Source organism: Pithys albifrons, unplaced genomic scaffold, assembly GCF_047495875.1.
Source record: "Pithys albifrons albifrons isolate INPA30051 unplaced genomic scaffold, PitAlb_v1 scaffold_47, whole genome shotgun sequence".
NCBI classification, from domain to species: Eukaryota; Metazoa; Chordata; class Aves; order Passeriformes; family Thamnophilidae; genus Pithys; species Pithys albifrons.
Window position 1 is genome coordinate 156,261 of NW_027286062.1, and position 69,964 is coordinate 226,224.

The following is a 69,964-nucleotide window of genomic DNA, read 5'->3' on the forward strand; positions in this document are numbered from 1 at the left end:
ATTGTGTGGCACAGTGAGGACACTCGTGGTAAAATCAGTTACAAACCCGTTTTCCTTTACCCCACATCTTCCTGGCCACTCTTGCCTTCTAAAGCTCTGCTTTGCCATGGCTTTTCTTATCAGGAAAAGCACCAGGCTGTGCAGTATTTGCTGTGCTCTTCCCATCTGGAGTCCTGGGATAGCAAAAAATCCCACAGGAGGTCTTTGCCTTATTGCAAGGGAGTGTGCCAGCTGCTTGGGCAGCTCAAATACTTCATCCTGAGAGAAGAGCCCCGAGATTGCAGGGAATGAGCAAATGCCAAGAGTGGCACCGGCCAGCACAGGCACAGCTGGGTCGAGACCTCCTGGTCAGACTAAAGGGCAAGAAGCAAATGCCCAGGCAGTGGGAGCAGGGACAGGTATCCTGGGAAGAGCAGAGGGATGCAGTCTGGTTGTGTAGGGATGGGGTGAGGAAGGCCAAGGCAAAGGCAGAGCTGAGCTTGGCAAGGGGTGCAAAGAATAACAGGGAGGGCTTCTCTGGCTCTGCCAGCCAGAAAAGGAAGGTCAAAGAGATTGAACCCTCTGCCCCAGCTCAGCAAGGCTGACAACTGGTACCAACAGCCAAGGAGAAGCTTGAGGTACTGCACAACCTTTTGCTTCAGTCTTGAATGGCAGCACCACCTCAGGAGTGGATGGACAGCACGGGGGCTGTGGGAGGCACGTCCCTCCCACTGTAAGAGAGGATCAGGGTGGTCACCACCTGAGGAAGAGCAGAGTGTGCCTGCAGAGTGCCTCTGCTTTGGAGGGGTGCAGAGGAGGCAAGGGAAAAGGGAAGGGAAAAGGCAGGGGGAAAGGTAGAGAAACATCAGAAAGTGAAGGGCACAGGGAAAGTAAACCTCTGTCGCAGCTCTCTCCACCTCCAATCCCTGCTGGGCTCTCTCCAACCCTTTCTTCTGTAACATCTCAGAGTCCCATTTCTTCTCACATGGAACAGCTCTGCCCTCAAGAGGGGAAATCCCACAACACTTTGGAATAGACTCATTGTGTCAAAAATAAAACAAGTGTAATTTTCATCTGAAAAAAAATTTTATTAAAAGTATTTATAAAATGTCTAATTGTTTCCAGAAAAAACTTTGTATGACAAAGTAATATATAAGAAATGCTTCAAAAGACAAACACAACAACCATTTCCCACAGCTCAACATAACCAGTGTGTGGGGAGGGCACAAGGCAGGAGCCCCACGATGCTGCAGCTGCTCCTCTATAGGAAATCCATGCTGAGAGAACCAGTTCCCCATGGGCAGCTTTTGGACCTGAGCTGATTGGAACAGCAAACTCCAGAGCTGTGTCAGTCTCTGCGGGCCTGCCAGGAGACATTCTCGCAGGTGAATGGTCTCTGCTGGAGCCACACAGACCGACGAGGCTGCAGCCCTGGCTGCTTTGCCCAAGCTGCTCATGTACTGATGGGAATCTCTATTGCCACCTCTTGGTGGGGAACATCACTGGAATCTTTCATGGATGTTGGAGGGACATTAAGATCAATCCCAAGGCCTACCTGTGTGCAAGGTTCTGCTGTGTCTCTCTCTGAAACCCTTTCCTGAAGGATGGCTAATTCTTTCACCAGGGACTCTTTCTCCATTTCACTCTTGGTAAGGGCAGCACACAGGACTTGTGTCTTCTCTCTGCATTCGAGTTCTCTGCTTCGTGACTGCTCCAAAGCAGCAGCCACACGTTCCACTTCTTCCTGCATGGCTCCCCTCTCAGCTTGCCCTTGTTGTGCTCTTTCCTCCTCCTTTTGCAAGTTAGTCAAATACATTTCATTCTGCTTTTCCAGCATTGCCATCTTGTCTTGGTAAATCTTTATTTCTCTCTCCCTCTCTGACAGGATGGCAGTGATCCCAGTGAGTTTCTCCTGCAAAACTTTGCCCTGTGTTGCCACTTTCTGGAGCATCTCCATTGTCTTCCCCTGATTTTCAACTTCCTCAGTTTTAACTTTGGAAGGTGCAGTTTGGAGTTCTTGTTCAAGGGAGTGATTCCTGTCTGTTGCTGAATTTGCTCGTGTTTGAGTGTCCCAGTTCAGTAGGTGGGACCAGTTTCTCCCTGTGTGGGTGTGACCAAAGCTGTGCATTCTAAACCCTCTCTGCCATTGCCCAGCAACTGTTCCCAATGGCCCATTGGCAGCAGCTGCCCAGGGCACAGCTGAGCCCTCAGGCTGGGAGCTGGCTGGGAAAGAAGCCTGGCAGAGGAGCTGGGAGAACTGCCCTGCAGGGAGTCCTTGGCACCTCCACACCCACCTGAGGGCTCAACTCTGCCCATGGGCCAGCAACGATTCCAAAATCCCCCCTGACTGCCAGAGTCAGATCCCCCAGTGTGGAACTCCCTGCCCTGGGGGAGGCACTGGGGGCTCCCACCTGGAGCTGAGGGAATAGAATCGTGGGGTTTGAAGACCTCAGGGAACCATTCGTCGGACTGAGAGGAGGAGCAGAACTTCAACAGGAGGAGCCCTCCACTCTCCACCAGACTGTGACCATCATCTGCACCAACAGGGTTTTTTACCAGCTTTTGCTATGGACTCAGGGGAACCACGTGGGACTCGGCACAGGGGCCAACAAACCTGTTTGTGTTTGTGTCCCAGGGCACTGGGTTATACTACTGGGGTTTGTCCATTAAAAGCAATTTCTCTTTGTGTCATTATATTTATTGTAATACTTTTTATTAGATTGTAGCTCTGACTTATAATCTCTCCTGAGCTGGGTTCATTTCTCCTGCCGGTTTACCTTTAAACCAGCACGCAGAGGCTGTAACCGATTCCTCAAGAAGTTTGATGTGATACTCCAGTTGTTCTTTCTCTGCTTGCAGCCTGTCCCGTTCATGCTGCAAAGCAGGGACAAAAAGAGTCAATCGTTCCATCTCTTGTGTCTGCTCTTCGTGGCAGATCTGAACTCCTGCCGCAGTGGCAGGCACGGGCTGCCCCTCTCTCCCTGCCTCTCGGGATGCTGCAGACCTTTCCTGGGCCCCCCTTTACTCTGCGTCTTTCCCAGCTCCCTCAGCCAGTCCCAGCTGCCTTTCTGCCCTTCCCTGAGCTCTTGGAGCTCTACTCGAGGTGTCCTTTGGGGAGGAGCTGCCAGAAGTGCAGGCAGGATTCCCAGTCAGACCAAGCCTGATTTAGGCAGTGCCATGAGGACGAGGGGCTGCCCCCACCCTGGGGTGCCCTTCAACAAGCTCATCTTTTCAAGACCAGCTCTTTATTAAGATTTCAGTGACATTTCTGACCATTGAGGCACAGCTGTAGGAACACATCTGGCATGAACTGGTATCCCCAGTGTTACAAAAACTATGTTAATTTTAAAGGCTGCCCAAATTGAGAGAGACTGGCTAAGATCATTCTCCATCAGCAACCAGCTGCACAGACATACGGAGGATTAGGGCTTGGGAGGTGCTGGAGGGGCTTGGGAAGAGATTTTGGAGGCTGGGATGGGTGAGGAGGGGTTTGGGGTCTGCAATGGTGTCTGGAGAGGGGATTTGGGAGGCTGGAGGGGAAAGGAAGGGGCTTGGGAGACTTGGAAGTTGGTTTGGGGAGAGCTGGGAGGGTGAGGAGGAGGTTTGGGGGCACTGGGAGGACTTGGGAAGGGGTTTTGGGGGGTGAAGGGTGAGGAGGGGCTTGGGGGGGATTTTGTGACTATAACCTGTTTAGTTCATTGTGGGACTTGGCTCCTGTCTCAGGGTGTAGTCTGGAAGGTTTGGGAAATTCCTTTTCCCAGTGTTATAAAATCATTAAGGTTGGAAAAGCAGATGGAGCTTCAACTGCTGCCCGCCCGGCTCCCCGGGATGGACGTCCCGGTCCTCCCTCCCATTGGCTGAGCGGGAGGCGGGCTCTGCTCTGATTGGCCGCTCCCTCAGGGAGGGTGGTGGGGAGTCTGTCCCGCCTTTCCTATGATTGACAGCCCGAGCCGAGCTTCCATTGGCGGAGTGCTCGTCATGGGCGGGCACAACCCACCTATGATTGACAGCGTGACACGATCTCTCATTGGCTGAGCAGAAGGCGGGCTCCGCTGTGATTGGCCGGTCTCTGAGGGCCGGGGTGGGTCCGGGGGAGCCGCAGGAGTCTTTTCCAGCTCCCTCAGCCTGTCCCGGCTGCCTTTCTGCCCTTCCCCGACCTCCTGGAGCTGTTCCCGAGAGGTGCTCTGGGGAGGAGCTGCCAGAAGTGCAGCCAGACCAAGCCTGATTTAGGCAGTGCCATGACAGTGTGCTCTCCTTTGGGGAGGAAGGGAAATTGAAAGGACCCCAACATTTGCTTTCCTGGGTTTGGGGCAAAAGGGAGAGGTTTTTGACCCTCCTGTGTAGAGTTGCTGTGGTGCCATCCCCTGGAGCCCCACTGTCCTCCCTTGGCACAGCAATAACCAGGTCAGCCTGTCAGTCTGGCTTTCCAAGCAGGACTAGTTTTCCCCTCTCAGGCACACGTTGTGATCTGCATCAGCACTTTTGCTTTCTCTCTTCCCTCCCCTTTGTCTGTTCTCAGATGGCCAAAGCTAAACACATCTCTTCTATAAACAATAGTTAGAACAAACTTGGTCTTCTCACCCCTTTTCCCAGATTTGGATATTTAGAAATCTGAAGATGAATTTGAACACCAACAATTGCCCAGGCCATGCCACGTCAATAGAGAAAAGTGTGGAAATGACTTTCACTGAAGTTTCAAGGGCCAACGACTTTAGCAAGGAGGGAAAAAGCACCTTCAGCCCAAACTGGGCTTGACATGACTATGACACCTTTTCCTCCTTGTTCTGAACAGTGGTGATTGGAAAGTGAAACTGAAAAATGGTTCTTCTTAGAAATAGGAAGACAAGGTCCAAAACCAGCAAGGAAATGGCCTTTCCTGGCATCTGCCAGACTCACCAGCACATCCTGTCTTTGCTCCTCTGTGCTCTTCAGTTTCCTTTGCAGAGACTCCACCTCCTTATGCACAGTCCCAGCCACTTTCTTCTTGGCAGAGGCCTCTTTCCTCAGGGCGGCTTTTAAGGAGTCCCTCCTGTGTTCTGCTGTCCCCAGCGCTGCAGCAGGAAAGGCCAACGGGGAAGGAGTAGAGAAAATCAAACTGATGTGCATCCTGCAGACACAACAGCAGTGTCTGCTCTGCCTGTCCGTGTCACCCAGGGCCTAAGGCCACAAGGGCTGCCAGAGCTGACAGAAATGTGGGAAACTTCCAGGTAGAGAGAAAGGGAGAATAAGAGTGTCAAGGTGCAGAGGAACATGAAAGTGTGTTTGCTCTTCTGCTTGTTGAAAGACCAGGACTGAGGGCGTGGCAGCCCCTCAGCCACAGTGTTAGAAGCAGGGAGAACAGACATGGGGCAAACAGGGAGAGAGACAGGAGGGGAGAGCCAGATGCAGGGTCCCAAAGGAGAAGGAAAAGGAAGCCAAAGTGAAGACTGACTATGACACTGTTGATTGACCAAGACTATGGAGAAGTCTCCTGCTGCTTGTTTTTTCCCTCTCCCATCCCCAGGCACTGCACTTTTCCACTCTGTGGCATCAGAGATCCCCATGGCTTACACAGGATGGAGCAGTGGGTGGGAAAGGGAGAAGCTAAACCTTGCCAGCTTTCAGCCAAATGTTTGTGCAGCTCCTGACTGCGGGTACACCAGTGGTGTGTTTGAGCTTGACTCCCTCAGCTCCAGCTGCAGGTCCAGCACATGACACTCTGTGGCCAAGGGCTCTGCTCTCTTCACGGAGCTGTGGAGCCTCAAACACAGCTCAGACCTTTCAGCGTCCAGGGTGTGCAGAGAGTCCCTCAAGCTCCTCTCACCTGCTGGAGACTCCTCCAGGGCCTGCAGCAGCTGCTGCTCTCGAGTTGCCTGGGCAGCCTCCTTCTCCAGCACTGCTTCCTGGATGCAAAGGATTCAGGACTCTGTAAAACAGAAAGAGGCAAGAGAAGTTTCCTCAGGAAAACACAATTCTTACCCAGAAAAAAACCCCAACATTTTCCTTCTGTTTCAATTAAAACTAAATTCTCTGAATAGCTCTTCTGAAGTTCTGAGTGTCAGAACACAGGTTTTGTCACCTCTGCCATGAAACCAAACTTACTTTTCTGTTTGCTTACAATACTGGTCCTGAAGGAACAGCTGACCCAACATGTGCTTTATCTGGGCTTTCAGGTCCTGAGCTTCCAGGTTTAAATGGCAATACTGCAGATCTTGATTAAGTTCCTTTGAGAAATTTGGAAAAAAAACCCCAAAATTGAACAACAGCACTTCAAACCAATAGGGAGAAACTAAAATTTAAACTAAAAATACTAGTAATTCAGCCAATATTGAAAATTAAAGACAGAGCAGAGCTGTATTCTAATCCTGCAGGGATCTGGAACAGTGTTTGGATTGTTGGAGTGCTGCTGGATGTCTTGTATTTCTCCTACGGTTCCTCAAGCTTTGGCTGCACCTCCTGGCACTTCTCTTCCTGCTGCATCAGAAATTCTTCGAGTCCTGCCTGGGAAAAAATGTTCTTGTCTGGGGCCCTGCAGGAAGTGACAGTTAAAGAGCAATGTCCAAGGGGCGTTTGGTGTTGCAGGGTCCAATGCCCAATGTCCAAGGGCGGTTGTCCTTTGTTTGGTCCAATGCTTAATGTCCAAGTGCAGTGGCCTAAGTTGGGCCCAATGCCCAATGTCCAAGAGCTGTTCACCTTTGTATGCCCCAAAGCCCAATATCCAAGTGGTTCTGGCCTTTGAAGGATCCAATGCCCAGTGGGGAAGGACCGTTGTCCTTTGTATGGTCCAATGCCAAATGTCCAAGACCAGTGGCCTGGGTATGGTCCAATGCCAACATTCAAGGGCAGTGGTCTAAGTGGGGTCCAATGCCCAGTGTCCAAGAGCTTTTGGCACCTGTACAGTCCAATGCCCAATGTTCACGTGCTGTTGTCTTTTGTAGGATCCAATGCCCGATGTCCAATGACCGTTGGGATTTGTATAGTCCAATGGCCAATGTCCAAGGGCTTTTAGCCTTTGTTCAGTGTAATACTCAATGTCCAAGGGCTTTTGGCCTTTGTAGGGTCCAATGCCCAGTGTCCAAGGGCTGCTGACCTTTGCAGGGTCCAATACCCAATGTCCAAGAGCCATTGTCCTTGATAGGGTCCAATGCCCAATGTCCATGGGCTGTTGGCCTTTGCATGTTCCAATGCCCAATGTCCAAGGGTTGTTGGCATTTGTGGGGTTCAGTGCCCAAAGTCAAAAGAACTGTTGCCCATTTCAGGGTCCAGTGCCCAATGTCCATGGCCTTTGGCCTTTGTATGGTCCAATGCCCAATGTCTACGGGCTGTTGGCCTTTCTAGGCTCCAGTGCCCAATGTCCAAAGGCAGTACCTTTTCCTGGTCCATTGTGCACTTTCCAAGGGCCATTGCCTTTGTAGGGCCCAATGCCCAATGTCTAATGACTGTTGGGATTTGAGTAGTCCAAGGGCCAATATCCAAGGACTTTTGGCCTCTGTATGGTCGAATGTCCAATGTCCAAGGGTTGTTGACATTTGCAGGGTTCAATACCCAATGTCTAAGGGCAGAGCTCTAAGAAGGGTCCAGTCTCCAAGAGCTGTTGGCCTTTGTGCAGTGTAATGTCCAATGTCCAAAAGATTTTCACGTTTTATACAATCTAATGCTCAATGTCCAAGTGCCATTGGCCTTTGTAGGGTTCAGTGGCCAATGTCTAAGGGCAGTGGCCAAAGGGGGGTCCAATGCCCAATGTCCTAGGGCTGTTTTCCTTTGTAATCTCCAATGCATTTTTTAGCATTCAATGCCCAATGTCCAAGATCAGTAATCTAAGTGGGATTGAATGCCCAATGTCCAAGAGCTGTTGGCCTTTCTATGGCCAAATGCCCAGTGTCCACAACCTGTTTGCTTTTCTAGGGTCCAACGCCCAATGTCCAAGGGTTTTTCGCCTTTCTATGGTCTAATGCCCAATGTCCAAGGGATCTGGACCTCTGTAGGGTTCAATGCCCAGTGTCCAAGGGCAGTTGCCTTTGCCAGGTCCAATGCCAAATGTCCAGGGTCTGTTGCCCTTCGTAGGGTCCAATGCCCAATGTCCAAGAGGACAAGGAAAAGGAAGAGGAAGCCAAAGTGAAGACTGACTATGACACTGTTGATTGACCAACACTATGGAGAAGTGTCCTGCTGGTTGTTTTTTCCCTCTCCCATCCCCAGGCACTGCACTTTTCCACTCTGTGGCATCAGAGATCCCCATGGCTTACACAGGATGGAGCAGTGGGTGGGAAAGGGAGAAGCTAAACCTTGCCAGCTTTCAGGAAAGTGTTTGTGCAGCTCCTGACTGCGGGTACACCAGTGGTGTGTCTGAGCCTGACTCTCCTTCAGATCCAACTACAGGTCCAGGACTCAACACTTTGTGGCCAAGGGCTCTGCTCTCTTCACGGAGCTGTGGAGCCTCAAACACAGCTCAGACCTTTCAGCGTCCAGGGTGTGCAGAGAGTCCCTCAAGCTCTGCTCGCCTGCTCGAGACTCCTCCAGAGCCTGCAGCAGCTGCTGTTCTCGAGTTGCCTGGGCAGCCTCCTTCTCCAGCACTGCTTCCTGCAGGGCCTGGATCTGGAACACGGATGAAAAGAGTGTGAGGGACAGGGCTACTCCTGAGGCAGCAGAGAGGGCTGTACAGCCAGGAACGAAGGAGAAATTCCTTCCAGCACAAAACACACCAGAAACAGGAGGTACAAAGGCAAGGATTGCTTGGAGGCAAGGAGAAAATAAACTCCACAAAGGGAAAGGGGTGACAATGGGCCTTGGTGGACTGGAAAGACAAATGCAGACTAAGTTTCTGAGACTTGCTCTCAGGCTCATCTTTTTCTGCTTGCACTCCAAAAATCCCTTTCCTTCAGCCACTTCCTTTGCCTTCTCTCCCCAGCTCTGCCTGCATTGCCAGCCTTCCTTGCTGGGGCTGTGCTCTGGAGCTCACCAGGCTCTGTGCTTTCAGTGCCTGCACTCGTCCTTGCCTCCTCAATTCCAGTGCCTACATTTTATGGCCTTCTAAGTGCCCTTCACTCTGTTCCCTGGCTACTCAAACTGACCTGCATCATCTCTTGCTGCTTTATCACCAGTGCCTCCTGGACCTGCTGGCTGCCCTGCCTTATCCCCTTCCAAATGTGGAATAGGTTCTTCATGACAAGGCCCTTATCCCTCTGCTTTTCCAGCAGGACTTGCTCAGAAACAAAGAGGATGGTTTCACACTCACCATACAACATGTCTGTGTCCAGATTCAAAGACTGATGGGCTCCCGCCTTCTCAGAGCAAGGTGTCCTTTAGGGCCAGAAACCAGTGGGAGCCTACAAGCTACAGGTGGTACTGTGTGTCCCTGGAGAAGAGGATCCCAGTGCATCGGTCACCTGGTGTTTGAGCTCCTGCACTTCTCCTGTGCGGTCTGAAAGGACCTGCTCAATTTGGTGAAGAGGAGAACGGAGCTCTGACACCTCGTTCTGCTGGGCAAGGTCCTTTTCTTCCAGGGCTCTGATCCTCCGGTCCTTCTCTTCCAGACACACAGTCAGCCTGAAAGAGAGAAGATGCAACTCATTCCCACATGGTATCACATTCTAGGCCTTCAGCCACCTGGGCAAAACTGCTCTGGCTGATGAGATTTGACTGAAGAACTCAGCTGCTAGTTCCCACTGCAGTCACACCCCAGCACGTGCCCTGCACCTTTATCCTTAGAAAAAGGTCAAGTACTTCCTTAATGCCCTCTCTTGTTTTCAGATGGGAATGTGAAGAGAAACATAACAAAGTCTTGAAATGAAGCCATTACGGAAGACGGCAATTTTTCCTCAGATAACAAGACTCCAAGGGACAGGTTTTGTCAACAAGGCAGAGACATTTGCTTTGCCTGCTTGTATGTTCAGGCAGGAACAGCAGCAAGTGACAGCCAGGGGATCTCTGGGCAGTTCCCCAAGGTTTGCCAGAACCCAGGTTCCTTTCAGCTGGACAAACAAAGACTGAGAGCAGAAGTGCCAACAGGGGCTTGGCACACATACTGCCATCCTTCCACATGATGCAGGAACCTCCAGGGAACGCCGAAGGGCACGGCCTTTTCATTGCCTTCTGCTCTGAAGAACCACCCTGTGCCATTCAAGACTGGCAGCACTTTATGGGCCGCAGGAGCCTACCCAGCCTTTCTATTCCTTCTTGCCTGCTTTGGCCACTCAGTGCCACCTGTGACGGTGCAGGGTGGCAGGGACCCTGCCTGAGCCTCTGCAGGCACCTCTTGGCACTGTCTGAGGAAGGAGCCAAGAGAGGGCTACAAGAGACATTGGTATTCCTTGGGTGCCTCAGAGGGGAATCTGCCTTCCCTGCCCAATCATGGCCTTCAGATGGTTGTGCCAAGCACAGGGATCAGGATGCCAGGCTGATACACATCCCAGAGGTTTCAAACACCTGGACACAGGGTGGAGCTGATGGATGTATCCAGCTCATTACATCTCAGCTTGCCCAGACACACTGCCCTGAGAACAGAATACCCTCTCAGAGGGGAAGAGCTACTTGAAAGTCGTTTGTCTTTTGAAAAATACATCCCTGAAGAAGTAAAAGAAAATGAAACACATCTGCACTGTTAGTTCAGAACTCTGCCATTTAGTAATTGCTGGCAGAGCCACTTGCAGATGCAAAGATGGCAAAGAGGGAAGGCATGACACAGAAAGCACAGTCCCTGTGCTGCAGCCTTCCCGTGTCCTTCTCGAGGCTTGCACAGTCCCTGCAGAGAGATGGCTCAGTGAGAAGAACCACGAGGCCTGGAGAGTCACAGATCCCATTTTCAGCACTCCAGCATGGAGCTGAGGGCAGCAAGCTAAGGGAGATCTTGCTCTTTCCCTCTCAAGGAAACCCCTGGAGAGGGAAAGGAAGGCAGTCTTTTGTCTCCCTTCAGTGGGAAGCAGTGGCTGGGAAAGGGCACCCAAAGAACAGCATTCAGAGAAGCACCTTGGTCACAGGGAGGTGTCTGGTGTTCCAACATCGCTGTCCATCTCCCAGACAGCCTTGGCAGTCACAGCAGAGCATGACAAGCCCTGACAGGACAATGCTGAAGTGCCACACTGAGGCCTACACATGGAAGGGCAGGTGTGTTCTTTGGCCACAACACCTCTGAAATCCCACAAGCACATTCCCTCTGGAACGTTGAAGGAAGAGCAAAATCTCACCTTCTGATCTCTTCCTCTAAGGATTGCAAGTACTTTGGAGGGCTGCTGGATGTCTTGTCTTTCTCCTCCAATTTCTCCAGGTTTTGCTGCCCCTCCTGGCACTGCTCTTCCTGCTGCAGCAGGAAATTGTTTGAGTCCTGCCTGGCAGAAAGCTCTTGTGTCGGGGCCTGCAGGAACAGACAGGGAAAGAGCACAAACAAGCAATAAGGAGCAGGGAAGGAGGCTCCAGAGAGCTGGCAGAAGCAGCAAGCAGGGACACAGCTGCACTGAAGGCAAAAGTTGTGCTGGAGGGGTGGGCATCAAGGAGGGACAAGCAGTAGAACACAGAGCTGGTGACACCAGAAAGGCAGTGCTGGACCACAAGGGAAAATATTTGGCTGGTGAAGTGCTGCCTCATTCCAAGCCCTCGAGCTTCCTGGAAGAGCTCAGGGATGAGTCCCCTCAGACTGCAGGGCTGGCCCTGAGGCAGTGGCTCCCAAAGGCTTTGCAGCCTGCCCCAGCTCAGCAATTGCAGCTCAGCTCTTTCTCCCCTCCTTGGGAATTTTTTCAACCCAATAGTTTGACAATGGCATAAAACAAATCTGCTGCAAGGTGTCTCACTTTTCTCCTCTTTCTGAGGGACATGTGTTTAGCCACGGCCCATGTTCCTCCCACCAAGGACAATTCTGTTCTCACCTTTCCACAAATGGGAATCTTGTGCTTGTGACACCTGGAGAAAGAAAATCTAGTGCTCCGTGGGGAAAATACTCTCTTAAAAACACTCTTGATTCTCCTCTCTTCAGGCTGCACCTGCACATTGAAGGAGACAAAGCATCATGCAAAGCTGCACCCAACAGTACAGCCACAGCAGCTTTTGAGGAGAGTTTTCCTACTCCTCACCTGCTCCTGTAACTCAGGTAATTGCTGACTGCAGTGAGCATGGGACTCCTCCTGTGAAGAAAAAACAAGAATTTCCTTTCAGTCTGCAGCCTGGTCATGGCCATAATTTTATATGTTCCTTCTAAGGTTTCTAATGGGGGGCTGCTGCCACTGGAATTTGCCCTGTTTCCTCTCTATGGCCAGACAGCACTCCCACCAAAGAAGGTTCTGCTTTCATCTGTATCCAAGTGGACACCATGTGCTGGTCAGACTGGGAGAGAGGCAATGCACAGGCATCTGGGAGCAAGAGACCCCTAAAACACCTCCTCAGCCTCCTCCTTTCAGGTTCCACCTGCACATTGGATGGCAGAAAGGCTCACAGAAACCTGACAGAAACCCTGGGCCAGAAGGACCTGTGGACATCAAGGCCAGGAGGTCTCTGCTGACAGACCCTTAATTGCACCAGGGAACAAAAGAGCACTGAATGTGGTCTATGGAAGAGAGTCTGGTGTGTGTCTGGGGACACTGGGCCCAGGAGGGGGGCACTGCAGTGAAGGTGCATTTGTGAAGGTGCATTTGTGAAGTCCTTGGAATGCCAGAAGAGAGAGAAAATAAAAGGTGTGCACACAGCGAGGAGAAGGAGAGGGAAGGAAACAAAGCGAGGACTCCAAAGTGCTGTCTGGGAAATGGTGTTGTGGTCCAGAGCACTGTGAGGCTTGGCAGAGGCAGCAATAGCCCATTTCACCTGCTCAGGACTCCTCCTGGACTCAGCACTGAGTTCTCTCCTCTCCCTGTTCTCTTCTTCTGATGTTGAAACTCGCTGCTGTTCCAGGTTGGTCACTGAGAGCTGTGACAGCTGCTTCCTTTCTGCTCCAACATCCTGCTGGGTAATGAGAGAGGAGATGATGCCATTCTTCTCACATGCTGCACAAGCTGGGCCTCAGAAATCTCCCTCTCGGAGAGCACCCTCCGAGCTCCAGCAGTGCAGCTGCTGTTCAGCCTTGGGTACAAAACTGCCAAGGTCAATCCATCAGCCTGGTCAGTGGCTCCCTTTTATTTCCATGCCAAATCCAAGCTACCACATGTTGGCTGACCTTGCTTAGGCATGAGAGAAAGAGTTCCCCATGGGCAGCTTTTGGACCTGAGCTGATTGGAACAGCAAACTCCAGAGCTGTGTCAGTCTCTGCGGGCCTGCCAGGAGACATTCTCGCAGGTGAATGGTCTCTGCTGGAGCCACACAGACCGACGAGGCTGCAGCCCTGGCTGCTTTGCCCAAGCTGCTCATGTACTGATGGGAATCTCTATTGCCACCTCTTGGTGGGGAACATCACTGGAATCTTTCATGGATGTGGGAGGGGCATTAAGATCAATCCCAAGGCCTACCTGTGTGCAAGGTTCTGCTGTGTCCCTCTCTGAAACCCTTTCCTGAAGGATGGCTAATTCTTTCACCAGGGACTCTTTCTCCATTTCACTCTTGGTAAGGGCAGCACGCAGGACTTGTGTCTTTTCTCTCCATTCGAGTTCTCTGCTTCATGACTGCTCCAAAGCAGCAGCCACACGTTCCACTTCTTCCTGCATGGCTTCCCTCTCAGCTTGCCCTTGTTGTGCTCTTTCCTTCTCCTTTTGCAAGTTAGTCAAATACATTTCATTCTGCTTTTCCAGCATTGCCATCTTGTCTTGGTAAACCTTTATTTCTCTCTCCCTCTCTGACAGGATGGCAGTGATACCAGTGAGTTTCTCCTGCACAACTTTCCCCTCTTCAGCCTCTTTCTGGAGCATCTCTATTTTCTTCCCCTGATTTTCAACTTCCTCAGTTTTAATTTTTAAGATGGACAGTGCAGTTTGGAGTTTTTGTTCAAGGGAGTGACTCCTCTCTGTTGCTAAATTTGCTTGGGTTTCAGAGGCTGTAACTAATTCCTCAAGATGTTTGATGTGACACTCCAGTTGTTCTTTCTCTGCTTGCAGCCTGTCCCGTTCATGGTGCAAAGCAGGGACAAAAAGAGTCAATCGTTCCATCTCTTGTGTCTGCTCTTCGTGGCAGATCTGAACTCCTGCCGCAGTGGCAGGCACGGGCTGCCCCTCTCTCCCTGCCTCTCGGGATGCTGAAGACCTTTCCTGGGCCCCCCTTTACTCTGCGTCTTTCCCAGCTCCCTCAGCCAGTCCCAGCTGCCTTTCTGCCCTTCCCTGAGCTCTTGGAGCTCTACTCGAGGTGTCCTTTGGGGAGGAGCTGCCAGAAGTGCAGGCAGGATTCCAAGTCAGACTAAGCCTGATTTAGGCAGTGCTATGACAGTGTGGTCTCCATCGGTGAAGAAGGGAAATTGAAAGGACCCCAACATTTGCTTTCCTGGGTTTGGGGCAAAAGGGAGTGGTTTTTGACCCTCCTGTGTAGAGTTGCTGTGGTGCCATCCCCTGGAGCCCCACTGTCCTCCCTTGGCACAGCAATAACCAGGTCAGCCTGTCAGTCTGGCTTTCCAAGCAGGACTAGTTTTCCCCTCTCAGGCACACGTTGTGATCTGCATCAGCACTTTTGCTTTCTCTCTTCCCTCCCCTTTGTCTGTTCTCAGATGGCCAAAGCTAAACACATCTCTTCTATAAATAATAGTTAGAACAAACTTGGTCTTCTCACCCCTTTTCCCAGATTTAGATCTTTAGAAATCTGAAGATGAATTTGAACACCAACAGTTGCCCAGGCCATGCCATGTCAATAGAGAAAAGTGTGGAAATGACTTTCACTGAAGTTTCAAGGGCGACGACTTTAGCAAGGAGGGAAAAAGCACCTTCAGCCCAAACTGGGCTTGACATGACTATGACACCTTTTCCTCCTTGTTCTGAACAGTGGTGATTGGAAAGTGAAACTGAAAAATGGTTCTTCTTAGAAATAGGAAGACAAGGTCCAAAACCAGCAAGGAAATGGCCTTTCCTGGCATCTGCCAGACTCACCAGCACATCCTGTCTTTGCTCCTCTGTGCTCTTCAGTTTCCTTTGCAGAGACTCCACCTCCTTATGCACAGTCCCAGCCACTTTCTTCTTGGCAGAGGTCTCTTTCCTCAGGGCAGCTTTTAAGGAGTCCCTCCTGTGTTCTGCTGTCCCCAGCGCTGCAGCAGGAAAGGCCAAAGGGGAAGGAGTAGAGAAAATCAAACTGATGTGCATCCTGCAGAAACAACAGCAGTGTCTTCTCTGCCCATCTGTGTTACCCAGGGCCTAAGGCCACAAGGGCTGCCAGAGCTGACAGAAATGTGGGAAACTTCCAGGTAGAGAAAAAGGGAGAATAAAGGTTGCAAGGTCCAGAGGAACATGAAAGTGTGTTTGCCCTTCTGCTTTTTGAAAGACGAGGACTGAGGGTTTGGCAGCCCCTCAGGCACAGTGTTAGAAGCAGGGAGAACAGACATGGGGCAAACAGGGAGAGAGACAGGAGGGGAGAGCCAGATGCAGGGTCCCAAAGGAGAAGGAAAAGGAAGCCAAAGTGAAGACTGACTATGACACTGTTGATTGACCAAGACTATGGAGAAGTCTCCTGCTGCTTGTTTTTTCCCTCTCCCATCCCCAGGCACTGCACTTTTCCACTCTGTGGCATCAGAGATCCCCATGGCTTACACAGGATGGAGCAGTGGGTGGGAAAGGGAGAAGCTAAACCTTGCCAGCTTTCAGCCAAATGTTTGTGCAGCTCCTGACTGTGGGTACACCAGTGGTGTGTTTGAGCCTGACTCTCCTTCAGATCCAGCTGCAGCTCCAGCACATGACACTCTGTGGCCAAGGGCTCTGCTCTCTTCTTGAATCTGTGGAGCCTCAAACACAGCTCAGACCTTTCAGCCTCCAGGGTGTGCAGAGAGTCCCTCAAGCTCCTCTCACCTGCTGGAGACTCCTCCAGGGCCTGCAGCGGCTGCTGCTCTCGAGTAGCCTGGGCAGCCTCCTTCTCCAGCACTGCTTCCTGGATGCAAAGGATTCAGGACTCTGTACAACAGAAAGAGGCAAGAGAAGTTTCCTCAGGAAAACACAATTCTTACCCAGAAAAAAACCCCAACATTTTCCTTCTGTTTCAATTAAAACTAAATTCTCTGAATAGCTCTTCTGAAGTTCTGAGTGTCAGAACACAGGTTTTGTCACCTCTGCCATGAAACCAAACTTACTTTTCTGTTTGCTTACAATACTGGTCCTGAAGGAACAGCTGACCCAACATGTGCTTTATCTGGGCTTTCAGGTCCTGAGCTTCCAGGTTTAAATGGCAATACTGCAGATCTTGATTAAGTTCCTTTGAGAAATTTGGAAAAAAAACCCCAAAATTGAACAACAGCACTTCAAACCAATAGGGAGAAACTAAAATTTAAACTAAAAGTACTAGTAATTCAGCCAATATTGAAAATTAAAGACAGAGCAGAGCTGTATTCTAATCCTGCAGGGATCTGGAACAGTGTTTGGATTGTTGGAGTGCTGCTGGATGTCTTGTATTTCTCCTACGGTTCCTCAAGCTTTGGCTGCACCTCCTGGCACTTCTCTTCCTGCTGCATCAGAAATTCTTCGAGTCCTGCCTGGGAAAAAATGTTCTTGTCTGGGGCCCTGCAGGAAGTGACAGTTAAAGAGCAATGTCCAAGGGGCGTTTGGTGTTGCAGGGTCCAATGCCCAATGTCCAAGGGCGGTTGTCCTTTGTTTGGTCCAATGCTTAATGTCCAAGTGCAGTGGCCTAAGTTGGGCCCAATGCCCAATGTCCAAGAGCTGTTCACCTTTGTATGCCCCAAAGCCCAATATCCAAGTGGTTCTGGCCTTTGAAGGATCCAATGCCCAGTGGGGAAGGACCGTTGTCCTTTGTATGGTCCAATGCCAAATGTCCAAGACCAGTGGCCTGGGTATGGTCCAATGCCAACATTCAAGGGCAGTGGTCTAAGTGGGGTCCAATGCCCAGTGTCCAAGAGCTTTTGGCACCTGTACAGTCCAATGCCCAATATTCACGTGCTGTTGTCTTTTGTAGGATCCAATGCCCGATGTCCAATGACCGTTGGGATTTGTATAGTCCAATGGCCAATGTCCAAGGGCTTTTAGCCTTTGTTCAGTGTAATACTCAATGTCCAAGGGCTTTTGGCCTTTGTAGGGTCCAATGCCCAGTGTCCAAGGGCTGCTGACCTTTGCAGGGTCCAGTGCCCAATGTCCAAGAGCCATTGTCCTTGATAGGGTCCAATGCCCAATGTCCATGGGCTGTTGGCCTTTGCATGTTCCAATGCCCAATGTCCAAGGGTTGTTGGCATTTGTGGGGTTCAGTGCCCAAAGTCAAAAGAACTGTTGCCCATTTCAGGGTCCAGTGCCCAATGTCCATGGCCTTTGGCCTTTGTATGGTCCAATGCCCAATGTCTACGGGCTGTTGGCCTTTCTAGGCTCCAGTGCCCAATGTCCAAAGGCAGTACCTTTTCCTGGTCCATTGTGCACTTTCCAAGGGCCATTGCCTTTGTAGGGCCCAATGCCCAATGTCTAATGACTGTTGGGATTTGAGTAGTCCAAGGGCCAATATCCAAGGACTTTTGGCCTCTGTATGGTCGAATGTCCAATGTCCAAGGGTTGTTGACATTTGCAGGGTTCAATACCCAATGTCTAAGGGCAGAGCTCTAAGAAGGGTCCAGTCTCCAAGAGCTGTTGGCCTTTGTGCAGTGTAATGTCCAATGTCCAAAAGATTTTCACGTTTTATACAATCTAATGCTCAATGTCCAAGTGCCATTGGCCTTTGTAGGGTTCAGTGGCCAATGTCTAAGGGCAGTGGCCAAAGGGGGGTCCAATGCCCAATGTCCTAGGGCTGTTTTCCTTTGTAATCTCCAATGCATTTTTTAGCATTCAATGCCCAATGTCCAAGATCAGTAATCTAAGTGGGATTGAATGCCCAATGTCCAAGAGCTGTTGGCCTTTCTATGGCCCAATGCCCAGTGTCCACAACCTGTTTGCTTTTCTAGGGTCCAACGCCCAATGTCCAAGGGTTTTTCGCCTTTCTATGGTCTAATGCCCAATGTCCAAGGGATCTGGACCTCTGTAGGGTTCAATGCCCAGTGTCCAAGGGCAGTTGCCTTTGCCAGGTCCAATGCCAAATGTCCAGGGTCTGTTGCCCTTCGTAGGGTCCAATGCCCAATGTCCAAGAGGACAAGGAAAAGGAAGAGGAAGCCAAAGTGAAGACTGACTATGACACTGTTGATTGACCAACACTATGGAGAAGTGTCCTGCTGGTTGTTTTTTCCCTCTCCCATCCCCAGGCACTGCACTTTTCCACTCTGTGGCATCAGAGATCCCCATGGCTTACACAGGATGGAGCAGTGGGTGGGAAAGGGAGAAGCTAAACCTTGCCAGCTTTCAGGAAAGTGTTTGTGCAGCTCCTGACTGCGGGTACACCAGTGGTGTGTCTGAGCCTGACTCTCCTTCAGATCCAACTGCAGGTCCAGGACTCAACACTTTGTGGCCAAGGGCTCTGCTCTCTTCACGGAGCTGTGGAGCCTCAAACACAGCTCAGACCTTTCAGCGTCCAGGGTGTGCAGAGAGTCCCTCAAGCTCTGCTCGCCTGCTCGAGACTCCTCCAGGGCCTGCAGCAGCTGCTGTTCTCGAGTTGCCTGGGCAGCCTCCTTCTCCAGCACTGCTTCCTGCAAGGCCTGGATCTGGAACACGGATGAAAAGAGTGTGAGGGACAGGGCTGCTCCTGAGGCAGCAGAGAGGGCTGTACAGCCAGGAACGAAGGAGAAATTCCTTCCAGCACAAAACACACCAGAAACAGGAGGTACAAAGGCAAGGATTGCTTGGAGGCAAGGAGAAAATAAACTCCACAAAGGGAAAGGGGTGACAATGGGCCTTGGTGGACTGGAAAGACAAATGCAGACTAAGTTTCTGAGACTTGCTCTCAGGCTCATCTTTTTCTGCTTGCACTCCAAAAATCCCTTTCCTTCAGCCACTTCCTTTGCCTTCTCTCCCCAGCTCTGCCTGCATTGCCAGCCTTCCTTGCTGGGGCTGTGCTCTGGAGCTCACCAGGCTCTGTGCTTTCAGTGCCTGCACTCGTCCTTGCCTCCTCAATTCCAGTGCCTACATTTTATGGCCTTCTAAGTGCCCTTCACTCTGTTCCCTGGCTACTCAAACTGACCTGCATCATCTCTTGCTGCTTTATCACCAGTGCCTCCTGGACCTGCTGGCTGCCCTGCCTTATCCCCTTCCAAATGTGGAATAGGTTCTTCATGACAAGGCCCTTATCCCTCTGCTTTTCCAGCAGGACTTGCTCAGAAACAAAGAGGATGGTTTCACACTCACCATACAACATGTCTGTGTCCAGATTCAAAGACTGATGGGCTCCCGCCTTCTCAGAGCAAGGTGTCCTTTAGGGCCAGAAACCAGTGGGAGCCTACAAGCTACAGGTGGTACTGTGTGTCCCTGGAGAAGAGGATCCCAGTGCATCGGTCACCTGGTGTTTGAGCTCCTGCACTTCTCCTGTGCGGTCTGAAAGGACCTGCTCAATTTGGTGAAGAGGAGAACGGAGCTCTGACACCTCGTTCTGCTGGGCAAGGTCCTTTTCTTCCAGGCCTCTGATCCTCCGGTCCTTCTCTTCCAGACACACAGTCAGCCTGAAAGAGAGAAGATGCAACTCATTCCCACATGGTATCACATTCTAGGCCTTCAGCCACCTGGGCAAAACTGCTCTGGCTGATGAGATTTGACTGAAGAACTCAGCTGCTAGTTCCCACTGCAGTCACACCCCAGCACGTGCCCTGCACCTTTATCCTTAGAAAAAGGTCAAGTACTTCCTTAATGCCCTCTCTTGTTTTGAGATGGGAATGTGAAGAGAAACATAACAAAGTCTTGAAATGAAGCCATTACGGAAGACGGCAATTTTTCCTCAGATAACAAGACTCCAAGGGACAGGTTTTGTCAACAAGGCAGAGACATTTGCTTTGCCTGCTTGTATGTTCAGGCAGGAACAGCAGCAAGTGACAGCCAGGGGATCTCTGGGCAGTTCCCCAAGGTTTGCCAGAACCCAGGTTCCTTTCAGCTGGACAAACAAAGACTGAGAGCAGAAGTGCCAACAGGGGCTTGGCACACATACTGCCATCCTTCCACATGATGCAGGAACCTCCAGGGAACGCCGAAGGGCACGGCCTTTTCATTGCCTTCTGCTCTGAAGAACCACCCTGTGCCATTCAAGACTGGCAGCACTTTATGGGCCGCAGGAGCCTACCCAGCCTTTCTATTCCTTCTTGCCTGCTTTGGCCACTCAGTGCCACCTGTGACGGTGCAGGGTGGCAGGGACCCTGCCTGAGCCTCTGCAGGCACCTCTTGGCACTGTCTGAGGAAGGAGCCAAGAGAGGGCTACAAGAGACATTGGTATTCCTTGGGTGCCTCAGAGGGGAATCTGCCTTCCCTGCCCAATCATGGCCTTCAGATGGTTGTGCCAAGCACAGGGATCAGGATGCCAGGCTGATACACATCCCAGAGGTTTCAAACACCTGGACACAGGGTGGAGCTGATGGATGTATCCAGCTCATTACATCTCAGCTTGCCCAGACACACTGCCCTGAGAACAGAATACCCTCTCAGAGGGGAAGAGCTACTTGAAAGTCGTTTGTCTTTTGAAAAATACATCCCTGAAGAAGTAAAAGAAAATGAAACACATCTGCACTGTTAGTTCAGAACTCTGCCATTTAGTAATTGCTGGCAGAGCCACTTGCAGATGCAAAGATGGCAAAGAGGGAAGGCATGACACAGAAAGCACAGTCCCTGTGCTGCAGCCTTCCCGTGTCCTTCTCGAGGCTTGCACAGTCCCTGCAGAGAGATGGCTCAGTGAGAAGAACCACGAGGCCTGGAGAGTCACAGATCCCATTTTCAGCACTCCAGCATGGAGCTGAGGGCAGCAAGCTAAGGGAGATCTTGCTCTTTCCCTCTCAAGGAAACCCCTGGAGAGGGAAAGGAAGGCAGTCTTTTGTCTCCCTTCAGTGGGAAGCAGTGGCTGGGAAAGGGCACCCAAAGAACAGCATTCAGAGAAGCAACTTGGTCACAGGGAGGTGTCTGGTGTTCCAACATCGCTGTCCATCTCCCAGACAGCCTTGGCAGTCACAGCAGAGCATGACAAGCCCTGACAGGACAATGCTGAAGTGCCACACTGAGGCCTACACATGGAAGGGCAGGTGTGTTCTTTGGCCACAACACCTCTGAAATCCCACAAGCACATTCCCTCTGGAACGTTGAAGGAAGAGCAAAATCTCACCTTCTGATCTCTTCCTCTAAGGATTGCAAGTACTTTGGAGGGCTGCTGGATGTCTTGTCTTTCTCCTCCAATTTCTCCAGGTTTTGCTGCCCCTCCTGGCACTGCTCTTCCTGCTGCAGCAGGAAATTGTTTGAGTCCTGCCTGGCAGAAAGCTCTTGTGTCGGGGCCTGCAGGAACAGACAGGGAAAGAGCACAAACAAGCAATAAGGAGCAGGGAAGGAGGCTCCAGAGAGCTGGCAGAAGCAGCAAGCAGGGACACAGATGCACTGAAGGCAAAAGTTGTGCTGGAGGGGTGGGCATCAAGGAGGGACAAGCAGTAGAACACAGAGCTGGTGACACCAGAAAGGCAGTGCTGGACCACAAGGGAAAATATTTGGCTGGTGAAGTGCTGCCTCATTCCAAGCCCTCGAGCTTCCTGGAAGAGCTCAGGGATGAGTCCCCTCAGACTGCAGGGCTGGCCCTGAGGCAGTGGCTCCCAAAGGCTTTGCAGCCTGCCCCAGCTCAGCAATTGCAGCTCAGCTCTTTCTCCCCTCCTTGGGAATTTTTTCAACCCAATAGTTTGACAATGGCATAAAACAAATCTGCTGCAAGGTGTCTCACTTTTCTCCTCTTTCTGAGGGACATGTGTTTAGCCACGGCCCATGTTCCTCCCACCAAGGACAATTCTGTTCTCACCTTTCCACAAATGGGAATCTTGTGCTTGTGACACCTGGAGAAAGAAAATCTAGTGCTCCGTGGGGAAAATACTCTCTTAAAAACACTCTTGATTCTCCTCTCTTCAGGCTGCACCTGCACATTGAAGGAGACAAAGCATCATGCAAAGCTGCACCCAACAGTACAGCCACAGCAGCTTTTGAGGAGAGTTTTCCTACTCCTCACCTGCTCCTGTAACTCAGGTAATTGCTGACTGCAGTGAGCATGGGACTCCTCCTGTGAAGAAAAAACAAGAATTTCCTTTCAGTCTGCAGCCTGGTCATGGCCATAATTTTATATGTTCCTTCTAAGGTTTCTAATGGGGGGCTGCTGCCACTGGAATTTGCCCTGTTTCCTCTCTATGGCCAGACAGCACTCCCACCAAAGAAGGTTCTGCTTTCATCTGTATCCAAGTGGACACCATGTGCTGGTCAGACTGGGAGAGAGGCAATGCACAGGCATCTGGGAGCAAGAGACCCCTAAAACACCTCCTCAGCCTCCTCCTTTCAGGTTCCACCTGCACATTGGATGGCAGAAAGGCTCACAGAAACCTGACAGAAACCCTGGGCCAGAAGGACCTGTGGACATCAAGGCCAGGAGGTCTCTGCTGACAGACCCTTAATTGCACCAGGGAACAAAAGAGCACTGAATGTGGTCTATGGAAGAGAGTCAGGTGTGTGTCTGGGGACACTGGGCCCAGGAGGGGGGCACTGCAGTGAAGGTGCATTTGTGAAGGTGCATTTGTGAAGTCCTTGGAATGCCAGAAGAGAGAGAAAATAAAAGGTGTGCACACAGCGAGGAGAAGGAGAGGGAAGGAAACAAAGCGAGGACTCCAAAGTGCTGTCTGGGAAATGGTGTTGTGGTCCAGAGCACTGTGAGGCTTGGCAGAGGCAGCAATAGCCCATTTCACCTGCTCAGGACTCCTCCTGGACTCAGCACTGAGTTCTCTCCTCTCCCTGTTCTCTTCTTCTGATGTTGAAACTCGCTGCTGTTCCAGGTTGGTCACTGAGAGCTGTGACAGCTGCTTCCTTTCTGCTCCAACATCCTGCTGGGTAATGAGAGAGGAGATGATGCCATTCTTCTCACATGCTGCACAAGCTGGGCCTCAGAAATCTCCCTCTCGGAGAGCACCCTCTGAGCTCCAGCAGTGCAGCTGCTGTTCAGCCTTGGGTACAAAACTGCCAAGGTCAATCCATCAGCCTGGTCAGTGGCTCCCTTTTATTTCCATGCCAAATCCAAGCTACCACATGTTGGCTGACCTTGCTTAGGCATGAGAGAAAGAGTTCCCCATGGGCAGCTTTTGGACCTGAGCTGATTGGAACAGCCAACTCCAGAGCTGTGTCAGTCTCTGCGGACCTGCCAGGAGACATTCTCGCAGGTGAATGGTCTCTGCTGGAGCCACACAGACCGACGAGGCTGCAGCCCTGGCTGCTTTGCCCAAGCTGCTCATGTACTGATGGGAATCTCTATTGCCACCTCTTGGTGGGGAACATCACTGGAATCTTTCATGGATGTGGGAGGGGCATTAAGATCAATCCCAAGGCCTACCTGTGTGCAAGGTTCTGCTGTCTCCCTCTCTGAAACCCTTTCCTGAAGGATGGCTAATTCTTTCACCAGGGACTCTTTCTCCATTTCACTCTTGGTAAGGGCAGCACGCAGGACTTGTGTCTTCTCTCTGCATTCGAGTTCTCTGCTTCGTGTCTGCTCCAAAGCAGCAGCCACACGTTCCACTTCTTCCTGCATGGCTCCCCTCTCAGCTTGCCCTTGTTGTGCTCTTTCCTCCTCCTTTTGCAAGTTAGTCAAATACATTTCATTCTGCTTTTCCAGCATTGCCATCTTGTCTTGGTAAACCTTTATTTCTCTCTCCCTCTCTGACAGGATGGCAGTGATACCAGTGAGTTTCTCCTGCACAACTTTCCCCTCTTCAGCCTCTTTCTGGAGCATCTCTATTTTCTTCCCCTGATTTTCAACTTCCTCAGTTTTAATTTTTAAGATGGACAGTGCAGTTTGGAGTTTTTGTTCAAGGGAGTGACTCCTCTCTGTTGCTAAATTTGCTTGGGTTTCAGAGGCTGTAACTAATTCCTCAAGAAGTTTGATGTGACACTCCAGTTGTTCTTTCTCTGCTTGCAGCCTGTCCCGTTCATGCTGCCAAGCAGGGACAAAAAGAGTCCATCATTCCATCTCTTGTGTCTGCTCTTCGTGGCAGATCTGAACTCCTGCCGCAGTGGCAGGCACGGGCTGCCCCTCTCTCCCTGCCTCTCGAGATGCTGAAGACCTTTCCTGAGTCCCCCTTTACTCAGCGTCTTTCCCAGCTCCCTCAGCCAGTCCCAGCTGCCTTTCTGCCCTTCCCTGAGCTCTTGGAGCTCTACTCAAGGTGTCCTTTGGGGAGGAGCTGCCAGAAGTGCAGGCAGGATTCCAAGTCAGACTAAGCCTGATTTAGGCAGTGCTATGACAGTGTGGTCTCCATCGGTGAAGAAGGGAAATTGAAAGGACCCCAACATTTGCTTTCCTGGGTTTGGGGCAAAAGGGAGTGGTTTTTGACCCTCCTGTGTAGAGTTGCTGTGGTGCCATCCCCTGGAGCCCCACTGTCCTCCCTTGGCACAGCAATGGCCACGTCAGCCTGTCAGTCTGGCTTTCCAAGCAGGACTAGTTTTCCCCTCTCAGGCACACGTTGTGATCTGCATCAGCACTTTTGCTTTCTCTCTTCCCTCCCCTTTGTCTGTTCTCAGATGGCCAAAGCTAAACACATCTCTTCTATAAACAATAGTTAGAACAAACTTGGTCTTCTCACCCCTTTTCCCAGATTTAGATCTTTAGAAATCTGAAGATGAATTTGGACACCAACAATTGCCCAGGCCATGCCATGTCAATAGAGAAAAGTGTGGAAATGACTTTCACTGAAGTTTCAAGGGCGACGACTTTAGCAAGGAGGGAAAAAGCACCTTCAGCCCAAACTGGCCTTGACATGACTATGACACCTTTTCCTCCTTGTTCTGAACAGTGGTGATTGGAAAGTGAAACTGAAAAATGGTTCTTCTTAGAAATAGGAAGACAAGGTCCAAAACCAGCAAGGAAATGGCCTTTCCTGGCATCTGCCAGACTCACCAGCACATCCTGTCTTTGCTCCTCTGTGCTCTTCAGTTTCCTTTGCAGAGACTCCACCTCCTTATGCACAGTCCCAGCCACTTTCTTCTTGGCAGAGGTCTCTTTCCTCAGGGCAGCTTTTAAGGAGTCCCTCCTGTGTTCTGCTGTCCCCAGCGCTGCAGCAGGAAAGGCCAAAGGGGAAGGAGTAGAGAAAATCAAACTGATGTGCATCCTGCAGACACAACAGCAGTGTCTGCTCTGCCTGTCCATGTTACCCAGGGCCTAAGGCCACAAGGGCTGCCAGAGCTGACAGAAATGTGGGAAACTTCCAGGTAGAGAAAAAGGGAGAATAAAGGTGGCAAGGTCCAGAGGAACAACAAAGTGTGTTTGCCCTTCTGCTTGTTGAAAGACCAGGACTGAGGGTTTGGCAGCCCCTCAGGCACAGTGTTAGAAGCAGGGAGAACAGACATGGGGCAAACAGGGAGAGAGACGGGCGGGGAGAGCCAGATGCAGGGTCCCAAAGGAGAAGGAAAAGGAAGCCAAAGTGACAACTGAGTATGACACTGTGGATTGACCAAGACTATGGAGAAGTCTCCTGCTGGTTGTTTTTTCCCTCTCCCATCCCCAGGCACTGCACTTTTCCACTCAGTGGCATCAGAGATCCCCATGGCTTACACAGGATGGAGCAGTGGGTGGGAAAGGGAGAAGCTAAACCTTGCCAGCTTTCAGCCAAATGTTTGTGCAGCTCCTGACTGTGGGTACACCAGTTGTGTGTCTGAGCCTGACTCTCCTTCAGATCCAGCTGCAGCTCCAGCACATGACACTCTGTGGCCAAGGGCTCTGCTCTCTTCTTGAATCTGTGGAGCCTCAAACACAGCTCAGACCTTTCAGCCTCCAGGGTGTGCAGAGAGTCCCTCAAGCTCCTCTCACCTGCTGGAGACTCCTCCAGGGCCTGCAGCAGCTGCTGCTCTCGAGTTGCCTGGGCAGCCTCCTTCTCCAGCACTGCTTCCTGGATGCAAAGGATTCAGGACTCTGTACAACAGAAAGAGGCAAGAGAAGTTTCCTCAGGAAAACACAATTCTTACCCAGAAAAAAACCCCAACATTTTCCTTCTGTTTCAATTAAAACTAAATTCTCTGAATAGCTCTTCTGAAGTTCTGAGTGTCAGAACACAGGTTTTGTCACCTCTGCCATGAAACCAAACTTACTTTTCTGTTTGCTTACAATACTGGTCCTGAAGGAACAGCTGACCCAACATGTGCTTTATCTGGGCTTTCAGGTCCTGAGCTTCCAGGTTTAAATGGCAATACTGCAGATCTTGATTAAGTTCCTTTGAGAAATTTGGAAAAAAAACCCCAAAATTGAACAACAGCACTTCAAACCAATAGGGAGAAACTAAAATTTAAACTAAAAATACTAGTAATTCAGCCAATATTGAAAATTAAAGACAGAGCAGAGCTGTATTCCAATCCTGCAGGGATCTGCAACAGTGTTTGGATTGTTGGAGTGCTGCTGGATGTCTTGTATTTCTCCTACGGTTCCTCAAGCTTTGGCTGCACCTCCTGGCACTTCTCTTCCTGCTGCATCAGAAATTCTTCGAGTCCTGCCTGGGAAAAAATGTTCTTGTCTGGGGCCCTGCAGGAAGTGACAGTTAAAGAGCAATGTCCAAGGGGCGTTTGGTGTTGCAGGGTCCAATGCCCAATGTCCAAGGGCGGTTGTCCTTTGTTTGGTCCAATGCTTAATGTCCAAGTGCAGTGGCCTAAGTTGGGCCCAATGCCCAATGTCCAAGAGCTGTTCACCTTTGTATGCCCCAAAGCCCAATATCCAAGTGGTTCTGGCCTTTGAAGGATCCAATGCCCAGTGGGGAAGGACCGTTGTCCTTTGTATGGTCCAATGCCAAATGTCCAAGGCCAGTGGCCTGGGTATGGTCCAATGCCAACATTCAAGGGCAGTGGTCTAAGTGGGGTCCAATGCCCAGTGTCCAAGAGCTTTTGGCACCTGTACAGTCCAATGCCCAATGTTCACGTGCTGTTGTCTTTTGTAGGATCCAATGCCCGATGTCCAATGACCGTTGGGATTTGTATAGTCCAATGGCCAATGTCCAAGGGCTTTTAGCCTTTATTCAGTGCAATACCCAATGTCCAAGGGCTTTTGGCCTTTGTAGGGTCCAATGTCCAGTGTTCAAAGACCATTGGGCTTTGAGTGGTTCAATGCCCAGTGTCCAAGGGCTACTGACCTTTTCAGGGTCCAGTGCCCAATGTCCAAGAGCCATTGTCCTTGATAGGGTCCAATGCCCAATGTTCATGGAGCGTTGGCTTTTGAGTGGTCCAATGCCCAATGTCCATGGGCTGTTGGCCTTTGCATGGTCCAATACCCAATGCCCAAGGGTTGTTGGCATTTGTGGGGTTCAATGCCCAAAGTCAAAGGACCGTTGCCCATTTCAGGGTCCAGTGCCCAATGTCCATGGCCTTTGGCCTTTGTCTGGTCCAATGTCCAATGTCCACGTGCTGTTGGCCTTTCTGGGGGCCAGTGCCCAATGTCCAAAGGCAGTGCCTTTTCCTGTTCCATTGTGCACTTTCCAAGGGCCATTGCCTTTGTAGGGCCCAATGCCCAATGTCTAATGACTGTTCAGATTTTTATAGTTCAATGTACAATGCGCAATATCCAAGGGCTTTTGGCCTTTGTACAGCCGAATGCCCAACGTCCAAGGGCTTTTGGCCTCTGTGTGGTCAAATGTCCAATGTCCAAGGGTTGTTGACATTTGCAGGGTTCAATACCCAATGTCTAAGGGCAGAGCTCTAAGAAGGGTCCAGTCTCCAAGAGCTGTTGGCCTTTGTGTAGTCTAATGCCCAATGTCCAAAAGATTTTCACCTTTTATACGATCTAATGCTCAATGTCCAAGTGCCATTGGCCTTTCTAGGGTTCAGTGGTCAGTATCTAAGGGCAGTGGCCAAAGTGGGGTCCAATGCCCAATGTCCTAGGGCTGTTTCCCTTTGTAGTGTCCAGTGCAATTTTTAGCATTCAATGCCCAATGTCCAAGGTCAGTAGCGTAAGTGGGATTGAATGCCCAATGTCCAAGGTCAGTAATCTAAGTGGGATTGAATGCCCAATGTCCAAGATCAGTAATCTAAGTGGAGTTGAATGCCCAATGTCCAAGAGCTGTTGGCCTTTCTATGGCCCCATGCCCAGTGTCCACAACCTGTTTACTTTTCTAGGGTCCAAGGCCCAACGTCCAAGAGCTTTTGGCCTTTCTATGGTCTAATGCCCAATGTCCAAGGGGTCTGGGCCTCTGTAGGGTTCAATGCCCAGTGTCCAAGGGCAGTTGCCTTTACTGGGTCTAATGCCAAATGTCCAAGGTCTGTTCCCTTGGTAGGTTCCAATGCCCAATGTCCAAGAGGACAAGGAAAAGGAAGAGGAAGCCAAAATGAAGACTGACTATGACACTGTTGATTGACCAACACTATGGAGAAGTGTCCTGCTGGTTGTTTTTTCCCTCTCCCATCCCCAGGCACTGCACTTTTCCACTCTGTGGCATCAGAGATCCCCATGGCTTACACAGGATGGAGCAGTGGGTGGGAAAGGGAGAAGCTAACCCTTGCCAGCTCTCAGCCAAGTGTTTGTGCAGCTCCTGACTGCGGGTACACCAGTGGTGTGTCTGAGCCTGACTCTCCTTCAGCTCCAAATGCAGGTCCAGGACTTGACACTTTGTGGCCAAGGGCTCTGCTCTCTTCTTGGATCTGTGGAGCCTCAAACACAGCTCAGACCTTTCAGCGTCCAGGGTGTGCAGAGAGTCCCTCAAGCTCCTCTCACCTGCTGGAGACTCCTCCAGGACCTGCAGCAGCTTCTCCTGTGGAGTTGCCTGGGCAGCCTCCTTCTCCAGCACTGCTTCCTGCAGGGTCTGGATCTGGAACATGGATGCACAGAGTGTCAGGGACAGGGCTGCTCCTGTGGCAGCAGAGAGGGCTGTACGGCCAGGAACGAAGGAGAAATTTCTTCCAGCACAAAACACACCAGAAACAGGAGGCACAAAGCCAAGGAGTGCAATGGGGAACAATAAACTCAAAACACGGAGAGGGGAGGCAATGGGCATGTTTGAGGGTGCAGCTCCAGAACACCAGATGAACTGGCTGAGGCAGAGGCACCTTCCGCGGCCTGACAGAACTACCTCTGTGTCCCCACATTTCTCCGTGCCCAGAACAGGCACAAACTCCATCAGGGACTGCACTGGCAACAGAGGGATGGAGAAGCTCAAAGCAGTCTGCTGCTTCTCCTCAGAGAGTTCATGCTGGGACCCAGGAGAGAACAGGGACAAACACAGGCAGGAGACACCAGATCCAGCCTTGACCTCAAGGTGTGGCATCTCTGGGCAGAGCACAGGAGCAGCGTGTGCTGCTGGGAGGGAATCCAGTAGGGTTTAAGCAAGCTGGACATGGTATTGTATGTCCCTGGAGACAAGGACTCCAGTGCATAAGTCACCTGGTTCTTGAGCTCCTGCACTTCTCCCTTGCGATCTGAAAGGACCTGCCCAATTTGGTGAAGAGCAGAACGGAGCTCAGACACCTCGTTCTGCTGGGCAAGGTTTGTTTCTTCCAGGGTTCTGATCCTCCGGTCCTTCTCTTCCAGACACACAGTCAGCCTGAAAGAGAAAACATGCAACTCATTCCTACATGGTATTACATTCCATAACATCTTAGGGCTGCAGCCACCTGGGCAGAACTGTTCTGTCTAAAGAGCTGTGTCTGAACAGCTCGGCTGCTTGTTCCCATTGCAGTCACACCCCAGCATGTGCCCACTATGCTTTCATCCATGGAAAAAAAGTCACAAAGTCTCTAAATGCCCTTGAAAGGAAGACATAACTTAAGACTGCAATTTTTTTAGACTAACAAGACTCCAAGGGACAGGTTTTGTCAAAAAGGCAGAGACATTTGCTTCCCCCAGATTGTATGTCCAGGCAGGGACACAAGAGCCCATTCCTTGGGTGCCTCAGAGGGGAATCTGCCTTCCCTGCCCAATCATGGCCTTCAGATGGTTGTGCCAAGCACAGGGATCAGGATGCCAGGCTGATACACATCCCAAAGGTTTCAAACGCCCGCTCCCAGGGTGGAGCTGATAGTTGCATCCAGCTCATTATATCTCACCTCAGCAAGCTAAGGGAGATCTTGCTTTTTCCCTCTCAAGGGAGAGGAAAAGAAAGGCAGACTTTGTCTCCCTTCAGTGAGAAGCAGTGGCTGGGAAAGGGCACCAAAAGAACAGCATTCAGAGAATCAGCTTTGTGACAGGGAGGTGTCTGGTGTTCCAGCATCGCTGTCCATCTCCCAGACAGCCTTGGGAGTCACAGCAGAGCATGGCAAGCCATGACAAGATGATGCTGAAGTGCCACACTGAAGCCTACATGTGGAAGGACAGGTCTTTGCCCACAACACCTCTGAAATCCCACAACTGGAAGCAGATTCCCTCTGGAACACTGGAGGAAGAGCAAAATCTCACCTCGTGATCTCTTTCTCTAAGGAGTGTTGGTACTTCGGAAGGATGTTGTATGTCTTGTATTTCTCCTCCAATTTCTCCAGGTTTTCCTGCCCCTCCTGACACTGCTCTTCCTGCTGCAGCAGGAAATTGATGTGTTCCTGCCTGGCAGAAAGCTCTTGTGTCGGGGCCTGCAGGAACAGACAGGGAAAGAGCACAAACAAGCAATAAGGAGCAGGGAAGGAGGCTTCAGAGAGCTGGCAGAAGCAGCAAGCAGGGACACAGCTGCCCTGAAGGCAAAAGCTGTGCTAAGTGGTGGAGATCATGGAGGGGCCAGAACTGGAACACCAAGCTGGTGACACCAGCAAGGCAGTGCTGGACCACAAGAGAAAATATTTTGCTGGTGAAGTGCTGCCTCATTCCAAGCCCTTGAGCTTCCTGAAAGAGCTCAGGGATGAGTCCCCTCAGACTGCAGGGCTGGCCCTGAGGCAGTGACTCCCAAAGACTTTGCAGCCTGCCCCAACTCAGCAATTGCAGCTCAGCTCTTCCTCCCCTCCCTGGGAATTCTTCCAGCCCACTATTTTGACAATGGCATAATAGGATCCTGCTGCAAGGTGTCTCACTGGTACAGAACACCAGAAGGGGAGATGCCCAGGGACTCCGATACCTCAACTCTTGCAGCCTTTGCCCCTGGCAGAGGTGCTCCAGCCCTCACAGCATCTTCTAATCATCCTCATGGCCTCCTTTGGGCCATGGGGAATCACCTGGGAGATTGCTGGGAGAAACCCATTGGAGTCTCCTGCAAGTGCTGAGGCTGAACTGCAAACTGGGGTGATGGAAGGCAAAGAGAAGCTGCTCCCTCGTTAGTGTCCATGGCCTGCACCATGACAGTGACACAGGAGGAGCTGTGGGTGTCCTCTGGGATGGCCAGGAGCCATCTCTTCCCTTCCAGGCCTGTCCCCACAGCACCGACTGTGAGTCCCTTGTTATTGCCAAAGGGAATGGTTCCTCGTGGGACAACCCAGGCCCAGCCAGACCCCACTGGGCAAGGGACAGGGAGAGCAGCAGCTTTCTCACTGACCTGCCAGGTCTCCACCTGTCCCATGTGTCTTGGTTTGAGGGGAAAAACCAAAATGTTTACCCACAAGCAGGCGAGGGGGGCCTCCTCCACAATAATCACGCCACTCTTTGTCAAATTTAAGAAAAGGAACTTTAATACAAGAAGGACAACTGTTCTTAACAGATATATATATATATATATGTAAACAGACCAGAGCAAACCGCTTCCCCAATACCACAAGAGAAAAAAAAACAACAAAGCCCCAAATACCAGCAGGTTTCCTCCTGGAGAAAAGTTATACTTATGGCAGTATCAGTGTCACAGCCCAGCTGGCGGCAGGGTGAGTTCCCAGATGAACTCTGTCTCTCTCTCTGTTGTCCCAAATGAAGAAGGGAAATCTAGAAGGAACGAACGTCTGCGTGTCCTGGAAAAGCAGCTGCAAGTTCTGTCTCCCAGGTCGCTGCCCCAGCCGGGGCGGGCAGGCCGTGACGCTGCAAGTAGTTGTGAGACTGGAGCAGAAACCGGGACCCCAGATGCAGGAACCAGGAGAACAGCCATGGCAAGGAGAAAACAAGCGGCTCACCAAGAAGCAGCAGCAGCAGCAGCAGCAGCAGCAGCAGCAGCAGCAGCAGCAGCAGCCAGGAGCAGTCCAGGGCAGGCAGCAGCAGCCAGGAGATGGCTTCTCCTCTCCCCAGCACACACACCCCGCTCCTGTGTTCCGCCGAGCTAAGAATGGAAAAGTGTCCCCAAAAACAAAAGAGACAACCTGCCCCCACCCAACCGATCAAGAAGAAGAAGGTAGCAGTTAACTACTTCTTTTTGTTAATTAATGGCACTGGCAGTTAGTGGCAGGGGAGAGAATTTACATAATAATTCCAAACTACAACATTTTCCACCCCTAAATTCTCTTCCATGCCAATACTCCTCCACCTGAAACTTAAACTTTTCAAATATATAAATGTTTACAGATACAGTAGTATGAGTAGTTTAGCCAGAGATAAGTTCCCCTTGAGGTATACATTGTGTCTCTCCATCTTTCTGCATCACCCAGCATGTGGAACCAGATCCTTGAGCAAAGACAATCCCACGAATGGGTTTGCCTTTGCCTGAGGCAGGGTTGATCCAGACTGTTTTCTCTAGCATACCTGTCAGGTGTATTACGGGGACTTCATCTACAGTGTGAAGGGGTTCTGATTGGGCAGGACCAGTTTGACTGACTGAGCCTCTAGTGTTGACTAGCCATGTGGCCTTTGCCAAATGTTGATCCCAGTGTTTGAAAGTCCCTCCACCCAATGCCTTCAAAGTGGTTTTTAACAGTCCATTACACCGTTCAACTTTCCCGGCAGCTGGTGCATGGTAGGGGATATGATACACCCACTCAATGTCGTGCTCTCTCGTCCAGGTGGTGACTAAGCTGTTCTTGAAATGAGTTCTATTATCTGACTCAATTCTCTCTGGGGTGCCATGTCGCCACAGGACTTGTTTTTCCAGGCCTAGGATGGTGTTCCGGGCAGTGGCGTGAGGCACTGGGTGTGTCTCCAGCCACCCTGTGGTTGCTTCCACCATGGTGAGCACATAGCGCTTGCCTTGGCCGGTCTGTGGCAGTGTGATGTAGTCGACCTGCCAGGCCTCCCCATACTTATACTTATCCCAGCGCCCACCATACCACAGGGGCTTCACTCTCTTAGCCTGCTTAATGGCAGCACATGTCTCGCAGTCATGGATAACCTGAGAGATAATGTCCATGGTGAAATCCACCCCTCGGTCTCGTGCCCATTTATAAGTGGCATCTCTGCCCTGATGGCCCGAGGCATCACGGGCCCATCAAGCCAGGAACAGCTCTCCCTTGTGCTGCCAATCCAGATCTGTCTGTGATACTTTCACTTGCGCAGCTCGGTCTGCCTGTTGGTTGTTGAGATGTTCCTCATTGGCCCGATTTTTGGGCACGTGTGCGTCTACGTGGCGGACTCTCACAATCAGCTTCTCTACTCGGGTGGCGATGTCTTGCCATATATCGGCAGCCCAGATGGGTTTCGCTCTGTGTTTCCAATTTGTTTTCTTCCATCGGTCTAACCATTCCCAGAGAGCATTGGCCACCATCCATGACACAGTGTAGAGGTAAAGCTTTGGCCATTTCTCTCGTTCAGCAATGTCCAGGGCCAACTGCACGGCTTTAAGCTCTGCAAACTGACTCAACCCACCTTCTCCTTCAGTAGCTTCTGCAACTTGTCGGGTGGGACTCCATACAGCTGCTTTCCATTTGCAGTTGGTCCCTACAATGCAACAGGAACCATCAGTGAAAAGGGCGTAGAGTATTTTCTCTTTTGGCAACTGATTGTATGGTGGAGCTTCTTCCACACGTGTCACCTGCTCTTCCTCTTTTTCTGCTAGACCAAAATTTTCACCTTCAGGCCAGTTCATGATGATTTCCAGGATCCCAGGGCGATTTGGTTTTCCCATACGAGCATGCTGCGTAATCAGGGCAATCCACTTGTTCCAGGTAGCATCAGTGACGTGATGTGCAGAGGCAGCCTGTCCTGCCAACATCCACTTCAGCACTGGTAGTCGAGGTGCCAGGAAGAGCTGTGCTTCCGTGCCAATCACCTCTGAGGCGGCTTGACCTCCTTCAAAGGCAGCTAGGATCTCTTTCTCTGTTGGGGTGTAGTTGGCTTCGGATCCTCTGTAGCCTCGGCTCCAGAATCCAAGTGGTCGGCCTCGAGTCTCACCAGGCACCTTCTGCCAAAGGCTCCAAGATGGGCCATTATTCCCGGCAGTGGAGTAGAGCATGTTCTGTATGTCTGGTCCTGTCCTGACTGGCCCAAGGGCTACAGCCTGAGCAATCTCCTGCTTAATCTGGTCAAAGGCTTGTTGCTGCTCAGGGCCCCAGTGGAAATCATTCTTCTTACGGGTTACCAAGTAGAGAGGGCTTACGATCTGACTGTATGCTGGGATATGCATCCTCCAGAACCCTATGGCACCCAGGAAGGCTTGTGTTTCCTTTTTGCAGGTGGATGGAGACATTGCTGTGATCTTATTGATGACTTCTGTTGGAATCTGACGGCGTCCATCCTGCCACTTCACTCCCAGGAACTGGATCTCAGGCTGGTCCCTTAACCTTACTCCTTTTGATGGCAAAGCCAGCTCCCAGAAGCTTCTGGATGATTTTCTTTCCTTTTTGAAAAACCTCTTCTGCTGTGTCCCCCCACACAATGATGTCATCAATGTATTGCAGGTGTTCTGGAGCCTCACCCATTTCCAGTGCAGTCTGGATCAGTCCATGACAGATGGTGGGACTGTGTTTCCACTCCTAGGGCAGTCAGTTCCAGGTGTACTGCTCGTCCCTCCAGGTGAAGGTGAACTGTGGCCTGCACTCTGGTGCCAGAGGAATGGAGAAGAATGCATTAGCAATGTCAGTAGTGGCATACCACTTTGCTGCCTTGGACTTCAGCTCATACTGGAGCTCCAGCATGTCCGGCACAGCGGCACTCAGCGGTGGGGTAACTTCATTCAAGCCATGATAGTCCACAGTCAATCTCCATTCTCCATCAGACTTATGTACAGGTCAGATGGGGCTGTTGAAGGGTGAGTGGATTTTGCTGACCACCCCTTGGCTCTCCAGTTCATGGATCATCTTATGGATGGGGATCACAGCATCGCGGTTTGTTTGGTATTGTCGACGGTGCACTGTTGTGGTGGCGATTGGCACCTGCTGTTCCTCAACTTTCAACAGTCCGACAGCAGAAGGACTTTTTGAGAGACCTGACAATGAGTTCAATTGTTCAATCCCTTCTGTCTCTACCGTTGCTATTCCAAAAGCCCATCTATGCCCCTTTGGCTCCTTAAAATATCCATTCCTGAGGTAGTCAATGCCCAGGATACATGGGGCGGCTGGACCAGTCGCAATGGGGTGTTTCTGCCAATCTCTCCCTGTCAAGCTCACTTCAGCTTCTAGCACAGTCAACTCTTGAGATCCCCCTGTCACCCCAGAGATAGAAATAGTTTCTGAGCCCACATGTCCTGATGGCATCAATGTGCATTGAGCGCTGGTATCAACCAAAGCCTTATACCTTTGTGGGTCTGATGTGCCAGGCCATCGAATCCACACAGTCCAATAGACACGGTTGTCCTGTGCCTCTACCTGGCTAGAGGCAGGGCTCCCCTAACACTGGTCTTGGTCATAGCGGTCGGAACATTTCTCGATGAGTACACCTGGGAGGTGCCATCCAGTGGGTCAGATTCTTGCCCATGGGAAACTGGGACTGCACTTACTCTCACTGACCTTCTTCCATTCTCCTTCAGTTCTTGTACTTGGGCTTCAAGGGCACGGGTGGGTTTCCCATCCCACCGTCCCATGTCTTCTCCATGTTTGGCCAGGAAGTACCATATCTCAGTTCGTGAGGTCTGTCCACTTCCTCTGGCTGGGGGGCGTCTGGCTCTGACTTCAGAGGTTCTCATTCGCACTGGTGCCACTTGGAGACTTTCCCTAATTTCCTCTCTGATCGCTTTTACCTCTGCAGGCAGCATCTTGAGACTCTCAACCAATGTCTCTACAGCAGAAATACGGGCCTGCATTGGGCTGTGGGTCATGCCTTCATATATCCGCAGCTTATTTGCTACAGCGCCCACCGTTTCTTGGTTCTCTTCTCTATACATGGATGCCAGAAAATTGGTGTATTCAGCTGGTCCCGTGTGTGAAAGGTTCCACCACATCTGTGGTGTGCATCTGACCTTGTCAGGGTCATTATTGGTTTGCCCACCCCTTCCAAAGAGCACTTCCATCATTTCCCTCAGATGTAGAATTCCTTCTTCCAAGTCTTCTTAATGTGATGTTCCTTCCTGCAGGATTTCTCTATAAACAAACTTCTCTCTTACACTCATTAGAAGTCGTGCCCAGAGTGAAAGGGGCTTTGATTCCCTCACAAACACCTGTTCAATAGCCACATCCTGGGCCAGAGCCCCTAAAAACCTGGCTTCAGCACCATCCAGTTGTAAGGTTTCACCCATGAGGTCCCAAACTCGGATCAACCAAGTCAGGATGGGCTCGCCCAGGTGTCGACCAATGTCTTTCCGCAAACCACAGAGGTTGTCAAATGGCAATGACTCGGTGATGATCTCAGGCTCTGGGTTTGCTTGATGTGAAGGTGCAGCAGCCCCCTCACCATCCACTGGAGGGACTGATTTGCTCTTATATCTCCTTTTCTGGATAGGGGCAACTTCCATAGGCTTGGACTGTCCTCCTGGTATAGCCTCGTCCTGCATCACTGTGACGTCAGGCGTTTGACCCTCTTCCCTTTTTTTAGCCCCGTCCTGTGTCATTGTGACGTCAGAGATTTTACCCTCTTCCTTCTCCCTCTTCACTGTGACAGCAGGTGTTTTACTCTCTTCCTTTTCCCCCTTAACTGGGTTGGGCTTCTGAATGCGTTCTCAAAAAACCCTGGCCCTACCTTCAAACATACTGTAGGCCACAGGGATACAACCTTGCAGAAAAACCATAAAGAGCAAGATATCTCTGGCATCCAGGGAGAATTTAACCATCTCAAAAGCTGTTGTAGCAGAGCTGAAGGGGAAGTGGACGAAGGGTTGGGAGAAAACACTCCCCTTTGTTCCTTCCCAAGGGTCAGTACTATTATCACTAAATGCCCAGAGGTAACAACTGAGATTAGGGCAGGAATGCAGCCTTGAGAACACCATCCAAATGACACCCACAGGCATTGAATTCATAGCATCATAAATCCAAAGTAAGAACTCAGTAATAATTGTGGCTATTTGAGTTTTACTCATTGATTTGTTGATAAGACTTAAACCAGCTGCTCCTTTTGGCATGAATTTGTACCAGAAAAAGCCAAAATATTCTACAGGATGGTCCTGATGGAACCGAAACTCAACACGCACATGGTGGCAACAGAACAGTTATCCTTCTTTGTTCACAAGCCCCATGCTGGGATCCAACATATGTCTTAGTTTGAGGGGAAGAGCCAAAATGTTTACCCACAAACCGGGGAGGGGATTTCCTCCACAATAATCACATCACCCTTTATCAAATTGAGGAAAGGTATCTTTAATCAGAAAATGGATATAAGAAGGATAACTGTTCTTAACTGATATATGTGTAGGTATAGGTATAACTGTAAACAGACCAGAACAAACTGCTTCCCCAACACAAGAGAAAAAAACCCCAAAACACAACAACAACCAAACCAGCAGGTTTCCTCCTGGAGAAAAGTTATACTTATGGGCAGTGTCAGTGTCACAGCCCGGCTGGCTGCAGGATGAGCTCCCAGTCCCTCTCCAGCGAGACAGACGAGCGGTGAGCACTCAGAGGAATTCTGTCTCTCCCCCTGTGTCCCTTGTCCCAAATGAAGAAGGAAAGCTGGAAAACAGACAGCCGCAGCGTGTCCCAGAAAGCAGCAGTGACCTCTCTCTCCTGGGTCGCTGCTGCAGTCAGGGCAGGCAGGCCAGGACACTGCAGGTGTGGGTGAGCCTGGAGCGGAGACCGGGACCCCAATGCCGAAACCAGGAGAAACAGCAGTGGCAGGGGAAAAACTGGCTTACTCCACAGTAGCAGCAAGGAGGAGCAGCAATGGCCTCTCTCCTACAGCAGTACACACACTGCCAGAGGTGTGTGTAGTCCCCAAGAACAAAAGAGACCGTCCAAGCCTGTTTCCCAATCCACCTTTCCCCAGTTTCCCCCACCCAAAAAGATCAAGAAGGAATTGGTGGTAGTTGGCTACTTCTTTTGTTAACTAATGACATGGGCAGTTACTGGCGGGGAGAGAATTTACATCAAAACTACAATGAACATCTCAGATTCCCATTTCTGCTCACACAGAATAGCTCTGCCCTCAAGAGGAAAATCCCACGACAGTTTCGAACATACTCATTGTGTCAAACATAAAACAAGTGGAACTTTCATATGAAAAAATTTTTATTAAAATATTTTAAAATGTCTAATTGTTTCCTGAAAGAAGTTTTTATGACAAAGTAATATATAAGAAATGCTTCAAAAGACAAACACAACAAACATTTCCCACAGCTCAACATAACCAGTGTGTGGGGAGGGCACAAGGCAGGAGCCCCACGATGCTGCAGCTGCTCCTCTACAGGAAACCTGTGCTGAGAGAACCAGTTCCCCATGGGCAGCTTTTGGACCTGAGCTGATTGGAACAGCAAACTCCAGAGCTGTGTCAGTCTCTGCGGGCCTGCCAGGAGACATTCTCGCAGGTGAATGGTCTCTGCTGGAGCCACACAGACCGACGAGGCTGCAGCCCTGGCTGCTTTGCCCAAGCTGCTCATGTACTGATGGGAATCTCTATTGCCACCTCTTGGTGGGGAACATCACTGGAATCTTTCATGGATGTTTGAGTGCACTGAGGATCAATGCCAGGGCCTACCTGGTGATAAAATCAGTCTGTGTCCCTCTCTGAAACCATTTTCTGAAGGACGACTAATTCTTTCACCACAGTCCCTTTGGCCATTTCATTCTCATCAAAGTGCAACTTTCAGATCTTGGGCCTCGTCTCTCCATTCAAGTTCTCTTCTTTGTGTCTGCTCCAAAGCAGCAGCCACACGTTCCACTTCTTCCTGTATGGCTTCCCTCTCAGCTTGCCCTTGTTGTGCTCTTTCCTTCTGGCTTTGCAAGTTAGTCAAATACATTTCATTCTGCTTTTCCAGCATTGCCATCTTGTCTTGGTAAATCTTTATTTCTTTCTCCCTCTCTGACAGGATGGCAGTGATACCAGTGAGTTTCTCCTGCACAACTTTCCCCTCTTCGGCCTCTTTCTGGAGCATCTCCATTTTGTTCCCCTGATTTTTCAGTTCATCATTTGTACTTTGGATGATGAACATGACAGTCTGCAGTTGTTCTTGGAGGAAACAATTCCTGTCGCTGGATTTGCTCAGGTTTCAGAGGCTGTAAGTGATTCCTGAAGAAGTTTGATGTGACACTCCAGTCATTCTTTCTCTACTTGCAGCCCGTCCAGTTCATGCTTCAAAGCAGGGACAAAAAGAGTCAATCGTTCCATCTCTTGTGTCTGCTCTTCGTGGCAGATCTGAACTCCTGCCGCAGTGGCAGGCACGGGCTGCCCCTCTCTCTTCCCTCCCCACTGTATTCTCTCAGACAGCCAAGGTTGAACACATTTCTGTTATTACCGGTCTTCGTCTTCTCACTCTTTGGAAATCTGAAAATGGGACAAAAGAAATTACCCAGAATATGCAATAGAAATAGAGACAAGGGTGGAATTGACCTTGACTAAAGGCCCAAGGGCACAAAACTTCAACATGGAGGAAAAAAGCACCCTCAGCCTACTGTTTTGAATTTAGTCATCAAGGAGCTGAAGCATGTCCAGACACGGAATGGAGCTGTGATAAGGATGAAGCTGGTAATAAAATAGCATGGCATAAGGGAGTGGCAGCAGATGAAATGAAAATAAGCTCCTGGGGGATTAATGCATCTGCATAAAAAGAGCCATCCCAGAGTTCTAGGCCTGACACAGCAAAACCAGCAGTGACAGAAATCAAAGTTTGCCCCTCTGAAAAGGGGATTGTTTGTACAATTTTACCCTGTAATCTGTTTCTGGGACGTGACATTGGGGACAGTGTAACATGGGAGTGTCATTTAAATTCACATCAGATATTCTTGGAACCCAATCAGAGATTTTCCTGATCAGAGAGGGTGAGAAAATTCTACCTCCACAAATTTTGGAAATTGGACCAAGTGATGAAAGACACAGGTTAGCAGCAGCTTTTGTTTGATCCATCTTGGTCTGTCAAACAGGTGCAATTAGTGAGGCAGATTATTATTTCTGCATTTAAGCCAACCTGCTCACCATTCCTAAGTTCCTCTTGTGCAGGATGGTTCCCTGGGTTACATGGGCAAAGCCACCCTTTTCCAAAAGGAACAAGAAGAGATGTGACTGGAATCAGCAGGACAGGATTGGGCATTTTAAACCGCAGAGATGCCCAAGTTCTCATAAATGCACTGAGCACAAGAGCAGGGGATGTACCCAAAGTGGAACCCCTTTCGCAGTCCGTCTTCTCTATCAGCAGCAGCAACTGGTCAACAGCTGTTATCTGATATGTGGCCTCAGCAGGAAAGAATCAATGAAGAAGATGACAAAGGGACCCCAGAGGCACTTGGTGCAGCCCAAGGTCATGTGTCCTGGGCCCTGAGCCGTATCCAGGCTCAAGGGTGGGTGCAAACAAGAGTGCCAGGGAAGGGGAAGAAAACACCTTTACCCGCTGAAGTTTGAAAAGTAATTGGGAACAATGGAACTGGATTGGAAAAGAATTCCAGTCTTGGTGGTGTAAAGTCACTTTTCATGGCTTCCATCCTAAGAGGGCTCGGGAGCTGCAGCTGTGGGAGGTTCCAAGTCTGTCTGGTGTCACTGCTCTGCATTTGAATAAGGGAGCTCACTTGAATTGAATGCATATTGCCCCCCTCAGTAGCACAGTGACCTTCTGAGTGCTGCTGGGGCACCAGTGTGAGCTGCAGGGGTGCTGAGGAGAACTTTGTGCTGAGCCTGACGCTGCTGCTGCTCTGAGCCCAGCACACAGCGGCAGCGATGTGTGCCAGAGCAGGCGGTGCTGCTCGGGGCAGGCTGGGTGTCACCCGTCTGCCTGGGACACAGCCCGGGCACTGACAGGCCACCCTTGCAGCAGGTGCTGGCCCTCGGCTCTCTGCTGTGCCTCCAGCAGGGTGGGCTGCTGTGGCACAAGAGGTTTTGGTGTGTGTCTTGGCAGAACAGGGGCCTGAGGGCAGGTGGCCGAGGCCGTGACCGCCGTGAGCCGCCGCAGCCCTGGGCTGTGCTGAGTGGGAGACTGGCACAGTCTCACTGCCAGCTCGGGAACTGTCACCTGCCACGGGCACAGGGGCACTGGGTGCTGTGCTACAGTGTGGAAAACATTGCTCCCAGCAATGAAAAAAGATCCCAGGCTCCATTTTGTGTCCTCATGTGGCTTTTCCAAACCTGGAGTTTTACTCGACCTGAATATGTTTAAACACCAAGAACCTCTGAGGTTTTTTCTTCCATCTACCCTTTGTCAGGGAAGGCAGAAGAATTCCTGTAACTCAGATCCCATGTGCACAAAGCCACAACAACAGCAACTAAGCACATCCATAAAGAGCATTCGAGTCAAACCCTGCAGTCTTGGGAATGCTGAGCCATAAAAATGATGGTGTTTGGACCAGCAACTTTGAACACAGGTCATGAGCCAGGCCCCTGCCCAGCTGTCCAGCAGGGCTGTGGGGACACAGGGGTGGTGGTGCAGGAGCTGGGGTCAGCAGGGAGCTGTGATGGGGGAGAGTCAGGGGAGGGGTTTTGCAAGAGCCCCTGGAATGTTGGGGTTTGCACCATGGCAACAGTCAACATTCTGTGGAATGCTGGCCGTTGGATCCTGGCAACCGTCAACAGAGGCTGGACATTGGGGTTTCAACCCTGCACCTGCGAGCGTCTTGTGGCTTTTGGCTTTGGATATTGATACTTGACCCAGGCCTTGCATAGCGGGGACTGTAAACTGCAAAGGCCAAAGGCCCAAGGACAAAAGGGCCTTTGACCCTACAAAGGGCTACAGCCTTTGGAGGTTGGGGTTTGAACCGTGCAAAGGCCACTGCCCTTGAACATTGAGGTTTAAACACTCCAACTACCATGGGACAGGTGGAGACCCGGCAGGTTAGTGAGAAAGCTGCTGCTCTCCCTGTCCCTTGCCCAGTGGGGTCGGGCTGGGCCAGAGCTGTCCCATGAGGAATGGCTCCCTTTGAGACTAAAAGGCTTTCACAGTCGGTGCTGCCGTGGGGACATGCCTGGGGAGGGAACAGAGGGCTCCTGGCCCAAAGGAGGCCGTGAGGATGATTAGAAGATGCTGTGAGGGCTGGAGCACCTCTGCCAGGGGCAAAGGCTGCAAGAGTAGAGATATCAGAGTCCCTGGACATCTCCCCTTCTGGTGTTCTGAACCAGTGAGACACCTTGCAGCAGGCTCCTTTTGTGGCATTGTCAAAGTAGTGGGCTGAAAGAATTCCCAGGGAGGGGAGGAAGAGCTGAGCTGCAATTCCTGAGTTGGGGCAGGCTGCAAAGTCTTTGGGAGTCACTGCCTCAGGGCCAGCCCTGCAGTGTGAGGGGACACATCCCTGAGCTCTTCCAGGAAGCTCGAGAGCTTGGAATGAGGCAGCACTTCACCAGCCAAATATTTTCCCTTGTGGTCCAGCACTGCCTTGCTGGTGTCACCAGCTTGGTGTTCCAGTTCTGGCCCTCCATGATCTCCACCGCTCAGCACAGCTTTTACCTTCAGGGCAGCTGTGTCTCTGCTTGCTGCTTCTGCCAGCTCTCTGAATCCTCCTTCCCTGCTCCTTATTGCTTCTTTGTGCTCTTTCCCTGTCTGTTCCTGCAGGCCCCGACACAAGAGCTTTCTGCCAGGCAGGAACACATCAATTTCCTGCTGCAGCAGGAAGAGCAGTGTCAGGAGGGGCAGGAAAACCTGGAGAAATTGGAGGAGAAATACAAGACATACAACATCCTTCCGAAGTACCAACACTCCTTAGAGAAAGAGATCACGAGGTGAGATTTTGCTCTTCCTCCAGTGTTCCAGAGGGAATCTGCTTCCAGATGTGGGATTTCAGAGGTGTTGTGGGCAAAGACCTGTCCTTCCACATGTAGGCCTCAGTGTGGCACTTCAGCATCATCTTGTCACGGCTTGCCATGCTCTGCTGTGACTCCCAAGGCTGTCTGGGAGATGGACAGCGATGCTGGAACACCAGACACCTCCCTGTCACAAAGCTGATTCTCTGAATGCTGTTCTTTTGGTGCCCTTTCCCAGCCACTGCTTCTCACTGAAGGGAGACAAAGTCTGCCTTTCTTTCCCTCTCCCTTGAGAGGGAAAAAGCAAGATCTCCCTTAGCTTGCTGAGGTGAGATATAATGAGCTGGATGCAACTATCAGCTCCACCCTGGGAGCGGGCGTTTGAAACCTTTGGGATGTGTATCAGCCTGGCATCCTGATCCCTGTGCTTGGCACAACCATCTGAAGGCCATGATTGGGCAGGGAAGGCAGATTCCCCTCTGAGGCACCCAAGGAATACCAATGTCTCTTGTGGCCCTCTGTTGGCTCCTTCCTCAGACAGTGCCAAGAGGTGCCTGCAGAGGCTCAGGCAGGGTCCCTGCCACCCTGCACCGTCACAGGTGGCACTGAGTGGCCAAAGCAGGCAAGAAGGAATAGAAAGGCTGGGTAGGCTCCTGCGGCCCATAAAGTGCTGCCAGTCTTGAATGGCACAGGGTGGTTCTGGAAGGATGTGGAAGGATGGCAGTATGTGTGGCAAGCCCCTGTTAGCACTTCTGCTCTCAGCCTTTGTTTGTCCAGCTGAAAGGAACCTGGGTTCTGGCAAACCTTGGGGAACTGCCCAGAGATGCCCTGGCTGTCACTTGATGCTGGTCCTATCTGGACATACAATCTGGGGGAAGCAAATGTCTCTGCCTTTTTGACAAAACCTGTCCCTTGGAGTCTTGTTAGTCTAAAAAAAATGCAGTCTTAAGCTAGGTCTTCCTTTCAAGACTTTATGTTTCTCTTCACATTCCTAACTCAAAAAGGAGAGGGCATTTAGAGACTTTGTGACTTTTTTTCCATGGATGAAAGCATAGTGGGCATCTGCTGGGGTGTGACTGCAATGGGAACAAGCAGCCGAGCTGTTCAGACACAGCTCTTTAGACAGAACAGTTCTGCCCAGGTGGCTGCAGCCCTAAGATGTTATGGAATGTAATACCATGTAGGAATGAGTTGCATGTTTTCTCTTTCAGGCTGACTGTGTGTCTGGAAGAGAAGGACTGGAGGATCAGAACCCTGGAAGAAACAAACCTTGCCCAGCAGAACGAGGTGTCTGAGCTCCGTTCTGCTCTTCACCAAATTGGGCAGGTCCTTTCAGATCGCAAGGGAGAAGTGCAGGAGCTCAAGAACCAGGTGACTTATGCACTGGAGTCCCTGTCTCCAGGGACATACAATACCATGTCCAGCTTGCTTAAACCCTACTGGATTCCCTCCCAGCAGCACACGCTGCTCCTGTGCTCTGCCCAGAGATGCCACACCTTGAGGTCAAGGCTGGATCTGGTGTCTCCTGCCCTGTTCTCTCCTGGGTCCCAGCATGAACTCTCTGAGGAGAACCAGCAGACTGCTTTGAGCTTCTCCATCCCTCTGTTGCCAGTGTAGTCCCTGATGGAGTTTGTGCCTGTGCTGGGCACTGAGCAATGTGGGGACACAGAGGTGGTTCTGTCACGTTGGGGAAGGTGCCTCTGCCTCAGCCAGTTCATCTGGTGTTCTGGAGCTGCACCCTCAAACATTCCCATGGCCTCCCCTCTCCATTTCTGGAGTTTACTCTTCTCCATTGCAATCCTTGGCTTTGTACCTCTTGTTTCTGGTGTGTTTTGTGTGTGTTCCTTCATTCCTGGCTGTACAGCCCTCTCTGCTGCCTCAGGAGCAGCCCTGTCCCTGACACTCTGTGCATCCGTGTTCCAGATCCAGGCCCTGCAGGAAGCAGTGCTGGAGAAGGAGGCTGCCCAGACAACTCAAGAGCAGCAGCTGCTGCAGGCCCTGGAGGAGTCTCGAGCAGGCGAGCAGAGCTTGAGGGACTCTCTGCACATGCTGGAGGCTGAAAGGTCAGATCTTCGTTTGAAGCTCCAGAGTTCTGAGAAGAGGGCAGAGGCCTTGGCCACAAAGTGTCAAGTCCTGGAGCTGGAGTGGAGGAAGAGTAAGGATCAAACAGATGAGTGGCGTGCCTGTAATCAGGAACTGCAAGAACACTTGGCTGAAACCCAGGAAGGTACAGCTTCTCCTTTTCCACTCTCTGCCCCATCTTATCTCATGAACAAGGATCTCTGGTGCCACACAGAGGAAAAGTCCAGTGTCTGCTCATGGCATAGGGAAAAAACAATCATTAGGACACTTCTCTATAGAAATCACAGGGCAAGCTTGTAATAGAGAAAGATCCCATGGCTGGCAGTGCACCTGGCTGTGCTACCGGGATCCTGTGCAGAGGAGGTGCCTTTCAGGTCCCACATCTCTGCTAAGTAGGTGGAGTTTGATGTCTCATTTTGATGCCTCCAAACTCCAGGCCATCCCAGAGCTGTCAGGGCTGTTGGCCTGTCTATAGAATGGCTGGACAGGTATCCCCACCCTTTTCCCTGTTTTAGTTTGCCCACAGTGCACCTTAGAACTGCATTTTCATCTCCCTCTCTTGCTTTCCTGGCCTCAAACTGTCTCTCAGGTATTGTTGGTCAGTTCCCAGGGTCCTAGTCAGTCTTGGCTTTTGCCTCTTCCTCCTTCTCCTTTGGGACCCTGCATCTGGCTCTCCCCTCCCGTCTCTCTCCCTGTTTGCCCCATGTCTGTTCTCCCTGCTTCTAACACTGTGGCTGAGGGGCTGTCAAACACTCAGTCCTGGTCTTTCAACAAGCAGAAGGGCAAACACACTTTCATGTTCCTCTGAACCTTTCCATTTTTATTCTCCCTTTTTCTCTACCTGGAAGTTTCCCACATTTCTGTCAGCTTTGGAAGCCCTTTGGCCTTAGGCCCTGGGTGACACAGACGGGCAGAGAAGACACTGCTGTTGTGTCTGCAGGATGCACATCAGTTTGTCTTTCTTTGCTTTTTCCCTTGCCCTTTGGCCTTTCCTGCTGCAGCGCTGGGGACAGCAGAACACAAGAGAGATTCCCTAGAAGCTGCCCTGAAGGAAGAGGCCTCTGCAAGGAAGGAAGAGGCTCAGACTCTGCGTCAGGAGGTGGAGTCTCTGCAAAGAAAACTGCAGAGCATGGAGGAGCTAAAACAGGATGCGCTGGTGAGACTGGCAGAAGCCAGAAAGGTTGTTTTCTTGTTGGTTTTGGATCATCCTCTACGGGATGGGAGCATGGAAACTCCACACAGGAGAGATTAAAAACCACTCCCTATTGCCCCAAACCCAGGAAAGCAAAGGTTGGGGTCCTTTGAACTTCCCTTCCTCCCCAATGGAGACCACACTGTCATGGCACTGCCTAAATCAGGCTTAAGTCTGACTTGGAATTCTGGCTGCACTTCTGGCAGCTCCTCCCCAAAGGACACCTCGAGTAGAGCTCCAAGAGCTCAGGGAAGGGCAGAAAGGCAGCTGGGACTGGCTGAGGGAGCTGGGAAAGACGCAGAGTAAAGGGGGGCCCAGGAAAGGTCTGCAGCATCCCGAGAGGCAGGGAGAGAGGGGCAGCCCGTGCCTGCCACTGCGGCAGGAGTTCAGATCTGCCACGAAGAGCAGACACAAGAGATGGAATGATGGACTCTTTTTGTCCCTGCTTTGCAGCATGAACGGGACAGGCTGCAAGCAGAGAAAGAACAACTGGAGTGTCACATCAAACTTCTTGAGGAATTAGTTACAGCCTCTGAAACCCAAGCAAATTTAGCAACAGAGAGGAGTCACTCCCTTGAACAAAAACTCCAAACTGCACTGTCCATCTTAAAAATTAAAACTGAGGAAGTTGAAAATCAGGGGAAGAAAATGGAGATGCTCCAGAAAGAGGCTGAAGAGGGGAAAGTTGTGCAGGAGAAACTCACTGGTATCATTGCCATCCTATCAGAGAGGGAGAGAGAAATAAAGGTTTACCAAGACAAGATGGCAATGCTGGAAAAGCAGAATGAAATGTATTTGACTAACTTGCAAAAGGAGGAGGAAAGAGCACAACAAGGGCAAGCTGAGAGGGAAGCCATGCAGGAAGAAGTGGAACGTGTGGCTGCTGCTTTGGAGCAGACACGAAGCAGAGAACTCGAATGGAGAGAAAAGACACAAGTCCTGCGTGCTGCCCTTACCAAGAGTGAAATGGAGAAAGAGTCCCTGGTGAAAGAATTAGCCCTCCTTCAGGAAAGGGTTTCAGAGAGGGACACAGCAGAACCTTGCACACAGGTAGGCCTTGGGATTGATCTTAATGTCCCTCCCACATCCATGAAAGATTCCAGTGATGTTCCCCACCAAGAGGTGGCAATAGAGGTTCCCATCAGTACATGAGCAGCTTGGGCAAAGCAGCCAGGGCTGCAGCCTCGTCGGTCTGTGTGGCTCCAGCAGAGACCATTCACCTGCGAGAATGTCTCCTGGCAGGCCCGCAGAGACTGACACAGCTCTGGAGTTTGCTGTTCCAATCAGCTCAGGTCCAAAAGCTGCCCATGGGGAACTCTTTCTCTCATGCCTAAGCAAGGTCAGCCAACATGTGGTAGCTTGGATTTGGCATGGAAATAAAAGGGAGCCACTGACCAGGCTGATGGACTGACCTTGGCAGTTTTGTACCCATGGCTGAACAGCAGCTGCACTGCTGGAGCTCAGAGGGTGCTCTCCGAGAGGGAGATTTCTGAGGCCCAGCTTGTGCAGCGTGTGAGAAGAATGGCATCATCTCCTCTCTCATTACCCAGCAGGATGTTGGAGCAGAAAGGAAGCAGCTGTCACAGCTCTCAGTGACCAACCTGGAACAGCAGCGAGTTTCAACATCAGAAGAAGAGAACAGGGAGAGGAGAGAACTCAGTGCTGAGTCCAGGAGGAGTCCTGAGCAGGTAAAATGGGCTTTTGCTGCCTCTGCCAAGCCTCACAGTACTCTGGACCACAACACCATTTCCCAGACAGCACTTTGGAGTCCTCAGCTTGTTTTCTTCCCTCTCCCCGCTGTGTGCACACCTTTTATTTTCTCTCTCTTCTGGCATCCCAAGGACTTCACAAATGCACCTTCACTGCAGTGCCCCCCTCCTGGGCCCAGTGTCCCCAGACACACACCTGACTCTCTTCCATAGACCACATTCAGTGCTCTTTTGTTCCCTGGTGCAATTAAGGGTGTGTGAGCAGAGACCTCCTGGCCTTGATGTCCACAGGTCCTTCTGGCCCAGGGTTTCTATCAGGTTTCTGTGAGCCTTTCTGCCATCCAATGTGCAGGTGGAACCTGAAAGGAGGAGGCTGAGGAGGTGTTTTAGGGGTCTCTTGCTCCCAGATGCCTGTGCATTGCCTCTCTCCCAGTCTGACCAGCACATGGTGTCCACTTGGATACAGATGAAAGCAGCAGAACCTTCTTTGGTGGGAAAGCTGTCTGGCCATAGAGTAGAAACAGGGCAAATTCCAGTGGCAGCAGCCCCGCATTAGAAACCTAAGAAGGAAGATATAAAATTATGGCCATGACCAGGCTGCAGACTGAAAGGAAATTCTTGTTTTTTCTTCACAGGAGGAGTCCCATGCTCACTGCAGTCAGCAATTACCTGAGTTACAGGAGCAGGTGAGGAGTAGGAAAACTCTCCTCAAAAGCTGCTGTGGCTGTACTGTTGGGTGCAGCTTTGCATGATGCTTTGTCTCCTTCAATGTGCAGGTGCAGCCTGAAGAGAGGAGAATCAAGAGTGTTTTTAAGAGAGTATTTTCCCCACGGAGCACTAGATTTTCTTTCTCCAGGTGTCACAAGCACAAGATTCCCATTTGTGGAAAGGTGAGAACAGAATTGTCCTTGGTGGGAGGAACATGGGCCGTGGCTAAACACATGTCCCTCAGAAAGAGGAGAAAAGTGAGACACCTTGCAGCAGATTTGTTTTATGCCATTGTCAAACTATTGGGTTGAAAAAATTCCCAAGGAGGGGAGAAAGAGCTGAGCTGCAATTGCTGAGCTGGGGCAGGCTGCAAAGCCTTTGGGAGCCACTGCCTCAGGGCCAGCCCTGCAGTCTGAGGGGACTCATCCCTGAGCTCTTCCAGGAAGCTCGAGGGCTTGGAATGAGGCAGCACTTCACCAGCCAAATATTTTCCCTTGTGGTCCAGCACTGCCTTGCTGGTGTCACCAGCTCTGTGTTCTACTGCTTGTCCCTCCTTGATGCCCACCCCTCCAGCACAACTTTTGCCTTCAGTGCAGCTGTGTCTCTGCTTGCTGCTTCTGCCAGCTCTCTGGAGCCTCCTTCCCTGCTCCTTATTGCTTGTTTGTGCTCTTTCCCTGTCTGTTCCTGCAGGCCCCGACACAAGAGCTTTCTGCCAGGCAGGACTCAAACAATTTCCTGCTGCAGCAGGAAGAGCAGTGCCAGGAGGGGCAGCAAAACCTGGAGAAATTGGAGGAGAAAGACAAGACATCCAGCAGCCCTCCAAAGTACTTGCAATCCTTAGAGGAAGAGATCAGAAGGTGAGACTTTGCTCTTCCTTCAACGTTCCAGAGGGAATGTGCTTGTGGGATTTCAGAGGTGTTGTGGCCAAAGAACACACCTGCCCTTCCACGTGTAGGCCTCAGTGTGGCACTTCAGCATTGTCCTGTCAGGGCTTGTCATGCTCTGCTGTGACTGCCAAGGCTGTCTGGGAGATGGACAGCGATGTTGGAACACCAGACGCCTCCCTGTGACCAAGTTGCTTCTCTGAATGCTGTTCTTTGGGTGCCCTTTCCCAGCCACTGCTTCTCACTGAAGGGAGACAGAAGTCTGCCTTCCTTTCCCTCTCCAGGGGTTTCCTTGAGAGGGAAAGAGCAAGATCTCCCTTAGCTTGCTGCCCTCAGCTCCATGCTGGAGTGCTGAAAATGGGATCTGTGACTCTCCAGGCCTCGTGGTTCTTCTCACTGAGCCATCTCTCTGCAGGGACTGTGCAAGCCTCGAGAAGGACACGGGAAGGCTGCAGCACAGGGACTGTGCTTTCTGTGTCATGCCTTCCCTCTTTGCCATCTTTGCATCTGCAAGTGGCTCTGCCAGCAATTACTAAATGGCAGAGTTCTGAACTAACAGTGCAGATGTGTTTCATTTTCTTTTACTTCTTCAGGGATGTATTTTTCAAAAGACAAACGACTTTCAAGTAGCTCTTCCCCTCTGAGAGGGTATTCTGTTCTCAGGGCAGTGTGTCTGGGCAAGCTGAGATGTAATGAGCTGGATACATCCATCAGCTCCACCCTGTGTCCAGGTGTTTGAAACTTTTGGGATGTGTATCAGCCTGGCATCCTGATCCCTGTGCTTGGCACAACCATCTGAAGGCCATGATTGGGCAGGGAAGGCAGATTCCCCTCTGAGGCACCCAAGGAACACCAATGTCTCTTGTGGCCCTCTGTTGGCTCCTTCCTCAGACAGTGCCAAGAGGTGCCTGCAGAGGCTCAGGCAGGGTCCCTGCCACCCTGCACCGTCACAGGTGGCACTGAGTGGCCAAAGCAGGCAAGAAGGAATAGAAAGGCTGGGTAGGCTTCTGCGGCCCATAAAGTGCTGCCAGTCTTGAATGGCACATGGTGGTTCTTCAGAGCAGAAGGCAATGAAAAGGCCGTGCCCTCCGGCATCCCCTGGAGCTTCTTGCATCATGTGGAAGGATGGCAGTATGTGTGCCAAGCCCCTGTTGGCACTTCTGCTCTCAGTCTTTGTTTGTCCAGCTGAAAGGAACCTGGGTTCTGGCAAACCTTGGGGAACTGCCCAGAGATCCCCTGGCTGTCACTTGCTGCTGTTTCTGCCGGGAGATGCAATCCGGAGGAAGCAAATATCTCTGCCTTGTTGACAAAACCTGTCCCTTGGAGTCTTGTTAGTCTAAAGAAAAAAATGCTGTTGCCGGTAATATATTCATGTCAAGACTTTGTTATATTTCTCTTCACATTCCCATCTCAGAAAACAGAGAGCACATTTAGGCAGTTCGGCTCCCATGGATAAAGGCACAGTGCTGGGGTGTGACTGCAGTGGGAACAGGCAGCCGAGTTGTTTAGATAAATCCCATCAGCCAGAGCACTTTTGCCCAGGTGGCTGCAGCCCTAAGAGGTTATAGAATGTGATACCATGTGGGAATGAGTTGCATGCTCTCTCTTTCAGGCTGACTGTGTGTCTGGAAGAGAAGGACCGGAGGATCAGAGCCCTGGAAGAAAAGGACCTTGCCCAGCAGAACGAGGTGTCAGAGCTCCGTTCTGCTCTTCACCAAATTGGGCAGGTCCTTTCAGACCGCACAGGAGAAGTGCAGGAGCTCAAACACCAGGTGACCGATGCACTGGGGTCCTCTTCTCCAGGGACACACAATACCCCCTGCAGATTGTAGTATCCCATTGCTTTCCCCTCCCAGCACCTGCTCAGTGCTCTGAGAAGGCGGGAGCCCATCAGTCCTTCTGTCCTAACACACACATGTTGTGTGGGAAGTGTGAACGTGTCCTCTTTGTTTCTGTGCAGGTCCTGCTGGAAAAGCAGAGAGACAAGCTGGATGCCATAGAGAACCTGTTCCACATTTGGAAGGGGATAAGGCAGGGCAGCCAGCAGGTCCAGGAGGCACTGGTGAAAACAGAGCGAGAGATGGGGCAGGTACGTTTGAGGAGCCAGGGAAAAGTGTGAGGGGCACTTAGAAGGGCATAAAATGCAGGTCCTGGGACTGAGGAGGGAAGGACTAGTGCAGGCACTGAAAGCACAGAGCCTGCTGAGCTCCAGAGCACAGCCCCAGCAAGGAAGGCTGGCAATGCAGGCAGAGCTGGGGAGAGAAGGCAAAAGATGGGGCTAAAGGAATGGGATTTGGGGAGAGAAAGCAGAAAAAGCTGAGTTTGAGGGCAGGTCCCAGGAACTTTACATTTCTTTTCCTTGCCCATCAAGGCTCATTATCTTCCCTTTCCCTATTTGATTTTCTCTATTGCACTCCTTGCCTTTGTACCTCCTGTTTCTGGTGTGTTTTGTGCTGGAAGGAATTTCTCCTTCGTTCCTGGCCGTACTGCCCGCTCTGCTGCCTCGGGAGCAGCCCTGTCCCTCACACTCTGTGCATGCATGTTCCAGATCCAGGCCCTGCAGGAAGCAGTACTGGAGAAGGAGACTGCCCAGGCAACTCAAGAGCAGCAGCTGCTGCAGGCCCTGGAAGAGTTAGGGGCAGGTGAGAGGAGCTTGAGGGACTCTCTGCACACTCTGGAGGCTGAAAGGTCTGAGCTGGATTTGAGGCTCCAGAGTTCTGAGAAGAGAGCAGAGGCCTTGGCCACAAAGAGTTGGGTCTGGGAGCTGGAGCTGAGGGAGAGTCACACTCTGACAGACAACTCATGTGCCCACAGTCAGGAGTTGCACAAACAGTTGGCTAAAGCTGGGAAGGTTTAGCTTCTCCCTTTCCCACCCACGTCTCTCTCCTGTCTCACCAACAACGTTGTCTGATGCCCCAGAGTGGAAAAGTGCAGTACCTGGGGATGGCAGAGGGTAAAAACAACCAGCAGGAGACTTCTCCGTATTCCCCATCAATCAGCACTGTAATAGTCAGTCTTGGCTTTTGCCTCTTCCTCCTTCTCCTTTGGGACCCTGCATCTGGCTCTCCCCTCCCGTCTCTCTCCCTGTTTGCCCCATGTCTGTTCTCCCTGCTTCTAACACTGTGGCTGAGGAGCTGCCAAACCCTCAGTCCTGTTCTTTCAGCAAGCAGAAGGGCAAACACACTTTCATGTTCCTCTGGACCTTGCCACTTTTATTCTCCCTTTTTTCTCTGCCTGCAAGGTTCCTCCATTTTTCTCAGCTTTGGGATCACTTGTGGCCTTAGGCCTGGGTAACACAGATGGGCAGAGCAGACACTGCTGTTGTGTCTGCAGGATGCACATCAGTTTGTTTTTCTCTACTCCTTCCCCTTTGGCCTTTCCTGCTGCAGCGCTGGGGACAGCAGAACACAGGAGGGACTCTCCAGAAGCTGCCCTGAAGGAAGAGGCCTCTGCCAAGAAGAAAGTGGCTGGGATTGTGCATCAGGTGGTGGAGTCTCTGCAAAGGAAACTGAAGAGCAGAGAGGAGCAAAGACAGGATGTGCTGGTGAGTCTGGCAGATGCCAGGAAAGGCCATTTCCTTGCTGGTTTTGGACCTTGTCTTCCTATTTCTAAGAAGAACCATTTTTCAGTTTCACTTTCCAATCACCACTGTTCAGAACAAGGAGGAAAAGGTGTCATAGTCATGTCAAGGCCAGTTTGGGCTGAGGGTGCTTTTTTTCCCTCCATGCTGAAGTTTTCGGCCCCTGACAGTGAAAGTCATTTCCACACTTTTCTCTATTGACGTGCCATGGCCTGGGCAATTGTTTGTGTCCAAATTCATCTTCAGATTTCTAAAGTTCTAAATCTGGGAAAAGGGGTGAGAAGATCAAGTTTGGTCTATCTGTTTTTATAGAAGAGATGTGTTTAGCCTTGGCCATCTGAGAACAGACAAAGGGGAGAAAAGAAGGAAAGCAAAAGTGCTGATGCAGATCACAACGTGTGCCTGAGAGGGGAAAACTAGTCCTGCTTGGAAAGCCAGACTGACAGGCTGACGTGGCCATTGCTGTGCCAAGGGAGGACAGTGGGGCTTCCAGGGGATGGCACCAGGGAAACTCTACAAAGGAGGGGTCAAAAACCACTCCCTCTTGCCCCAAACCCAGGAAAGACAATAGAAGTTCCCATCAGTACATGAGCAGCTTGGGCAAAGCAGCCAGGGCTGCAGCCTCGTCGGTCTGTGTGGCTCCAGCAGAGACCATTCACCTGCGAGAATGTCTCCTGGCAGGCCCGCAGAGACTGACACAGCTCTGGAGTTTGCTGTTCCAATCAGCTCAGGTCCAAAAGCTGCCCATGGGGAACTCTTTCTCCCATGCCTAGGCAAGGTCAGCCAACATGTGGTAGCTTGGATTTGGCATGGAAATAAAAGGGAGCCACTGACCAGGCTGATGGACTGAACTTGGCAGTTTTGTACCCAAGGCTGAACAGCAGCTGCACTGCTGGAGCTCAGAGGGTGCTCTCCCAGAGGGAGATTTCTGAGGCCCAGCTTGTGCAGCGTGTGAGAAGAATGGCATCATCTCCTCTCTCATTACCCAGCAGGATGTTGGAGCAGAAAGGAAGCAGCTGTCACAGCTCTCAGTGACCAACCTGGAACAGCAGCGAGTTTCAACATCAGAAGAAGAGAACAGGGAGAGGAGAGAACTCAGTGCTGAGTCCAGGAGGAGTCCTGAGCAGGTAAAATGGGCTTTTGCTGCCTCTGCCAAGCCTCACAGTACTCTGGACCACAACACCATATCCCAGACAGCACTTTGGAGTCCTCAGCTTGTTTTCTTCCCTCTCCCCGCTGTGTGCACACCTTTTATTTTCTCTCTCTTCTGGCATCCCAAGGACTTCACAAATGCACCTTCACTGCAGTGCCCCCCTCCTGGGCCCAGTGTCCCCAGACACACACCTGACTCTCTTCCATAGACCACATTCAGTGCTCTTTTGTTCCCTGGTGCAATTAAGGGTGTGTGAGCAGAGACCTCCTGGCCTTGATGTCCACAGGTCCTTCTGGCCCAGGGTTTCTGTCAGGTTTCTGTGAGCCTTTCTGTCATCCAATGTGCAGGTGGAACCTGAAAGGAGGAGGCTGAGGAGGTGTTTTAGGGGTCTCTTGCTCCCAGATGCCTGTGCATTGCCTCTCTCCCAGTCTGACCAGCACATGGTGTCCACTTGGATACAGATGAAAGCAGAACCTTCTTTGGTGGGAGTGCTGTCTGGGCATAGAGAGGAAACAGGGCAAATTCCAGTGGCAGCAGCCCCCCATTAGAGACCTAAGAAGGAAGATATAAAATTATGGCCATGACCAGGCTGCAGACTGAAAGGAAATTCTTGTTTTTTCTTCACAGGAGGAGTCCCATGCTCACTGCAGTCAGCAATTACCTGAGTTACAGGAGCAGGTGAGGAGTAGGAAAACTCTCCTCAAAAGCTGCTGTGGCTGTACTGTTGGGTGCAGCTTTGCATGATGCTTTGTCTCCTTCAATGTGCAGGTGCAGCCTGAAGAGAGGAGAATCAAGAGTGTTTTTAAGAGAGTATTTTCCCCACGGAGCACTAGATTTTCTTTCTCCAGGTGTCACAAGCACAAGATTCCCATTTGTGGAAAGGTGAGAACAGAATTGTCCTTGGTGGGAGGAACATGGGCCGTGGCTAAACACATGTCCCTCAGAAAGAGGAGAAAAGTGAGACACCTTGCAGCAGATTTGTTTTATGCCATTGTCAAACTATTGGGTTGAAAAAATTCCCAAGGAGGGGAGAAAGAGCTGAGCTGCAATTGCTGAGCTGGGGCAGGCTGCAAAGCCTTTGGGAGCCACTGCCTCAGGGCCAGCCCTGCAGTCTGAGGGGACTCATCCCTGAGCTCTTCCAGGAAGCTCGAGGGCTTGGAATGAGGCAGCACTTCACCAGCCAAATATTTTCCCTTGTGGTCCAGCACTGCCTTTCTGGTGTCACCAGCTCTGTGTTCTACTGCTTGTCCCTCCTTGATGCCCACCCCTCCAGCACAACTTTTGCCTTCAGTGCATCTGTGTCCCTGCTTGCTGCTTCTGCCAGCTCTCTGGAGCCTCCTTCCCTGCTCCTTATTGCTTGTTTGTGCTCTTTCCCTGTCTGTTCCTGCAGGCCCCGACACAAGAGCTTTCTGCCAGGCAGGACTCAAACAATTTCCTGCTGCAGCAGGAAGAGCAGTGCCAGGAGGGGCAGCAAAACCTGGAGAAATTGGGGGAGAAAGACAAGACATCCAGCAGCCCTCCAAAGTACTTGCAATCCTTAGAGGAAGAGATCAGAAGGTGAGACTTTGCTCTTCCTTCAACGTTCCAGAGGGAATGTGCTTGTGGGATTTCAGAGGTGTTGTGGCCAAAGAACACACCTGCCCTTCCACGTGTAGGCCTCAGTGTGGCACTTCAGCATTGTCCTGTCAGGGCTTGTCATGCTCTGCTGTGACTGCCAAGGCTGTCTGGGAGATGGACAGCGATGTTGGAACACCAGACGCCTCCCTGTGACCAAGTTGCTTCTCTGAATGCTGTTCTTTGGGTGCCCTTTCCCAGCCACTGCTTCTCACTGAAGGGAGACAGAAGTCTGCCTTCCTTTCCCTCTCCAGGGGTTTCCTTGAGAGGGAAAGAGCAAGATCTCCCTTAGCTTGCTGCCCTCAGCTCCATGCTGGAGTGCTGAAAATGGGATCTGTGACTCTCCAGGCCTCGTGGTTCTTCTCACTCAGCCATCTCTCTGCAGGGACTGTGCAAGCCTCGAGAAGGACACGGGAAGGCTGCAGCACAGGGACTGTGCTTTCTGTGTCATGCCTTCCCTCTTTGCCATCTTTGCATCTGCAAGTGGCTCTGCCAGCAATTACTAAATGGCAGAGTTCTGAACTAACAGTGCAGATGTGTTTCATTTTCTTTTACTTCTTCAGGGATGTATTTTTCAAAAGAGAAACGACTTTCAAGTAGCTCTTCCCCTCTGAGAGGGTATTCTGTTCTCAGGGCAGTGTGTCTGGGCAAGCTGAGATGTAATGAGCTGGATACATCCATCAGCTCCACTCTGTGTCCAGGTGTTTGAAACCTCTGGGATGTGTATCAGCCTGGCATCCTGATCCCTGTGTTTGCCACAACCATCTGAAGGCCATGATTGGGCAGGGAAGGCAGATTCCCCTCTGAGGCACCCAAGGAACACCAACGTCTCTTGTGGCCCTCTGTTGGCTCCTTCCTCAGACAGTGCCAAGAGGTGCCTGCAGAGGCTCAGGCAGGGTCCCTGCCACCCTGCACCGTCACAGGTGGCACTGAGTGGCCAAAGCAGGCAAGAAGGAATAGAAAGGCTGGGTAGGCTTCTGCGGCCCATAAAGTGCTGCCAGTCTTGAATGGCACATGGTGGTTCTTCAGAGCAGAAGGCAATGAAAAGGCCGTGCCCTCCGGCATCCCCTGGAGCTTCCTGCATCACGTGGAAGGATGGCAGTATGTGTGCCAAGCCCCTGTTGGCACTTCTGCTCTCAGTCTTTTTTTGTCCAGCTGAAAGGAACCTGGGTTCTGGCAAACCTTGGGGAACTGCCCAGAGATCCCCTGGCTTTCACTTGCTGCTGTTCCTGCCGGGAGATGCAATCCGGAGGAAGCAAATGTCTCTGCCTTGTTGACAAAACCTGTCCCTTGGAGTCTTGATAGTCTAAAGAAAAAAATGCTGTTGCCGGTAATATATTCATGTCAAGACTTTGTTATATTTCTCTTCACATTCCCATCTCAGAAAACAGAGAGCACATTTAGGCAGTTCGGCTCCCATGGATAAAGGCACAGTGCTGGGGTGTGACTGCAGTGGGAACAGGCAGCCGAGTTGTTTAGATAAATCCCATCAGCCAGAGCACTTTTGCCCAGGTGGCTGCAGCCCTAAGAGGTTATAGAATGTGATACCATGTAGGAATGAGTTGCATGCTCTCTCTTTCAGGCTGACTGTGTGTCTGGAAGAGAAGGACCGGAGGATCAGAGCCCTGGAAGAAAAGGACCTTGCCCAGCAGAACGAGGTGTCAGAGCTCCGCTCTGCTCTTCACCAAATGGAGCAGCTTCTTTCAGACCGCACAGGAGAAGTGCAGGAGCTCAAACACCAGGTGACCGATGCACTGGGGTCCTCTTCTCCAGGGACACACAATACCCCCTGCAGATTGTAGTATCCCATTGCTTTCCCCTCCCAGCACCTGCTCAGTGCTCTGAGAAGGCGGGAGCCCATCAGTCCTTCTGTCCTAACACACACATGTTGTGTGGGAAGTGTGAACGTGTCCTCTTTGTTTCTGTGCAGGTCCTGCTGGAAAAGCAGAGAGACAAGCTGGATGCCATAGAGAACCTGTTCCACATTTGGAAGGGGATAAGGCAGGGCAGCCAGCAGGTCCAGGAGGCACTGGTGAAAACAGAGCGAGAGATGGGGCAGGTACGTTTGAGGAGCCAGGGAAAAGTGTGAGGGGCACTTAGAAGGGCATAAAATGCAGGTCCTGGGACTGAGGAGGGAAGGACTAGTGCAGGCACTGAAAGCACAGAGCCTGCTGAGCTCCAGAGCACAGCCCCAGCAAGGAAGGCTGGCAATGCAGGCAGAGCTGGGGAGAGAAGGCAAAAGATGGGGCTAAAGGAATGGGATTTGGGGAGAGAAAGCAGAAAAAGCTGAGTTTGAGGGCAGGTCCCAGGAACTTTACATTTCTTTTCCTTGCCCATCAAGGCTCATTATCTTCCCTTTCCCTATTTGATTTTCTCTATTGCACTCCTTGCCTTTGTACCTCCTGTTTCTGGTGTGTTTTGTGCTGGAAGGAATTTCTCCTTCGTTCCTGGCCGTACTGCCCGCTCTGCTGCCTCGGGAGCAGCCCTGTCCCTCACACTCTGTGCATGCATGTTCCAGATCCAGGCCCTGCAGGAAGCAGTACTGGAGAAGGAGACTGCCCAGGCAACTCAAGAGCAGCAGCTGCTGCAGGCCCTGGAAGAGTTAGGGGCAGGTGAGAGGAGCTTGAGGGACTCTCTGCACACTCTGGAGGCTGAAAGGTCTGAGCTGGATTTGAGGCTCCAGAGTTCTGAGAAGAGAGCAGAGGCCTTGGCCACAAAGAGTTGGGTCTGGGAGCTGGAGCTGAGGGAGAGTCACACTCTGACAGACAACTCATGTGCCCACAGTCAGGAGTTGCACAAACAGTTGGCTAAAGCTGGGAAGGTTTAGCTTCTCCCTTTCCCACCCACGTCTCTCTCCTGTCTCACCAACAACGTTGTCTGATGCCCCAGAGTGGAAAAGTGCAGTACCTGGGGATGGCAGAGGGTAAAAACAACCAGCAGGAGACTTCTCCGTATTCCCCATCAATCAGCACTGTAATAGTCAGTCTTGGCTTTTGCCTCTTCCTCCTTCTCCTTTGGGACCCTGCATCTGGCTCTCCCCTCCCGTCTCTCTCCCTGTTTGCCCCATGTCTGTTCTCCCTGCTTCTAACACTGTGGCTGAGGAGCTGCCAAACCCTCAGTCCTGGTCTTTCAACAAGCAGAAGGGCAAACACACTTTCATGTTCCTCTGGACCTTGCCACTTTTATTCTCCCTTTTTTCTCTGCCTGCAAGGTTCCTCCATTTTTCTCAGCTTTGGGATCACTTGTGGCCTTAGGCCTGGGTAACACAGATGGGCAGAGCAGACACTGCTGTTGTGTCTGCAGGATGCACATCAGTTTGTTTTTCTCTACTCCTTCCCCTTTGGCCTTTCCTGCTGCAGCGCTGGGGACAGCAGAACACAGGAGGGACTCTCCAGAAGCTGCCCTGAGGAAAGAGACCTCTGCCAAGAAGAAAGTGGCTGGGATTGTGCATCAGGTGGTGGAGTCTCTGCAAAGGAAACTGAAGAGCACAGAGGAGCAAAGACACGATGTGCTGGTGAGTCTGGCAGATGCCAGGAAAGGCCATTTCCTTGCTGGTTTTGGACCTTGTCTTCCTATTTCTAAGAAGAACCATTTTTCAGTTTCACTTTCCAATCACCACTGTTCAGAACAAGGAGGAAAAGGTGTCATAGTCATGTCAAGGCCAGTTTGGGCTGAAGGTGCTTTTTCCCTCCTTGCTAAAGTCGTCGCCCTTGAAACTTCAGTGAAAGTCATTTCCACACTTTTCTCTATTGACGTGGCATGGCCTGGGCAATTGTTTGTGTCCAAATTCATCTTCACATTTCTAAAGATCTAAATCTGGGAAAAGGGGTGAGAAGACCAAGTTTGGTCTATCTGTTTTTATAGAAGAGATGTGTTTAGCCTTGGCCATCTGAGAACAGACAAAGGGGAGAAAAGAAGGAAAGCAAAAGTGCTGATGCAGATCACAACGTGTGCCTGAGAGGGGAAAACTAGTCCTGCTTGGAAAGCCAGACTGACAGGCTGACGTGGCCATTGCTGTGCCAAGGGAGGACAGTGGGGCTTCCAGGGGATGGCATCAGGGAAACTCTATAAAGGAGGGGTCAAAAACCACTCCCTCTTGCCCCAAACCCAGGAAAGACAATAGAAGTTCCCATCAGTACATGAGCAGCTTGGGCAAAGCAGCCAGGGCTGCAGCCTCGTCGGTCTGTGTGGCTCCAGCAGAGACCATTCACCTGCGAGAATGTCTCCTGGCAGGCCCGCAGAGACTGACACAGCTCTGGAGTTTGCTGTTCCAATCAGCTCAGGTCCAAAAGCTGCCCATGGGGAACTCTTTCTCCCATGCCTAGGCAAGGTCAGCCAACATGTGGTAGCTTGGATTTGGCATGGAAATAAAAGGGAGCCACTGACCAGGCTGATGGACTGAACTTGGCAGTTTTGTACCCAAGGCTGAACAGCAGCTGCACTGCTGGAGCTCAGAGGGTGCTCTCCCAGAGGGAGATTTCTGAGGCCCAGCTTGTGCAGCGTGTGAGAAGAATGGCATCATCTCCTCTCTCATTACCCAGCAGGATGTTGGAGCAGAAAGGAAGCAGCTGTCACAGCTCTCAGTGACCAACCTGGAACAGCAGCGAGTTTCAACATCAGAAGAAGAGAACAGGGAGAGGAGAGAACTCAGTGCTGAGTCCAGGAGGAGTCCTGAGCAGGTGAAATGGGCTTTTGCTGCCTCTGCCAAGCCTCACAGTACTCTGGACCACAACACCATTTCCCAGACAGCACTTTGGAGTCCTCGCTTTGTTTCCTTCCCTCTCCCTCTCCCCGCTGTGTGCACACCTTTTATTTTCTCTCTCTTCTGGCATCCCAAGGACTTCACAAATGCACCTTCACTGCAGTGCCCCCCTCCTGGGCCCAGTGTCCCCAGACACACACCTGACTCTCTTCCATAGACCACATTCAGTGCTCTTTTGTTCCCTGGTGCAATTAAGGGTGTGTGAGCAGAGACCTCCTGGCCTTGATGTCCACAGGTCCTTCTGGCCCAGGGTTGCTGTCAGGTTTCTGTGAGCCTTTCTGCCATCCAATGTGCAGGTGGAACCTGAAAGGAGGAGGCTGAGGAGGTGTTTTAGGGGTCTCTTGCTCCCAGATGCCTGTGCATTGCCTCTCTCCCAGTCTGACCAGCACATGGTGTCCACTTGGATACAGATGAAAGCAGAACCTTCTTTGGTGGGAGTGCTGTCTGGGCATAGAGAGGAAACAGGGCAAATTCCAGTGGCAGCAGCCCCCCATTAGAGACCTAAGAAGGAAGATATAAAATTATGGCCCTCACCAAGCATCAGACCAAAATGAAATCCTTGTTTTCTTCACAGGAGGAGTCCCATGCTCACTGCAGTCAGCAATTACCTGAGTTACAGGAGCAGGTGAGGAGTAGGAAAACTCTCCTCAAAAGCTGCTGTGGCTGTACTGCTGGGTGCAGCTTTGCATGATGCTTTGTCCCATCCAATGTGCAGGTGAAGCCTGAAGAGAGGAGAATCAAGAGAGTTTTCAAGAAAGTATTTCCTCCAGATAGTATTGTATTTTATGATGAGAACAATCGCAGGCTCAAGGTCCCCACTTATGGAAAGGTGAGAACGGAATTGTCCTTGATGGGAGGAACATGGGCCGTGGCAAAGCACCTGTCCCTGAGAAAGAGGAGAAAAGTTGTGACCTGAGCTGTTGTCCCCAAGCCAGCCGAGGCCTGAGTGCTGCTCCCAGGGCTGGCATCTCCTGCCCTCCAGAGCAGGCAGGGGGCAGCGTGTCAGAGCTGCTGGGGCTGCAGCGCACTGCAAGCCGAGTAGGAGAGGGGAGCAGGTCTCTGCCCCCAGCCAGCCCAGCAGGCACAACCCTGTGGGCTCAGGAAATGGCAGAGCATGAGGATTTTCAAGGCTTCAGCAGTGCTTTAAGGTCCCTGGGCTTTGTTCCCCACATTCTTCTCTGCTCATGCGTGGGACGCTCCAAAGTTTGGGAGAGGGAGAGTTGGCTCCCTGTCCGCGGGCCGGCTCTCACGGTGCTCAAGTAGAACAGTTCTCCAGCACCTCGGGGAAGCAGCAGCCCTCCTGCTGAGCCACAGCTGTGGAACTCGGGGCCCAGTGGCCCAAATGTCTCCTTTGGAAATCAGAGCTGGCTTAGTCAATCCTGTCAGAAATGCATCTCTAAGAGACCTGGGATGGCTGAGGCTTGGACGTGGGAAGTGTTGGCCAGCAAGAAACTTGACTTGTTGATAAGCTGAGCCCTGTGCAGTGGACTCTGGGAGCCTGTTCCTTTCTCTTCCACCAGGTCCAAGTGTTTGTCAGGGCTGGAGTTCGAGGCTGTGTCTGCCCCGACAGCCGGTACTGTGGAGCTCCAGGTGGTTCTGACAGCGTGGGCTTGTCTGAGCTGGGCCTTGTGTCTCTTTCAGGTGTCCCCTAAGACAGCACTGCTGGCACGAGACCGACAGCACAGTCAGGATGACCTGGAGAGCTGTGCAGGGACCAGCCAGGAGCCGTCCCGTTCCTCGGCAGTTGCGCGCAGGGAGCCCAACGCTGCTGCTCCAGAGGCAGAGACAGACACAGAACCCGCAGCAGCCTCTGAGCAATGATTTCCTGTAGAGGAGCAGCTGCAGCATCACGGGGCTCCTGCCTTGTGCCTTTCCACACATGGATTCTATTGGGCTGTGGGAAATGTTGTGTTTGAATTAGGAAGATTCTTGTAGAGATAGGGTAGACATAGCTGCATCTGGGTGAAGATTCATCAAGGGTGAAGATGCACATTACTGATGTAAGGACATGCAGGAGATGTTTTATCTCCTACTCCAACATCCAGATTTTGAGGAACTGCACAAGATGCAATGCTGTGAAAAATCAAACTCAAGTTTGAATTAGGAAGATTCTTGTAGAGATAGGGTAGACATAGCTAGAAATAAGAAAAAAAAATATATTCTGTATATCTTATAGATATAATATATAATTTTATATGTTTATTTACATTATTAATAGGGCTGCATTATATATCATATTCATATTATCAATTATTATAGATCTATAGATATAGATGATAGATATAGAGATAGACATAGATACAGAGATAAATACAGAGATAGAGACAAATACAGAGAGATGGATAGATAGACATAGAGATAAATACAGACATATAGATAAATACAGAGATAGAGAGATATAAATACAGAGATAGATATAAATATAGAGATGAATATAGAGATAAATACATAGATAGACATAAATACAGAGATGAATAGATAGATATAAATATAGAGATAAACATAGAGATCAATGCAGAGATAAATACAGAGATTAATAGATAGTAATAAATCCAGAGAGATATATATAAACATAGATATGAATAGAGAGATAAATAGATAGGTAGATATAAACATAGAGAGTTTTAAATAGATAGATATATCTCTAAATATGGTGATAAATATAGAAATAAATACAGTGATAAATACAGAGATGATAGATATCTATAAATACAGAGATATAGATATAAACATAGATATAATTATAGAGATAAATACAGAGATAAATACAGAGATAGAGAGATAAATACAGAGATAAATGCAGAGATAGATGTAAATACAGATATGACTAGATAGACAGATAGACAGATAGACAGATAGACAGATAGATAATGATCAATATAGAGATAAATACAGAGATAAATACATAGATCGATAGATAGATATAAATACAGAGAGGTAGATAGATATGAATATAGCTATAAATATAGAGAGATAAATGTGGAGGTAAATACAAATATAGATATAAATACAGTTTAATAGATAGATATAAATACAGAGAGTTTGATATAAACATGAATATTAATATAAAGATAAATACATAGAAAACGATAAATATAGATATAAACATGGAGATAAATATAAATGCAGAGATAGATAGATAGATAGATAGATAACAATAGATATAGAGATAAATACATATATAAATACAGCAATAGATAGATAGACAGATATAAACATGTTGATAATGTAGATTTAAATGTAGATAAATAGATAGATAGATAGATAGATAGATAGATAGATAAAGTATGGAGATAGATAAAGTTTGATGCAGAGAGATGGATAGATAGCTAGACATGGAGATAAATATAGAGATAAATATAAATACAGAGATAGGTAAATATGAATATATATAAATACAGAGATAGATAGAGATACGTACAGAGATGGTGATAGATAGATAGATAGATAGATAGATAGATAGATACATGTAAATACACAGATAGAGAGAAATACCTAGAGAGAGAGATTAATACAGAGATAAATGCAGATATAGAGATGGATATAGAGATAGAGATAGAGATAGAGATAGAGATAGAGATAGAGATAGAGATAGAGATAGAGATAGAGATAGAGATAGAGACAGAGATGTATGGGTCGGCTTTGCAAACGAAGATTTGCCGAAGGAGCTTGGACGGTGACTGTGAAGACCTCGGGATTAGAACCTACAGCGCCCAGTATTCCCAGAAGGTCTCCAATCCAAGTACCGACCAAGGCTGACCCTACCGAGCTACTGAGATCTGGCGGGATCGGGTGTCAGGGTGGCACTCGGAATATTCATATGTAAAATAAAAATATAAATAAACTTTTATAAAAACAGATTTTTATTTATATTTTCTTATATGTTAATATATTATTATATTTATATTATATATTGGCATATTTTATTCTATCTATGGATAATATTACAATAATATAGAAAATGTAATAACTGTAAATATAGAAATAATAAAAATATAAATATAGACATTTATATAAATATATAGAAATACATATATATATTGAAAAATAGTAAAACCATTATTAGACTTGTTTTTTCTGGCACAATGAGTCTCTTCCAAGCTGTTGTGGGATTTCCCCTCTTGAGGGCAGACCTGTTCCATGTGAGGAGAAATGGGAATTTGAGGTGTTATGAAAGGATGGGATGGAGAGAGCACAGCAGGGATTGAAGGCAGAGGAGAGAATGGGGAGTTTCCGCTTTCCCTGCCCCTTTCCTTTCTTTTCTCTCTTCCTTTTCCCTTGCCTTTTCCCTTATCCTTTCCCTTCCCCTTTTCCCTGGCCCTTTTTCTTGCCCCTTTCCCTTTCCCTTTCACTTGCCCTTTCCCTTTTCCCTTTTCCTTTCCCTTCCCCTTGCCCTTTCCCTTCCCTTTTCCCTGGCCCTTTCCCTTTCCCTTTCCCTTTCCCTTTCCCTTTCCCTTTCCCTTTCCCTTTCCCTTTCCCTTTCCCTTTCCCATTTCCCTTTTCCCATTTCCCTTTTCCCTTTCCCCTTTCCCTTTCCCTTTCCCTTTCCCTTTCCCTTTCCCTTTCCCTGGCCCTCTCTGCTCCCCTCCAGAGCACGGGCACTCTGCGGGCACGCTCTGCTCTCCGCGACACCCGGCCCGGGGCACAGCTCGGCTGCTCCCAAAGGGCCTCAGTGCCCAAGGGCAGCGCTGGCACCGCCGGAGGCCGCGGCCGGCACGGGGAGCGAGTCCCGGGCAGGGAGAGCCGCTCTGGGCCGGGGGCGGGCCCGGGGACAGGGAACATGGGCCCTGGCGCCTAAAAGTCGACCACTGACACTCCTGCCTGTGCTAAACCAGCATGGCAATTAAGTGCCTCAACACCTTTCAGCTCCTCAAACTTTCCATCACTCTTCAGGCTTGTGGGGTGATGGCCCTGATAAGCCTGGATGGGTTGAGGGAAACGCCTCAGCCACCTGGAGGGATGCTCCCAGCCGAGGACAAAAGCTTTCAAACTGATGAGATTAACAAAGGATGGAGTGTTAAAAAATGGCCCTGCCCCCTTTGCGATATTTTCTTTAACCACTCAAGGAGCCAACACCCTCAGGCATCTGTATCACCCCTGCAAAAGACTGACTATAGTCACACAAAACCACATGAGGGAAAAAAACTGTATAAAAAGAAATGCAGTTTTTGCTTCAGAGGAGAGGGAGAAATGCCATTGTCTCTGTTGGGGTGGCTGCTTGCAACTTGTCCTGCCTCCTCCTACCTCCTGGAACGATGTAGGGGTAAGGAGACCATGTGCTTTCTATTTTTCTATACTTTACTTTCTTAACTTTACTTTCTTACACAGCATATTCCTTTATACATTCTATCTTACATCTTATGCTAACAGCTACTTGGATTCTTTCTTTAGAAGCACCTTTTTTACTAACTGTGTTTTGCTGCCTTAATAGTAAAAGCAGTAACTTGCTTTACACTTTGCTACTTTATATTAGTTATTGCTTTCTTTTGCAATGCGCAGTTTCTTTTTTTAACATGTGTGTTGGTAAGAAGCAGCTCTGCTCTTTCCTTTTGCTTTGTGTTACAGAGAGAGTGGTGTGCAAACTGTTTTATTGTCCTATGTTATCAGAAGAGTTATGTTATCTAGATAAGTGTTTTAGGTGCCTGTGCTTCTGGTTAGTAGTTCTTTGTCGCTAGTTTCTGTCTGTTGTGAAAATGGGATACGTTGCTGTACTGTAACTTGAGTTTGGTGTGCTTGTCTCTCTAAAATGTGTTTTGTGCTGGTTTCTTTTGGGGTCTTTTATTATCAATTAAATACAATCTTGCAGCTGAACGTTATCGCCGGCAAAGCGGAACCCACAGTAACTGTCACACACCTAAATTAATAAATGTCATTTCAGGAGCTGTTGTGGGCAAAGCTCTTTTCTAGCTATTAAGTGTGGCTTCAAAGCAGAGGTTAGAAATCCTTCCAGCCTGTGTTTTGTCCAGAAGTTCAGCAGGCAGTGCTGACTTCATAAGGCTCTAATTTTCTGGAAACACTTATTTAGCTGATAAGTTCTTCCCAGCCTAAGTGTGGCTTCATATCAGAGGTCAGAAACCCTTCCAACCTGTGTGGAGTCCGTAGTCGATATACAGTCTTGGGAACATAAGGATCTGATTGTCTGGAAGTGCTTATTGCTAATAATTTCTTATTAATACAGTTAAGAACTCTTTGCCTTTCTGTCTCTCCTCCCTTTCACATGACAGGCCCCCACGGGGGCACAGATAGGCTGTTCCGACCTCAGGGGAGGGGAGAACATGGGGGGCAAAGGACGGGGGTTGGCACTGCCCTGGTGTGCCCGACATGGGGGGTTTGGCACAGCTCAGTGTGCCCACGAACAGTGGCAATTTGGTTAAAAAAAATGGGGGTTTGGGACAAAAAATGGTCATTTGGAAAAAGAAATGTTTGTGTGGGGACAAAATAAGGGGGTTTGGTAAAGAATTGGTGATTCAGTAAAAAATGGGGTTTGGGGACAAAAAGTGGTGGTTTTGTTGCCCGTTCACAGAAACACAAACCGACAGAGTATCAGTTTATGCGGTGCTTTATTTGCTGGGCCCGGGAAACCTGGGGACTATTGTCCTAAGCCAGGATTCCAACGAGCCATTCTTGAAGACAGCTTTTATACTTTTTCTACAGCGTTGTACGTGCACAAAGACACACGGTCTCGTCCATAAATCAGTTACATAGGTTATATGTATACAATTGATGTCCGTCTCCAAGGGTTAAAAATCTACCACGCTCGTCTAACACAGGATTCTGGTTAATTAGGCCCCCATCACCAAACCTTTTACATATGTTGATTCTAATCTTATCTTTAAGCAACAGTTTGTTTTCTTCCTCAGGTTCTATTTACTTCACTAATCACTTTAATTATTGTCCTGCTGTTCCTAGCAAATTCCCAATAGTTTCTGGGCCCCCACTACTGTTTCAAGTTACCTCACCACAGGCCCAGTTAAACCCCATAAACCTTAGCATAACTACTTTCACAGTTAGATTTACAAATATATTTGTAACAACCCCCCCCTTTTGAGCATCCTTCGAGCTTCTTTTTCGCAAGGATGCTCAATCATTCAAATAGTTGCCTCTGAATAGGGTGGAGGAGCTGACATGTTAGGATTCAAAGCTCCCGGTATAATCATTTCTTTCCGAGTGACAGCCTTGATCACTTGGCGTGTGTGCTGACTTTCTTTTAGAATCATTCCTAAAAGACACTTATAAACAATTAAAACTGCCACAACAATTATTATGATTGATATTGCATACTGTATAATCGAGGAGAGCCAACCAGAGACCTGGATTCCTAGGGAACTAAAGATTTGTCCAATCCAGTTATGTTCTGCTTCTTCTTTTACCTCACGTACCTTATTTTCGATTTGTCCCAATTGACGAATGTCATTCTCGACATCTTGAGTAACATTTGGGATGTGTATACAGCAGTGCTCATTTCTACCATGCAAATACCCACAAACACCGTGTTCTTTGAGAAGTATCATGTCCAAAGCCATTCTATTCTGTAAAGTCATCCTAGAAGTAGCCTGCAACTGGATATTTATAGCTTTGAATCCTTTCCTGGTTACCGCTGCCAATCTTTCAGTTTGACCCATTAATTTATACAACATCTCCCTATTCCGATAGGAGGCAACTGGTGCAAACAAAGATTCTAGAGCCCACCCAAATTTAACTCCCCCTGAGGGTTCATGCCAACCTTCTTTATCTAATCCTAAGTCCTGTAAATCCTGATCCACACTTCGTCTACTTCGTAGTTGTTTTTCTTCCTTAGTTAATTTTGATTCCTTCCAAAAAGGGCATAATGTAGGAATTCCTAAAGTAATTTGTGTAATCAGTCCATCTAAGGGCAAGTGAGTTGTCCACTGCCCGTGTCCTAGTACCCATACTAAATTTCCCGGGCTATGTACAGTTGAGTATTTACAATTAACAGCCTTCTCTTCCTGCTCTATAGTAATATAATGTTTATATCTTCTACACTCACATCCCCACTTCAATACCATTTTTACAGGAACAAGTCCTATCTGATCTTCCGAAGTGTTGCATGTAAATACTTGGGTACAATTCCATTCTTCTAGCTGCGTATGAAAATACCTGGAAGAGGTTTCAGTGGTAAAAACCTTTAGGTGTGACTGATCTTCTGTTCCCGTCCACTGTATACACCACTGCACCTTGCCAATATAGCTATAATGCTCCGAGATACTAGAACCCCAAGTAGTTTTCCATTTTTTTCCAGATATCAACATCATGAGTAACATTCCAGCATTCTATAGTATATTGTTTTTCCCATTTTATATTTTGTCGTGGTGCCCCAGTACGGGCATGATCACAGGGTTCATCAAAAGGGGGTTCGATATAACATCTACCTGTGTCCCTTTGCCATACATAATACGTAGGTTTCCTTTTGCACTCTGTTTCTGTCATTACCCGTTTAGTCAAACATATATCAGCCCCTTTCGATTCTGGTTGAGGTACTTTTCCAAATACTTTATGACATGTCCATGAAAAATTCTTGCCTGATAATGGCATAACGGTTACGGGGATTATCCCCCACGGAATAGGATCACTTGCAGTCCGGGGAATAGGTAAACAGGCGGTAATCTGAGATACATTTTGTATCAAACCAAAATCTCTAATTAGACCTATCACTAAGTTTTCACGATGTCCATATTCCTTTTCCCAACCTACCCCTGAATTCGGGGAGTCAGTGACAGGTTCCTGATCAGAGGAACCTATCACCCGTAACTCTACATTTCCCTGGTCCCTACTACTTCGAACTGTTATTGTACATGTATAGTGTCCCGTCCACATTTTTGTAGCTTTCGGTATATGCATGATAGAAATGCCCCTTCGCATCCTTTCATCCCAAGTCAATTTTGAAGTCAATTCTTGATCGTCATCGGCCCCATCCCATCGAGCCTTCCATCCAGCTTTAATTTCTCGGAAACCAACTCTCTGATCGTAAATAAATAAACAAGTTAGATTGACAGCGTTCCCTTCTTGTACAGTTACATAAGATCTTGGAACTTCAACCGTTACCACCCCTCCCACTGGAACAATCCACCACCACAATATTAGCGCTGACTTTGCAATATTAATCGGGTGGGTGACAGTGGTTCTACTGTCCATTTCAGAGGAACCTTTTTCACCCTGGTGTAATGGATCCAGTTGTCGATCCC

At 50.0% G+C, this 69,964-nt stretch overlaps 1 protein-coding gene and 1 long non-coding RNA gene across 2 annotated transcripts; one reads left to right on the forward strand and one right to left on the reverse strand.

Moving 5' to 3' along the window:
- Positions 1-661: 661 nt before the first annotated feature.
- On the reverse strand, positions 662-36,823 carry LOC139685254 (centrosome-associated protein CEP250-like). Its single transcript, XM_071581920.1, has 25 exons — positions 36,524-36,823; positions 34,112-34,243; positions 33,709-33,780; positions 30,472-30,638; positions 29,461-29,620; positions 29,150-29,269; positions 28,646-28,888; positions 25,915-25,993; positions 25,006-25,160; positions 23,449-24,045; positions 22,087-22,137; positions 21,208-21,374; positions 19,411-19,570; positions 19,096-19,227; positions 18,449-18,619; positions 15,849-15,927; positions 14,940-15,094; positions 12,021-12,071; positions 11,142-11,308; positions 9,345-9,504; positions 9,030-9,161; positions 8,383-8,553; positions 5,783-5,861; positions 4,876-5,030; positions 662-739 (listed from the first exon to the last, which is right to left on the reverse strand). Exons 1-25 carry the CDS (start codon positions 36,821-36,823, stop codon positions 662-664), a joined length of 3,933 nt encoding a protein of 1,310 aa, XP_071438021.1.
- Positions 36,824-45,285: 8,462 nt separating this feature from the next.
- On the forward strand, positions 45,286-46,832 carry LOC139685259 (uncharacterized). The gene is made up of 3 exons (XR_011700065.1): positions 45,286-45,304; positions 46,161-46,315; positions 46,805-46,832. It is a non-coding gene; the product is annotated as an uncharacterized lncRNA (long non-coding RNA).
- The last annotated feature ends 23,132 nt before the right edge of the window (positions 46,833-69,964 follow it).

What these genes read in the sequence shown, in the direction of transcription:
- LOC139685254 (XM_071581920.1), bottom strand. Translation starts at nt 36,823, where the DNA reads ATGACACAGGACGGGGCTAAAAAAAGGGAAGAGGGTCAAACGCCTGAC. An exon ending in CCTGGAGGAGTCTCCAGCAG is followed by an intron (nt 25,161 to 25,914) that starts GTGAGAGGAGCT and finishes TTCCTGCTGCAG; the next exon opens with CGCTGGGGACAGCAGAACAC. An exon ending in TACCTGAGTTACAGGAGCAG is followed by an intron (nt 11,309 to 12,020) that starts GTGAGGAGTAGG and finishes CTGTTCCTGCAG; the next exon opens with GCCCCGACACAAGAGCTTTC.